The sequence below is a fragment of the Mus musculus genome, chromosome 16 (genome assembly GCF_000001635.26).
Source record: "Mus musculus strain C57BL/6J chromosome 16, GRCm38.p6 C57BL/6J".
Lineage (NCBI taxonomy): Eukaryota > Metazoa > Chordata > Mammalia > Rodentia > Muridae > Mus > Mus musculus.
Window position 1 is genome coordinate 83,638,357 of NC_000082.6, and position 72,089 is coordinate 83,710,445.

Here is a 72,089-nt window from a genome sequence, read left to right on the forward strand (position 1 = left end):
CAGAAAACTGGACATAATATTACCGAAGACCCTAACACTCCTGGGCATATACCTTAAAGATGCTCCAACATATAACAAGACCCATGCATCACTATGTTCATAGCAGCCTTATTTATAATAGCCAGAAGCTGGAAAGAGCCCAGTTGTCCCTCAACAGAGGAATGGATACAGAAAATGTAGTACATTTACCCAATGGAGTACTACTGAGCCATTAAAAATAGCGACCTCATGAAATTTGCAGGCAAATGGATAAAACTAGAAAGTATCATCCTGAGTGTGTACGTACTCACTGCTAAGTGAATATTAGGATAAAAGCTTAGAATACCCATGATACAACTTACAGACCATATGAAGGTCAAGAAGAAGGAAGACCAAAGTGTGGATACCTCAGTCTGTTTTAGAAGGAGGAACAAAAGAATCATGGTAAGTAGAGGGGGGGGGCAGGACTTGGAAGGAAGAGAAGAGGGGCAGAGAAAAAAGTGGGGCAGGATTAGGTGTGGGAGGAGATGGGGGAGATTTACAGAGGGTCAGAAAATTAAACAGAGGTATGTAGAAATGGTGGATGGGGAATTGGGGGTAACCAAAGAAAGCAAGAAGCTCCCAGAATCCAATGGGGATGACAGTAGTTGAAATACCCAAGAAAGGTGAGAGAGAAACTGTAGAAACCATATCCAGAGGTTAGGTATGGCCCCTGTCTGATGAATGGGGCCACCCACCATTCTCAAAATTTTAACCCAGATTTGCTCCTGTCTAAAGGAAATATGGGGACAAAGAGTGGAGTAGAGACTGAACAAAGACCATCCAGAGACTGCACATCTGGTCCATCCTATATGCAGTGACCAAATCCAGATACTATTGCTGATGTCAAGAAGTGCTTGCTGACAAAAGCTTGATATGGATGTCTCCTGAGAGGCTCTGCCAGAGCCTTATCTATACAGATGAGGATACTCGAAGCCACCCATTGGACTGAGCATGGGGGTCTCCAATGGAGAAGTTAGAGAAAGGACTGAAGGAGCTGAAGGGGTTTACAATCCCAGAGAAAGAACAACAATATCAAACAGACCTCCCAGAGCTTCCAGGGACTAAATTACCAACCAAAGAATACACATGGAAGGAACCATGGCTCCAGCTGCATATGTAGCAGAGGATGGCCTTATATAGCATGAAAGGTAGGGGAGGTCCTAGGTCGTCTTGTGAAGGCTTGATGCCCCAGGATAGGAGAATGTTAGGGCAATGGGCTGGGAGTGGGCATGTAGGAAGGGGAGCACCCTCTTGGAGGCAGGGGGAAGGAAGGTAGGATTGGCGGTTCTGGGAGAGGAAACTAGAAAGAAAGATAACAAGTATAAATAAGCAAATAATGAATAAAATTTTTTATAAAAAGGAGTCAATTTTAAAAATGAAAGGGAGCAACGGAAGCTAACTGAACAAATCGAAGGGAACCAAATTGTCAGTGTTTTTTTTTTTTTTTTTTTTTTTCTGAATCTATTTACTTCATTTTGGATGATTTTATTATATATTTTGAACATAGTATTATGAAAAAGCCAAATAAAATTCACAGTTTGTAAGCCCTTTTTTTATTTTTAGATAAAAGGCAGTTACACAATTTTTAAACAGTCAATACCAATTGACCGATGTAAGTACAACATATTCTAAAATTTCAGTATTGTCTAAATTTATTTTCTGCTTTTTTTTTCCCATAGCTTATTGAAGGATGCCCATAGTAGCCAAAGTTGATATTTTTCTAATATCACATTTGGCCTTTCTGCTAGATGATGACTTGGACTATGATGCTGGAAGTGGAGGGAAGCAGAAGCACACTGGTTTACATTGATGAAGTGTATGGGAAGGGGTAAATTCAATATGGGGCTGAAAATGAAACAGGAACAGAAAGCCTGATTTCTAGTTATTAAATCATAACTTAGTAGATGACCATTTAATTAATTGAAGAATGGATTAGAAAGAAGTTTCTATAATTGTTACAGATTTTCAAAAAGAAAAAAAATGTGGCTTGTAAGGTTCACTGGATGGGCACATGAAGAAATTACTTTTGTTACAAAAATTAAGTTCAGTGAAAAAGTATATATTTATATGTGGTTATAGTCACTTAGAATTCAGGATAACATTACTCTGAGGAGTGACACTGAGAATCATCGAATTTAAGAACTTAGGATAGAGGTATCCATTGAAGAAGAAATAGAACAGTTAACTTTTGACTAAAGAATATCCGTGATACTACAGTGCAGGTAAAAAACAAAATAAAGAAAGAAAGATGTATTGAAAACTATATAAGGCTTTTGTTAGACTAATAAAACTATGTACAGAATAATAACTATTAAAAGCTATGGCTTGTGATGGTATGGGCTACAACATCATTGGGAAGGAAAGACAGAGTGTCCACATGGTACCATGTGGACTGAGAAAAATAGAATCGATTATAGAATATCTATTAAATAATTAATGGGGTCTGGAAAAGGTGACATGTAAAATTTTAGTTTAGTTTAGTTTATTATTTTAAAATGTTAAACCAAGGAAACAATAGATTTTTTTTTATCTAGGGCACAGGTCAAGGGAAATATTAAGAAATGAAAAAATAGTGAGTTTTGTCAAATAATGATATAATGTACACAATTATGTCAAGGAGGAAGTTCTAACTGAAAGACACTGTGATAAAAAAAAAAAAGCAAAGTAAAACGTGCAGGAGAGCATTGAGTTGTGACAGAAAATAACTACTTGAATTAAATCACTTTTTCAGGTCTCCACGACTATGAGAATACTATATCTACCTTAAATCTAGATATAAACATCTTCATTTACCTTTTAAAACCACCTGGCAAATATTCACTTTGTAAAGAAAAAGGCTGAAAGTTATCAGTATCTATGCCCCCAGAGTTCCAATAGGACTGGTAATGCTCACCATTCTTCAGGATTTTGAGTTCTTTGCTTGTTTGTTTGTTTTGTTTTGTTGCTATCAAGTGAACTATTTATTTACTATGTGACCTAGCAGAAAATAGAATCTAGTATATCAGCTTTAAAAATATAGAGAGAACTGTAGTCTAAGTTTGAATCATTAAATGAACATTTAACTTTTAGAAAGCTGCATTTGTTATCTTTATATTAATACTCTTGAAGCTAATATTTCAAAGAAAGAAAGGAGAGAGAGAGAGAGAGAGAGAGAGAGAGAGAGAGAGAAAGAGAGAGGGGGGGGTGAAGAGGTGACGGCAGGTTGGAATGAAGTAAAATTGTATCCTATATGTTGACCATGTAGCTCAGCTTGTCATGTGCTTTCACTGACCCATGCCTATAATCACAAGATTTAGGAAGTAGAATAAAAAGTAAGAAGGTCATGATCCTGTTCATGTACATATTGAGTTCAAGACTGTCTTTACTACATGACCTCTCATCTCAAAACAAAAATGTGTTATGCTAAATAAAAGTCATTCATCATAATCATAAATAATATTCATTATTATTCAAATGAAACCCTCAAGGCACAATGATAGGAAGTTTTTAGTTATAGGATTAGAAGCTGGTGACAGTTAATGTTACAAAGTCTTTTGCTTAGCAGAAAGAGATTTTATTTTATTTTTTCAATAACCATGGCAGGATTTTAGGAGAACAAAAACTCATTATTTAGAACTAACAACACTAAAGCCAGTAAAGTCCCCTTTAAATCTCAATTAACACCTGGGATTCCTTCCCTTCTGGCGGCTGAAATTTAACTAGAACACAACAGCTTCTATACACAGAAAAATATCAGCAGGATCAAGGGGAAATAAGCTGAGAAGGTATTTCTAGACCTTAGTCACAAACCCCCCCTTGTTTTCTATCCCTAGTGTGTTGACTCAGATCCAATTATATTGTGCACTATATAAAAATCTTATATATTGTAGACAGTATTTAACAAATAACTTTAAATTCAACTTTCCTTAAAAACCTCATGGTATATGTGATTTTCATATAAAGTTTCATATTCACTGCCACAAGGTTGACTCATACAATCCACTTGGAACAAAGTCACTACGTCATTGAAAATATATGATATTGTTTTTAAAATACCTGGATTTTTCTTTTATTTCTAATTTTAATTATATAAAAATTCTATTAAAAATAAATCTATGCCCACAAGATTTAAGTTTCATTTCTACAAATTTATAGAATTTTCTCCTATATGTAACATTTCCACAATTGCTAAATTATTAAAAATTAAGTGTCAAAAATGCTTGGAACAATACAGACAAAAGAGAACATTGCATAATACTAATTAGAATGCTTTATAAAACACCAACAATAGATCCGTAACATGACCAAGATGTACCAGATCACTGAGACACCTCCAAACACATGGGTATTTATCACAGGACTATTTAAAAAGCTAAGTTATGTATCCAACTTACTTGGCAAAAACACAGGTCTCAAAAAGAGAAATGTTGCTGGTTAACAGAATGAAATTTTCCGACATGAGTAAGAATGAAGTCATTGGGTTGCTGAAAGATGAGTGCAGGGATACAAACATACTGTGAGACTTCAAACTCTTAGAAAATCCTATCTCATGCTTTGTCTTAGTTGTAATTTCTAGGTTTATACAAACACATGTCATATTTATGCTTATAAAATGAAAATAAAAACTGTCTAGAGAAGTAATGGAAAAAACAGGAAGGGGAGAAATAAAGATAGAGTGAATGGTGGGTAAGAATTTTGTTTGAGGTGAATATGATCCATATTCATTATATACTTTGGTGTTCATTGTTTAAGAAATAATACTGAACTATAAATATGTGTTCATATGAGTACTTTCCTTTGGAGATCTTAAAAATGCATATATGCATGTATCCTTACTTTCAAGAAATCTACTCCCCCACACTCACACACACACATACTCACACACTTACACACACACACACACACACTCACACACTCACACATACACACACACACTCACACACTCACACATAACCACACATACACACATAATTTGGCTCCTTTCGGTCTTATTTCATCTTATTTCAAACACAGCAATGATGCAATTCTCTGACCATCCTTTCACATTCACGTCACCATTTTAGTTGCTTATCTTGTGACATGCTTTTATTTTTGTAAGAAGTTGTAAGATGGTTTTGTAACTTCATATATTCAGATAAAGTATCTGAGTTCAAAGGGTAAGTTTAATTCCATTCACAGTATTAATTTCTCTTTGACATGTACCAAGAATCGCCATAAGTCTTAGCATAGAACTCAGTAGGTTTTGGGCTTTGTTTTCCTCCCTACCATTCCTTGCACATCAGTGAACTCATCTGCACTTATAGATAAGTATAACTTACAAAATAATTAGAAGATTTAGTGAGACAATTGTTTTTCATAGTAAATCTCAGCAACGAACTGAATGAAGTTGTAAGGGATAAATTATAGATGACTCTCTATGTTACAACTCTTGGGAAATAAAAGAAAATCCTAGTTCTTTGGATAAATATCTGAGTAAATACCTTAATCTTATTTATTCATTTCTTCCTTTCTCTGCTTCACATAATTAAACATAATTTTCTTGTTGCAGTTGATACCATTCATTTCATTAAAGTTGATTGTTTTGTATGTGTCAAAGAATATTTTTTATCTTAATCTATGTTTGAAAATATAGCATACTCTCAATGATGTTTTCATATTTTATTATGTTCTACTGAAATATGTGCTACAAATTATTCAGTTATACCTTACTGTAATGTGCTAAGGTTGAGATATTTATTTTATCAATGTGTAGATAAACATGCATGTGATTGCCTACCATATTATTTCTTCATTGAACTGCCTTTCATTGTCTTCCCATATATTATACATAACTGTTAAAATTTTATTCACTATGAAGTAACTTAAGAATTACCCATATAGCCATATTAAAATGAAATATCTCATATATAACATAAGTGTAAGAATAGAAACAAGAAATATTTTTTACTTTATGGATGCATGCCATTTGAATTTATTATAAAACTTCATTTTATTTTTCAAGGTAGTCATTCTCTGCTTTTAATTCTTTGGCATATAATATTAATAGACCACAATTTGACAAAAGGATGAGTAACAATGGTACCTACCAAGTTCTAATGTAAAGAAAACATACTTTAAGGTATAGACAAATGCATTCTGTAATAAAGTATGAAATACTGATAAGGATAACTGTGAGACTCCTGTCTCTCAACAGTACAGTTTAAAACAGGGTCCTTACACAGAAATATAATTAGAAATCCATGGACTGATTATGAACTTTCAACAAGACCTCATGATTAAGTCAGATCCTTGTTTGAAATAGATATGTATCTGGAGGTTTATGAAAACATATCTGAATATACACACTGTTTTTATTTTTGTCATTTTTCTCTATATGATATACCCCTTTGATTGATAGAGGACAAATGTGAGAGGTTTTTTTTTTAATTAACATGCCTAATGTTTATTTCATGCCTTCTTTCATCTAAATGTATCCAAATTATTCCTATAAATTGCATATTATTCCTATTTGTAGCTAATAATAATGATTGAGGGAGTAAATGAATAAGAGGAGTGATTGATATTCATTAATAGTATAACTTACTACAGATGCTGTGCATTTTCACTCTATGCGGGTGATACAATAGAGACAGGAATATTTACCACATATGGGTAAAGTATGATATGTAAGAAAGACACTCCACAGAAGGAGTAAGATGTAAGGAATGGCTCTCAATTTAGATGTATTGAAATACCCCTTACCAATTAGAGCGGTTGACTCATGCTCTTCACATAGAAACCATCACACAATGTCCACCATGTAATGGCCATAAAAAGTAGATCATCAAAGAGGGGTTATCACATAATGTCCATTACACAATGCCAGTCACACGATGTCCACATGAGCATTTCCTTGAGAAGTAGTACAGTCTTCCATTCATCATCTCAAACCTTGCTAAATTAGAAAATAATGGAGTTGTTTGACATTGTTATTCTCATAACTTAATGTTGATATTACCACTTTTCATTGCTTTCAGTTGGAAATAAAACTAGAAAAATACTATTTAAGTTGATAGGTATGGCCAGAGCTCCAAAAATCTTAAGACTATAAACTTGCTATTTAGAAGATCTCATATAAATTCAATAACGGAAAATATATTAATACTTTAAAAACAATGGATATTTACACCGAAGAGGACAAAGATCATAATTTTATTTAAAAGAATAATTATATCTAGTTATATAGTTATCTCTTCCTTTTAAAAATATATTGAATGAGTTTTTGAAACATTGAGTGTTATTAATTTTGTGCTTCCTAAAATATATTTTTAAAATATATTAAAGATATAAAATAGGCTTTTAACTTATATTTTTGTGAATATAATCTTAAAGCAGCAATTCTCAACTTGTGCCACAACTCTTCTGGAAAAACTTTATCTCCAAAACATATTTACATTATTCTTCATAAGTATCAAAATTACAATTTTAAAATACCACCAAAAATAATCTTCTGGTTGAGAATCACCACAACACGCAGAACTGGAGTTAAGGGACTCAGCATTAGGAAGGATGAGAACCACAGTCTTAGAGCCTGATCTGTGTGCTTATTTATCATCACATTTTCAAAATAAATACATAATAGATAATCACATAATTGTAATGAATTTAGCATTGAAGTAAAACAACATATTTAAAGTGAGATTCATGGTTACATCCTGACAATGACTAGTGTGTAGCTATTACCATAACTGTGAACTTAAGGCCGTGCATGCTTGATGAATACACTTGTTTTTTATTCATTCCATGAGAAATATATCATTGAAGAGTTATAAAGTATTCCTAAGATGGCTTAGCATAGAAAGCATCTGGTGACTATAATGTCAAACAGAGAGAAATTGGCAGATATTTTTGACCTTTCTTCACTGAATTTAAGTATTCTGAAGACTGTATAAACTATATCTATAAATGAATACTGATTTACTATAATACACTGCTACAAATATTACAGCAGGATGCATCATTCAAAATATGGTGTGACATTAATGAACAGACTTCATTGCCAACTGAACAGATAAAGCAATCAATTTATCTTCCTGATACATGTTTATTTCTTGTTTGGTACAGTTAGTAACTTACAATGGTGAGAAGGCTGATCCTGGATCTGGACTGCCCACACACTGCTAAAGTAATAGCAAATGCAATTTTATACACTAAAACCTCTAATCTATTTTTTCATATTTTCAATATTTATTCTAGCCCAGCTATAATGTAATTTTTATATTAATTCATGGAGAACTTTTTAAAATGTATTTTAATACGATTTACCCCCACCACCCACTCCTCCTTCTAACTCATCCCAGTACTCACCCTCACCTTCTGCCCTCTTCCAAATTCATATACTCTTTTTTATTTTCTTTTTCTTTTTCTCTTTCTTTCTTTCTTTCTTTCTTTCTTTCTTTCTTTCTTTCTTTCTTTCTTTCTTTTCTTCTCTTCTCTCTCTTTCTCTCCCTCCATTCCTCCCTCCCTCTCTCTCTCTCTTTCTTTCTTTTCTTCTCTTCTCTTCTCTCTCTCTCTCTTTCTTTCTTTCTTTCTTTCTTTCTTTCTTTCTTTCTTTCTTTCTTTCTTTCTTTCTTTTTTGTAATAACCTGCCAAGTCCAATTTAAGCTGCCAATATTCCTTTTGTTATAAGGATACTTTTAGTCTTATTATTCTAATTTAAGGGTGGGAAAGAAAAATAATCATATTCTTACCTAGCATACAAGAATATTGCAAAGATAGTGTAGTCAGAGGATAAAGACAAAGATTGGCTGGCAGAAAAAAGTAGTATCCATAAATAAGTGTAAATGTTTTCTGTTGGTGTTAATTTTGCAATGTGAAATGAATGATGCCGTGGCCTGAGACTCCTGCATGAAAGGGTTGCTTCTGCCTTTCCCTTGATTGTGCTTTACCTATGCAGAATATGTAGTTGCACAAACATATCTCCCTGTGTTTGAGATAAGGTGGAATGTCATTTATAAAGTCATAAAATCTCCATCATTAAAAAAAAACGATGTACACAATATGAGCACATCCTGAAATTATTAGTTACATTGCTGTGTTCAATTATACTTGACAATCGTGCTTACACCAGGTTGAAAGCACATTAGGTTTTTAATTAGAAAACTATAAGTAGAACTATTATAGAATTTGTATTTTAAATCTCCCACTTAATGATTATTCTCTCTATATGCTGGAGTTTATGCTACATTAAACTGTTTATGCATATAATTAGGACAATAAGAAGATGAATTTCCCCAGATAAAATGGGATAGCACTTTCCATTTATCCCAACTTAAACTTCCAGCACGAAGATGCAGTCACCTTTGAAATGACTTAAAGTGAAAAGTAATTTAAAAGATTCATGAGCAAGGGAAAGTGTGCTCCAAAACAACTTCAATAGGATAAGAATTATACAAGTCACCTCGGTGGATTCAATGAGAAATGTGCTCCATATGGTCATATATCTGAACACAATTAATCCATAATCATTGATACTGTTTTAGAAGGTTTAGTTGTTGGAGACTTGTTGTTGGAGTTAGGTAGGGCACGGAGGTGGGCTTGGAGATTGCACAGCCTCACTCTGCTTTGCTTGGTTCTTTCTTCTGCTTCCTGCCTCTGAGTATGGAGAGAGGCTCAGCTTCCTGATCCTGCTGGATATTTACTCATTGCTGCTCTACCTGCCTTCCCACTGTGGCAGATCCCTCTGGAACTGTAAGATACACTGTTCTTCTGAAAGTTACCCTGATTGGTCGCTTATCTAATCACAGAGAAAATTAACAAATAGACCACCCAAACACTGAGAGAAGAACTGTTATTTTCCTTAGACTCACTCAGCCTCTTGTCTAATTTTCATTCTTCCACATGGTTCCCAGCCTGCTACTTCAGTAGTTCTCAAAGCTGTTACATCCTCTCCATACAACTGCCTCCCCAAGGGTCAGTTTGTGTATTAGCTCTTTCAGTTTCACCATCCAGGATATCCACAAACGTTCTTTAACAGGAAGCTACTCTACTACCATTCTGATGGTATTATCTTAACACCCCTAACCCAGATGTGGTCTCTTCTTTTCAATCAGCTGTTAATTACACACTATTGTTTTTCAAGCATAAGACTGGCAAGGTTAGTGAAGCCTTAGAACAAATCTGGTTTATTTTTGTCCATTGCAAGTACACAGAAGAGTAGACATAATATCTGTCTAAATATCTGTCTACTTTTTCTAAAATATGTATTTTTCTGGTGTGATTATGTCACTCAGGAAAGACTCATATATATATAGTTAAACTTAGTGATTTGACAAAGCAAATTTTATTTGTAATTCATAGTATGTTCTCACAAATGTATTGCTTATATCATACTATGTATTCAAGTAACATTGTGATCTAACTTTTCCCTTACATTAGAATGGACTCTCATCCATGATCACCCTGATTCCTACAGGAAAAGAAAGTGAAATAACCCAGAAATTCATAAACTACATTTGTGACTCAGCAAGAATTTTTAAAGTTCCTGTATATTCTATCATAAATGTTAAATTAGAAATAATTTAATATTCAAGTCCATGCCACTGACACTAACAAAATTCTTTTTGATTACATTTTCTCTTAACATAAAAAGGATTGCAAATTTATAAGCTTAAACTGTGTGAAGGTATCATTGCAATTCAAAAGGACAAATATTCAGCCTAAATAAGCCAACTGTTCTGTTCTGCATTTTACAAGAATCAAATCAGATACCAAACTTCTGGAATCTTCATAAAGGGTGTCTGGGTAAAGTAATATTTATCATTTCTTCTATTTTTTGGTAATATAATCACATCATTTTCTTTTCTATTTTTCCCTAAAAAGTCCTCACCAACAGGAAAGCCTAAATATAAGCTGAACACGCAAAACAGAGCTGAACACAGACGACAGACATGCCAAAATGCACTGTAAAAAGGTTATGAGACACAACTCTATTCAAAGAAATATTGATGCTACAATCAGGAGAAAGTTTTCCCTAGGCAGCATCATATCAGTTGGTTATCAAATACCAAATGGATGGCCCTGAAAATATTGTTTGTATATAAATGAAACATATGCATATATATATATGAACACATATGAAACATTTGTCTAAGCTGGTTGTAATTATTAATTTAGGAATATGTATATTTTAAATATATGTAAGCAAAAATTATGAAAATTAATCATTTGGACCATTATAATAGTAAGTAAAAGTCATATCCTGCAAATTGCAGAACAATGTCACTCTTACCTTAGTTACTAGAGGCCAGTGGGCAAATTCATCCTACAAACACACACATCATTCAATCATATACAATAATAATATTTATCTTATTAGTTTCTTTATTTATATTTTGAATGTTATACCCTTTCCTAGTTTTCTCTCCAAAAATTCCCTCCCCACTCCCTCTGCTCACTAACCTACCCACTCCCAATTCCTGGCCCTGGCATTCCGGTATACTGTGGCATAGAGCCTTCACAGGACCAAAGGCCTCTCTTCCCATTGATGACCAACTAGGCCATCCTCTGCGACATATAGAGCTTGAGCTATGAGTTGCACCATGTTGCTACATCCACTCCAGTAGTGACAAGCGTGACATGCCCCGAAAACCTGGGCGCTGTCCGGAGGTGAAAAGTTCACGGAAACTTAGTCTCCTGGAACTGTGGCATCCTGTACAAAGGAAGCTCCAATGTCCTTGCTTTAGTTGGTAAACAGGTCTGTGTGCTTTCCCTTAATATTGCTTTATTACAAGTGCTCCTAAGGATTAATATTTTGACATATAGCTAAGTTAGATTCTAGGCAGTCCTTGATCTGACCTTGGACATAGATAGCTAAATCACTGCCCTACACAGAAATTTACCATTATCTAGGAAGAAGGAAGTTTGTGACCTAAAGAGGAACCAGAGTAGATACTTAGGACCATAGATAGCTGAGTTACACCCATACACAAGTATTTACAATGGCCTAGGGGGAAGGTGGACTATACAATAGGCTGGAGTAGGAACTATAGCAAGGGAATGAAGCCCTTGCCCCTGGCTTCTAAGATTAAGTGGGCCTTAGGTGGAGCTGTTTTTGATCCCAGTTGTTAACATTGAATTTTACCCCAGTTGGTTCCTGCCAGTTCTTCTGTGTTTGCATTCCTCTGTTTTGTGTATGAATCCAGTAACTTCTTTGTACCTTGCCGCCAGTGTGTCACCCAACTTCCCTATTTTCTTCTGTATAAAAATTTGATGCTCGATTTGACAAATAACATTCAGATCCACACTCCCTTGTGTTGAGTCTGCCTGTCAATTCCTGCTGACTCCTTGCCCACCTGCACTAGAGACCCATTCCACGCAGACAAGGGAGCAAGAGGGTCTGCTGCACCATGTGTTTTCTTTAATTGGTAAATTAGTAACCCCAGGAAGCTCAGGGGTTACAGGTTAGTTCATATTTTTGTTCCTGCTATGGGGATGCAAACCCCTTCAGCACCGTGGGTACTTTCTCTAGTTCCTTCATTGGGGTCCCTGTGCTCTGTCCAAGGATGGCTGAGAGCATCCAATTCTGTATTTGTCAGGCATTGGCAGAGACTCTCAGGAGACAGCTTTATCAGGCAAGCTCTTGTTGGCATCTACAATAGTGTCTGGGTTTGGTGGTTGTTTATAGTATAGATCCCCAGGTAGGGCAGTCTCTAAATGGTCAATCCTTCAGTTTCTGCTCTGAACTTTGTCTCTGTATCCCCTTCCATGGGAAATTTGTTTCCCCTTCTAAGAAGAATCAAAGTATCCACACTTTGGTTTTCCTTCTTTTTCAGTTTCATTTGTTATGCAAATTGTATCTTGGGTATTCTGAGATTATGAGCTAATATCCACTTATCAGTGAGTGAATATCATGTGTGTTCTTTTGTGATTGGGTTACCTCACTCAGGATGATATCCTCCAGATACACCCATTTATCTAAGATTGCATAAATTCATTGTTTTTAATGGATGCATGGTACACTATTGTGTAAATGTACCACATTTTCTGAATCCATTCCTCTGTTGAGGGACATTGGGGTTCTTTCCCGCTTCTTGCTATTATAAATAAGGCTGCTATGAACATAGCATGTGTCCTTATTACAAGGTGGAACATCTTCTGAGTATGTACCCAGGAACAGTATTGCAGGATCTTCTGGTAGAACTAAGGCCAAATTTCTGAGGAACCACCAAACTGATTTCAGAGTGGTTGTACCAGCTTGCAATCCCACCAGCAATAGAGAAATGTTCCTCTGTCTCCACATCCTTTCCACCATCTGCTTTCAGCTGAGTCTTTGACCTTAGCCATTCTGACTGGTCTGAGGTGGAATCTTAGGGTTGTTTTAATTTGCATTTCCCTGATGATTAAGGATGTTGAACATTTCTTTAGGTGCTTCTCGGCCATTCAGTATTCCTCAGTTGAGAATTCTTTGTTTAGTTCTGTACCGCATTTTTTCATAGGGTTATTTGGTTTTCTCGAGTCTAACACTTGAGGTTTTTGTATATATTGGATATTAACCCTCTTTCATATTTAGCATTGGTAAAGATCTTTTCCCAATCTGTTGGTGGCCTTTTTGTCTTATTGACAGTGTCCTTTGCCATATAGAATGTTTGTAATTTTATGAAGTCCCATTTGTCAATTCTCAACCTTACAGCACAAGCCATTGTTGTTTTGTTCAGGAATTTTTCCCCTGTACCTGTATCTTCGAAGCTCTTCCACATTTCTCCTCTATAAGTTTCAGTGTCTCTAGTTTTACGTGAAGTTCCTTGATCCACATAGACTTGAGCATTGTACATGGAGACAAGAATGGATCAATTGGCATTCTTCTACATTGTACCTGACAGTTTAGCCAGAACCATTTGTTGAAAATGCTGTCTTTTTTTCCACTGCATGGTTTTAGCTCCTTTGTCAAAGATCAAGTGGCCATAGGTGTTTGGGTTCATTTCTAGATTTTCAATTCTATTCCATTGATCTAACTGTCACTATACCAGTACCATGGAGTTTTTATCACAATTCCTCTGTAGTACAGATTGAGGTCAGACATGGTGATTCCACCAGAGGTTCTTTCACTGTTGAGAATAGTTTTTGCTATCCTAGGTTTTTTGTTAATCCAGATAAATTTGCAAATTGCCCTTTCTAACACTCTAAAGAACTGAGTTGGAATTTTGATGCGAATTGCGCTGAGTCTGTGGATTGCTTTCGACAAGACAGCCATTTTTACTATATTAATTCCACTAATCCATGAGCATAGGAGATCTTTCCATCTTCTGAGATCATTTTTATTTCTTTCTTCAGAGACTTAAAGTTCTTATTATATGTATGCTTCACTTGTTTAGTTAGAGTCACACCAAGGTATTTTATATTATTTGTAACCATTGTGAAGGGTGTTTCTCTAATTTCTCAGCCTGTTTATCCTTTGTGTAGAGAAAGGCCACTGATTTGTTTGAGTTAATTTTATATTGATCTACTTCACTGAAGTTCTTTGTCAGGTTTAGGAGATCTCTGGTGGGATTTTTCAGTCACCTATTTACACTATCATACCATCTGCAAATAGTGATATTTTGACTTCTTCCTTTCCAATTTGTATTGCTTTACTCTCCTTTTCTTTTCTTATTGCTCTGGCTAGGACATCAAGTACTATATTGAATAGGTAGGAAGAGAGTGGGCAGCCTTGTCTAATCTCTGATTTTAGTGGGATTGCTTCCAGTTCTCTCCATTTACTTTTATGGTGGCTACTGATTTGCTGTATATTGCTTTTATTATGTTTAGGGATAGGCATTGGATTCCTGATCTTTCCAAGACTTTTATCATGAATGGGTATTGGATTTTGTCAAATGCTTTCTCAGCATCTAATGAAATGATCATGTGGTATTTGTCTTTCGGTTTGCTTATATAGTGGATTACATTGATGGATTTCCATATATTGACCATCCCTGCATCCCTGGGATGAAGCCTACTGGAACATATTCAATGATCATTTTGATGTGTTTGTGGATTCTCTTTGCGAGAATTTTATTGAGTATTTTTGCATCAATATTCATATGAGAGTTTGGTCTGAAATTCTCTTTTTTTGTTATGTCTTTGTGTGGTTTAGGTATCAGAGTAATTGTGGCTTCTTAGAATAAGTTGGGTAGAGTAAAATCTGTTTCTATTTTGTGAAATAGTTTTGAGAATACTGGAATTAAGTCTTCTTTGAAGGTCTAATAGAACTCTGCAGTAAACCCATCTGGTCTTAGACTGTTTTTGGTTGAGAGACTATTAATGATTGTTTCTATTTCTTTAGGGGATATGGGACTGTTTAGATCGTTAATCTGATCCTGATTATATTTTTACCTGGTATCTGTCTAGAAAATTGTCCATTTCATCCAGGTTTTCCAGTTTTGTTGAGTATAGGCTTTTGTACTAGGATCTGTAGATTTTTTGGATTTCTTCAAATTCTGCTATGTCTTCCTTTTCATTTCTGATTTTGTTAATTAGGATACTATCCCTGTGCCCTCTAGTTAGTCTTGAAAGGGTTTATCTATCTTATTGATCTTCTCAAAGAACCAGCTCCTGGTTTGGTTGATTCTTTGTATAATTCTTTTTGTTTCCACTTGGTAGATTTCAGCTCTGATTATTTCCTGCTGTCTACTCCTCTTTGATGAATTTGACTCCTTTTGTCCTAGAGCTTTTAGGTGTAATGTCGAGCTGCTAGTGTATGCTTTCTCCAGATTCTTTTTGGAGGCACTCAGAGCTATGAATTTTCCTCTTAGGAATGTTTCCATTGTGTTCCTTAAGTTTGGGTATATTATGGCTTCTTTTTCATTAAACTCTAAGTCTTTAATTTCTTTATTTATTTTTCTTCCTTGACCAAGGTATCATAGAGTAGAGTGTTGTTCAGCTTCCGTGTGAATGTTGGCTTTTTATTATTTATGTTGTTATTGAAGATCAGCCTTTGTCCATGGTGATGTGTTAAGATACATGGGATCTTTTCAATATTTTTGTATCTGCGGAGGCCTGTTTTGTAACAGATTATATGGGCAGTTTTGGAGAAGGTAACATGAAGTGTTGAGAAAAAGGTATAACGTTTTGCTTTAGGGTAAAATGTTCTAGAGATATCTGGTAAATCCATTTGTTTCATACATTTTGTTAGTTTCACTGTGTCTCTGTTTAGTTTTCCTTTCCAGGATCTGTAGATTGATGAGAGTGAGGTATTGAAGTCTCCCACTATTATTGTGTGAGGTGCAATATGTACTTTGAGCTGTGGTAAAGTTTCTTTAATGAATGTGGATGCCCTTGCATTTGGAGCATAGATGTTCTGAATTGAGAGTTCATCTTGATAGACTTTACCTTTGATGAGTATGAAGTGCCCCTCCTTTTTTTTGATAACTTTAGGTTGAAAATCATTTTATTCAACATTAGAATGGCTACAACTTTTTTCTTGGAACCATTTGCTTGGAAAATTGTTTTTCAGCCTTTTACTCTGAGATAATGTCATTCTTTTTTCCCTGAGGTGGGTTTCCTGTAAGCAGCAAAATGTTGGGTCCTGTTTACAGAGCCAGTCTCTTAGTCTGTATCTTTTTAATTGGGAATTGAGTCCATTGATATTAAGACATATCAAGGAAAAGTAATTGTTGCTTCCTGTTATTTTTGTTGTTAGAGTTGGGATTCATGTGACCAAATTACCCTATGAAAAAAAGTAGGGTACAGAACTAAACAAATAATTCTCAACTGAGGAATACTGACTGGCTGAGAAGCACATAAAGAAATGTTCAGCATCCTTAATAATCAGGGAAATGCAAATCAAAACAACCCTGAGATTTCACCTCAGACCAGTGAGAATGGCTACTGTCATATGACAGCAGATGGTGGGAAGGATGTGGAGACAGTACTAGGAACTTTTTGCATTTTGCATTTTCTTTGATTGTTATGTCCATGTTTTCTATGGAATCTCCTGTACCTGAGATTCTTTCTTCCATCTCTTTTTTTTTTCCATTTTTTATTAGGTATTTAGCTCATTTACATTTCCAATGCTATACCAAAAGTCCCCCATACCCACCCACCCCCACTCCCCTACCCACCCACTCCTGCTTTTTGGCCCTGGCGTTCCCCTGTACTGGGGCATATAAAGTTTTCGTGTCCAATGGGCCTCTCTTTCCAGTGATGGCCGACTAGGCCATCTTTTGATACATATGCAGCTAGAGTCAAGAGCTCCGGGGTACTGGTTAGTTCATAAGGTTGTTCCGCCTATAGGGTTGCAGATCCCTTTTCTTCCATCTCTTGTATTGTGTTGATGATGCTTGCATCTATGGCTCCTGATTTCTTTCCTAGGATTTTTGTCTCCAGTGTTGTCTCCCTTTGTGATTTCTTTACTGTTCCTACTTCCATTTTTAGATCCTAGATGGCTTTGTTCAATTCCTTCATCTGTATGTTTGTGTTTTCCTATAATTCTTTAAGGGATTTTTGTGTTTCTTCTTTAAGTGCTTATGCTTGTTTAGCAGTGTCTTCCTGTACTTCTTTAAGGAATTTTTGTGTTTCATCTTTAAGGGCTTCTATCTGTTTAGCTGTGTTCTCCTATAGTTCTTTAGGGAAGTTACTAATGTCCTTCTTAAAATTCTCTACCAGCATCATGAGATATGATTTTAAATTAGAATCTTGCTTTTCCGGTGTGTTCAGATATCCAAGACTTCCTGTGGTGGAAGCATTGGGTTCTGATGATGCCAAGTAGTTTTGGTTTCTGTTGGTAAGATTTTTGCATTTCCTTTCACCATCTGGTAATCTCTCTTGTTAGATGATCTTGCTGTCTCTGGCTGGGGCTTGTTACTCCTGTGAGTCTGTAAGGCTGTTTCACACCACTCCTGGGAGACCAGCTCTCTCCTGGCAAGTCCAGTGCTCAGAGGGCTGTGGAGAGAAAAATGGAGATCTCCCTTGAGCCCAGAGGTCAGAACACTCCATGAAGGCAAGCTCTCCTCTGGCAGAGAAGGTACACAGAAGACTGAGGATCATTTCTACCTCCTGGCACCACAATAATACTTATTAAACAATTTAGAAAAGCCGAAAGTAATGTTATATGCATCATACTCTGCACAAGCAGATACATTTTTCAAGGAAATTTAAATATTAAATTAACAGCCATTTATGAGACATGTACAGTTAGTTAACACATTCATAAGTAAATATTTTTAACCAAGAGCAAATAAGAAATGAAAATATTGATGCATAACAAAGTGAAGTTATAACAAAAAGTAAGTTTTTAAATTCTTGCTTTGACACATCTGAATCTAGGAGAGAGAGAGAGAGACAAATACAACATTTTTGAGATGTGTAATATATTAAGAAAGTAAATAAAAAAAGAGATTTCAGTAATCTATTAATTTCTGTTTACATTTGTTAAATTAATGTTGTGATTATATTTAGTCAATGGTTTACAGCCTTTTTTTTTTTTTTTTTTTTTTTTTTTTGCGACAGAGTTTCTCTGTACAGCCCTGGCTGTCCTGGAACTCACTCTGTAGACCAGGTGCTGGCCTCAAACTCAGAAATCTGGCTGCCTCTGCCACCCAAGTGCTGAGATTAAAGGCATGCTCCAGCACAGGTGGCCGGTTTACAGACTTTTAATACATATATTCATTAGTTATCTAGGAACTAAATGTTGGAAAGAGTGATTATTTCTTTTCCTTATTAAGGAGTAACTATTGTGAAAGTTAAGAGAACTAATCATAGTAGCACAAAGAAACTCTTGAGACTGCAATTAAGATTTTATTTCTGCAATGCAAAGCAGATAAAAAAGCAGAAAAGATCCACACAATGTTTCTGAAATACAATATCTGAACTAATCCAATTGGGATTTTAGAGGCAAGACTGCCCTTGTGAGGAGCCTCACATGGAATCGAAATGACCAGATTCTTCTATTAGCTCAACACTCTGAGAATTACGACAGGAGTGTGCCATCCATGAAGAAGATACACTTTATATAAACATTACTAAAATCAAACCACCCTCCCTGCATGCTGCCTCATGGAAGTGGTTTCTGAGCTTTGGAAATTAACTTATCTCCAAGTACATTATTTGTACACCATGACTCTTCTTTTCCATGTGTAATTTCTACCTGGAATTGGCTTGCCTGAAAGGGAACAACAGGAGATACTGAGAATACAGCTTTAATTACCAAAAACTGTACTGCACCTCATCTAACACATTGATTCTGATCATTTTGTTCTCCAACTGTGATACACTTAGCATAAATGTATAATTCCAGATAAAATGAAGTTATTAGCCCATACTACTATATTGATCCAGTCACACTAAAAATTATGGGAAAGGAGGAAACAAAAGTGTTGAACCTGGAGCCTCATATTTCCATCAGGTATTATTTGGCTTCTCGCTAAGTCTTCTCCTGATATGCTTCTATAGGACAGGCCTCATGGAACTCAATTTTTCTAGCTTTTCAATGTCTAACAAGCCTTTCATTCACCCCTGTGTTAAACAGTAATTTTGCTCAAGAGGGAACCACAGAGGAATGGCTGCTTTGGTACACTGAAGACTCATCCGTTGCCTTTGGCTTATGTTGTTTATGGCAACGAGGCAGCTGTCAGTTGGTTCTTTTGTCTTCTGCAATGAATCTCTTCTGCTTGTTGTTGCTGTATATTATTTTGAAATCACTGATATGTGTAATTTTATTAAAATGTTTATTTTGTAGCCAGAAATTTGGGGTCTAATTTGTTCTCTGTACATGGCTATTTTCAGGTGTTTTCAAAAACCACAAAGAGAGTTTGAAAAGGAAATTTTTTTTTTCTCTGAGATTTACTAATTTTATTTTAATGAAAAGAGGAAAAAGGAAGTAAAGAACTTGCTGCTGTTGTTAGTGTGGCCAGAACCATCACCGTTTTAGTCTTTGCAATTTTATTTTTTATTTTTAGAATGTAGAGAAAAATCACTCTTAGATAATATTGGCATATAGTTCCATCAGAACAAAAGACTAAATGACGAAAATGTGAATTCACCAATAATTTTGTACTCTGAAAAAATAAGTAACCTCATTTTACATTTTGGTTCATGTTATGAATCAATTCAAAGCATTAGTGTCTCGACACTGTTGCCTAAGTAACAGAAAAGGCTACAGTACAACTCTTTGTGACTGTGATAAAACACTGTGAGCAAAGATCATTCATGGAAAAAAGTTTGCTTTGGCTTAGTGTTCCAGAGGGAACGTCCTTAATGATGGGGAGACATGATGATTGGTTGTCATGGCAGAAAGCTGAGAGATCATGCAGGGGCTTGGGGGGGTGGGAATCCCCAGCATTTCTTTTTTCTGGTTCTTTCTTGAAGGTAGCATGGGGGAAGAACACCCGAGGGGTCAAGACTTGCTCTTGCGAGATATTTAGGGTTGCTGTTTAATAATAAAATGATTACCTATCTTAAGTCTGAGTCAATTTGTTGCTATAGCTGACCTACCTTTCTGAGTTCTTCTGAGGTCAGAAGTTCCAGTCTCTGGTATTTAGCATCTCAAAGTAAAACAGAGAGGGATTAAGCACAAATTAATCTTTCATCCATTCACTGCAGGAAAGTTTTCAAGGCTCTGACTTCCAGCCTGCTAATGAAAGTAACAGGAAGAAAAAGAGAAACAAAAATCTCTTCCTTTCTTAGTCTTGCTCTCTTCTCCTGTTCTGATATAACAGTAATAAGGCCCCTACTCCCAATGCCTTTACTCACAGTGCTTTTAGTTTTTTGCATTTTTTCTAGGAGAATAGATCACATGGTATATCTAAGCATTTCCCTTTTATACAAAAGTTCACAAGAAGTTTGTAACTGAGAATACTTCTATGCATATCCATAAGAGTACTTATTGTCCGGCGGTGGTGGCACAAGCCTTTAATCCCAGCACGTGGGAGGCTGAGGCAGACAGATTTCTGAGTCTGAGGCCAGCCTGGTCTACAGAGTGAGTTCCAGGACAGCCAGGACTATACCGAGAATCCCTGTCAAAAAAAGAAAACCAAACCAAAACAACAAAAAAGTACTTATCTGGCTAAACTTTAACTGTCAGAAGCTCAACAGGCTCATTGAAAGTTACTAACCATATTTTTTGAGACTAAGATATTGTGGAAGATTTGTGTAGATTAACTCATTCAATTTGTTATCGTCTGTCCTTGGACCTATAGCAAACCCTTAGTTCTGTTTTTTATGACCTTTGGTTAATTGTTCTACAACCACTTACAAAGGATCTCTAAGTTGTAAAAGGCTGCTTTCTATCTCAAAACCAACTAACTGGTAACACTTGAAGACTGGCAGAGTTCTCATTGCAATTTTTATATCAGAAGGGACTTAATAGCAATCCTATTATAATTACTAATATAATTTTAAGAATTCCTATAGGTTCATCATTAAGAATTTAGAAATCATCTACTTGTTTATATAGCATCACTATAAGACAGTACATCTTCATTGTTCTACATAAAATTACTCAAAAGGATGGTCTAATACCTAGTGATTGGAATATGTATTTAACACTACCAGGAAACACATACTAATAGCAAGAATCTTTCCTAAAATGTAATCTCCTTGGCCTTGTCTAAAGAATTAAAACCATCATAGATATACAGTTCTTGGTTGCACCATCTCACGAAGATCACCTGTTAGTGTTTGGTTACTCCTAGGTGGCTCCTGACAGATCACATTAGAAAGAAAGAAAGAAAGAAAGAAAGAAAGAAAGAAAGAAAGAAAGAAAGAAAGAAAGAAAGAAAGAAAGGAAGGAAGGAAGGAAGGAAGGAAGGAAGGAAGGAAGGAAGGAAGGAAGGAAGGAAGAAAGAAGAGGAAAAAAAAGAAAAAGGGTAAGGCTATAAGTTGTCCATTGTCACCAACTTTTCAAATATGTGAGGCTATGTGCAACATTATTATTCAAGATAAGACAGGATTCAAATGATTAAGGTCTGTTCCAAAGAAATAGTGATCTAAGTACAAAAATATGTGACCCCTAGAAATTATATTTTGTGATAATTTACGTATCTTCATTTTCTTTGCCAATATTTTGAAAACGTATTTTTCTTAGTATACATAAGAATTTGAAAGCACTTATTAGGTTTCATTATAAATATTCTACAAAATAATTTTCTACAATTTGAGACCAAGTTGCATAATATAGTTTTCAGTAGGTAAAAATAGTGATTAACATTTTTAATTCATGATTGGAAGATTTATAAAATGCATAGTGAGAAAAGACTTATCAAAAGATATATAAACAATAGGAGAAACATTTTGAGTATCTAAACTTATTGAATACATTTCTTTTTTAATAGTTCAAATTTTCATGATGCAATTAACAAAAATTGATGATTACTACCACCTTTTGGTATTATAATCCCATTTTGGAAATGGTTAAATATTACGTTTGTAACAACTAGCTTACTAGACTTTGCACTGTACACTGCTTCAATTTATATTTGCTTAAATTGCTGTGCTTAACATTTTTCTTGTAGTTCAATGTAATTATCTAAAAGAAAACATGTTCATTATATATTAACTAATAATTGAGTAATTAAGGTTAATTAACCTGATATGGATGTTGCAGATTCACAGCTAAGCAGTACCCATTTTATCTAAAATTTGGTCATGTTCCCTTAGAAAATTTAATGTTATCTAGCTATAATTATAATTGTTGTGTGACACCCAGTTATCCTTCATTAGCTGTTTGAAATGATGATGTGGAATGAACAGAAAATGGTAAAATTACTTATCTTAATCAATAGACTAGCATGACTACTATTAAGAATTGAACTTATTTCCTCCAAAATATTAGAGTCCTTACTCTAATGTGGTGATATGAGATTGATGCTTTTAGTAGAAGGATAAAGACTCTTGGTGTGCATATATATGTAATTATGTGTGTGTATATGTTTGTGTGTATACAGATAACAGATACAGGTTTGTGAACCAGGTTATTTGTGTACAAGTCAGAAATCAACCTTGAGCATCATTCCCCAAGCTCGATTTATTCTTCTGTTTTAAAATAGTAGCGTTTTTTTTTTCTTTTCTTTTTTTTTTTTTTTTTTTTTTTTTTTTTTTTTTGGTTTTTGGAGACAGGGTTTCTCTGTATAGCCCTGGCTGTCCTGGAACTCACTTTGTAGACCAGGCTGGCCTCGAACTCAGAAATCCACCTGCCTCTGCCTCCCGAGTGCTGGAACTAAAGGCATGTGCCACCATGCCCGGCTGAAACATCTTATTTCTGATGCAGGGCATTGAATAGAGTCCTGCACACACTAAACATAAACTTTGCCATAAAGCTACACCTCAGGCCTAAAGAAAGTTATTTTTATTTTATTAAAATATTTTTCATAAAATATATTATAGGTTTCCCTTCTCCTATCCCACCCGAGGTCTTTCCAACCTCTTCTCCCATCCAGTTCCACAGCCAATTCTGTCCCCTATTAGAAAACAACTAGATATTTAAGGAATAATAATACAATAAGATAAACTGATCAATTATGAGAAAACAACCAAACAAGAAAAGGAGTGACAGAACAATTACAAGGAATCCATACAGATGAAGAAATTCAACCATATGTGCATAGACACACAGGAATCCCATTAAAAAGGAAGCCATAATGTACATACAAAGGACCTGTAATGTAGGCAAAATTTTCCTGATTGAACATTATGATCCTCCAAAGATGCTCTAAAGTTGTTTTTTTTTTTTTTTTGTCAGTAATATATTGTTGGGCAAGGGGTCTAGAGTTAAAAGTGGGTTGTTTCCACAGTGAGACTCCCATGGAGGAAATTATATTTTAATTTGCAAGTAGTGGTCAATTTGAGATAGATTCTGTGTCCACTTCTCTTTCATCTCTAGGACTTCATCTGATGCAGATCTGTGCAGTCCCTGTGGATGCTGCCTCTGTTTCTAAATTCATGTCTGCATTGATCTTATAAATGTAAGTACTTTGCTTCCTTGGTGTTTTCAAGATGCTCTGTCTCTTACTACCATTATTTCTTCCTTCTTTTCTATGTGGTTCCCTGTGCCCTGGGGAAAGAGATTTGATGAATGCATTTCTTTTCTTTTAGGCCTCTGTGTTCCAAAGTCTTTTACCCTCCTCCTATTGTCTTGCTGTGTGTCTATGTATTTGCTCGCATCTGTTATAGTCATATGATTATAGCAGAATGTTATTAGAAGTACTTTTCCCCTTAGCAGAATAGTATTATTTGACTTTTTCCCCTGGGTCCCTAGCCTATCTTTTCCTGTGTTCTTGACCATCTGAGCAGTACTGAGTTTGGGTCCTATCTCATGAAATTTTTCTTACAACCAATCTGATCTTGGTTGGTTACTCCCTCAAGGTTTCTGTCACTATTTCAGTGACAGGTTAATAGTAGATTGAAGGATTTGTAGCAAGATTGTTATTTGCCTTTTCCCATTTGTTGCTGGATTAATGTTTTTCCACATAGTTCTTTACCACTATTTTTAAAATCAATCTCTAAGTATCATTTTAAACAGTTGATTATTTCTATTTTTTTACTTTAACTTTCAAAATGAGACTAATTTCTGATATTTTTCTTGATACTAACAAACTGACTGTCAAACTTATGTTTTTAATTCTCAATAGGTGTGAAGGCTTATAATAGTTATTGATAGTGTCTCTGAGAGACCTTGGCTCTGATTGGACTCCTTTATATGATATTTGATTTCCTAAACCTGAGGGACATGGAAAAATGAACAGATACTTGCTATATAGGGTATATCCAACTAACACTCAACACTCCCTGAATGTGGACAAACACACACATCTTCATAGAACTTAATGGAGGAGCTGGGATGGGTACTATAGTATAGGAGGAGGATACTAGTTTTTGCTAATGCCTATATAACTCCACAATTATGTGCAATGTGCCAAGATGTTAAACAACAACTTATATGGAATTCAGAGGCATTTTTCTTTCATATAACTGAAGTTCCAAATTTCTTGTTTATTCTATATGGATTGTAGTTCATCTCCAATTTAAATTATAGGAAAATATTAATTTTATATCTACTAGATTGTAAAAAAAATGATTTCTCAGGAACAATCCTTGTGCTATTATTTAGCCTCTAAGAGGATAAACAGAGAACATATAATAAGTGTGCAAGATGGTGTGGAGATTAACTGATTTGTTTAATGATCAATAGCTTTTCCCAAGACATCCAATTGCCCTAAGACTTTATTGATATATGTGCCTATGCACTGCCTAACCTGGATGTAGTTAAACTGCATGAATCTAATGGAACCATCCAGAGAAGGATAATTTTTTATTAAGATGTGATATTTGAGATAAAAGACTAGAACATAGATAGCACTGTCCAGCCAAAGCCACTGCAATTATCAGCAGAAGCAGGGAAATCCCACCAAAGTTGATATCCATCCCCACTGAACACAAAACAGAAAATCAAAATTAGAGTTCAGCGTATCTATGAGAGTGTTTTGAGGAATGAAGGTACGAAGCAAAGCAGGGGGTAGGTAAAAAATTCTCTTGGACATGTTTTAAGCAGTAGTGAATAACTTGATGAGTTTGATGCCATGGAGACATCAAATCAATAAGAATGTGCTCAGAGTCATTGAAGAAGAAGGCACAGTGCTGGTCTGATCTAGTGAAAAGGAAGGAGAGGAAACAGAACTCCCAAGATCTAAGAGCTGACAGAAGATTATGCATGATAAAACACAGCCTGTAAACTAAAGTAGATAAGCTACAAGCAGCCATGTCATCATTTAATTTTCTTTACATATTACCAGAGAGCTTTTAATAAATCTCAAATTATGTTAGAAATTTAAAATAATGGCAGTACTTCTCTGGTACTTACAAAAGTATCTATCTGGACTTTGCATCTGCTTTATCTTTAAAGTGTATGTTATTTTCATAAAGAGTATGATGTGGTACTTTCTGTGAAATGCTTGGCATAGAACCTGGAAAGGGTCTTAAAGCACAGTAGCTGTTATTCTCTACATTCTCTCTACTAAAGTATTTGTCAGGTATGCTGATTAGATTAAAAAAGAAATCCTCTCATACATAAAAAATATTGTACTTTACCATGAATTTTTTTTTAATATTTGATCCTAGAGAGGACAACTATTTATTCCTTTAATCAGAATTTATGATACAATATAAATTAACAATTGATAAAAACTAATTTCCTAATGTATAAGAGATATCCATCTCTCCAAATGGGCAAAGAACGTGAAGAGAGTTGTGTCCCATGTTAATGCTCATCAAAAGGTGACTTCAGCTGAGGAGGAGTTCAGTAATCAAGTGTATAAGATGACCCGTTCTGTGGACAGTCAGCCTCTTTCCCCAGCCATCCCTGTCATTGCTCAATGGGCACATGAACAAAGTGGCCATGGTGGCTGAGATGGAGGTTATGCTTGGGCTCAACAATCTGGACTTCCACTCACCGAGGCTGACCTGGCTACAGCTGCTGCTGAATGCCAAACCTGCCAACAGGTTCTACCAGCAGCAGAGACCAACACTGAGCCCCAGATATGACACCATTCCTTAAGGTGATCAATCAACAACCCTGTGGCAGGTGGACTACATTGGACCAGTTCCTCCATGAAAAGGACAAAATATTATTCTTACTGAAGTAGATAGTTATTTTGGTTATAGATTTGCCTTTCCGGCACATAATGATTCAGCTAAAACTACCATCTATGTACTCACAGAATGCCTTATCCATTGTCATATCCACACAGTATTTCTTTTGACCAAGGAATGCATTTCACAGCCAAAGAAGTTTGGCAGTGAGCCTATGATCATGGAATTCATTGGTCTTACCAAGAGCCCCATCACTCAGAGACAGCTGTTTTGACAGAAAGATAGAATGGTCATTTGACAATGAAGTTACATTGCCAATTAGGTGGCAGAAGCATGGAGGGCTGGGGCAGAGTTCTTTAGAAGGCAGTTTATGCTTTGAATCAATGTCTGATATATGGTACTGTTTCTCCTCTATCCAGGATCCATGGGTTCAGGAATCAACAGGTGGAAAAGGGAATAGTTCCACTTACTATCACTCCTAGTAACCCTCTAGGAAAATTTTTGCTTCCTGTCCCCCAACTCTAGGTTCTGGTGGCCTAGAAGTTTTGGAAATGCTCCTACCAGGAGTCACAGCAAACATTCCTTTGAACTGGAAGCTCAGATTTGCCCCTGGTCATTTTGAGATTCTGATGCCTTTAAACCCACAGGCTAAGAAATGAATATCAGTGTTAGGAGTGGTGATAACTGCAGATTACCATGGGGAAATTAGACTGCCTGTCAACAATGGAGGTAAGAAGGATTATGTCTGGAGATCCAGAGATCCCTTATGGCATCTCTTAGTATTACCATGCCCTGTGATTAAAGTCAATGGGAAGCTACAACAGCCTATCCAAGCAGGATGACAAAGGATGCAGACCCATTAAGAATGAAGGTATGGTTCCTCCAGGAAAAGAGCCATGACCTGCTGGGTGCTTGCAGAAGGTAGAGGAAATACAGAATGCGTTTTAAAGGAAGGTAGTTATAAATACCAGCTAAGGCTAGATAACCAGTTACAGAAATGAGGATTATAACATAATATGAATGCTTCTGTTTTATTTTGCCAAAACGACATTTGTTCTTCTTCCAATCTCTTTAACATCAATTAGTATTTAAGTTGAAATACTAAAAGAATGTTCCAAGGGACATTGCACCACTGTAAATTTACAAATGTGTTTGCAATTGTACAGGAATAGTTATATCATGTTAGGTGCATTCATGACCTTATATTATTTCGTTTGGACATGAGATATTATTTGTGTTAAGTTGACAAGGGGTGGATTGTAGTGGCTATTCCTGGTTGTCAACTTCACTGTATCTGGAATGAACTACAATCTAGAATTGAAAGGTTCACCTGTGATCCTGATCTTGAGACTGGGAGATACAAGTTTCTGACCTGGATCTTGACATAGAGACCTTGATGCATAGTGGCTATGAATCCCAGCAGACTAAGGCAAGGAGATCTCTGAGTTCAAGTTCGTTTGGGACAAAGCAAGTCCCAGATCCAGGCATAGTGGTATACACCTTTAATCCGGGCCATACCTTCTGCTGGAGACCTACATAAGGACATTGCAAGAAGAAAGATTCCCTCTTCTTCACCTGTGTGCCTTGTGGGACTGAGCAACTGCTAGATTCTTGGACTTCCATTCACTGCTGCTGCTGACAGTTGTTGGGAAGTTGGCCTACAGACTATAAGGAATCAACAAATTCCTTTACTATCTATAGACTACCCATAATTTCTGTGACTCTAGAGAAACTTGACTCGTACACCCTGCATCTGTGCCTTGGTTGTAACTGAGTTGGTCAGTCCAGCAGCTCTCCTGTCCCTGCATGATTACCGTAAGCTCTCTCGGTTCATTCCATGCTGCATCTGGTGAGCATCAGGGTCTGCTCTGCTTCTCTCATGCTCTCAGGAGAGCTCAACCACATCCAGAGTACCAGGGCCATCTCTATGCTACTGCTCAGTGGAGATATGGTTCTCATTTTCTCAAGTGCTGAAGTTGGTGAGGGCCAGGACCAGCTCAAATGCTCTTGTGACCATCAGGCCATATTTCTTGACTGCCTCGGGTGGCAAGGGATTGAGGGGGAGAGTATATCACTTCTGTCACCAAGTCACTACATGGTAGAGGAGTGTCAGGGCCAGCTCTGACATACGAAAGTCTTGGGGGTGGCTTACTGCATACCTATCACCTGCGTCAGTGGTGAGTCCTGCTTGGTCATGTGGAAGGGATGGTGTGACATGGTCTCCTGCCTCTGGAACAGAGACATCAGGGCATGGACCTCCAGGAGGTTTGCTGGTCATGAGGTTTATTTGTGGGTATGTGTATGTATGTGTATACACATATACATACATAAACATACATACATACATACATACATACATACATACATACATACATGTGTATGTGTGTATGTGTGTGTGTCTTCATGCTTCTCCTTTGGGAAATATTCGCCCTGTCTAAGGTGATCATGGAATGTTCTCCCTGGCAAGGTTAATGACTCTGTGATAATAAGAGACAGCACAATTCCAAGAGGCAAAAGTATGTCTATGTCCTTAGCAAGCATGGTAAATGCTGAGATCTTTATCACAGCTCTTAAGGCTGGAGGAAAAAACTCTGAAAACATTAGCTCTAGAATATATAATTTCTCAACTATTCAAAATATAAGGATGCAATATAAAATGTATAAGGTACTTTGCAGACCAAAAATCAGTGAGCCAGCATGTCAGAAAAAACACAAAGGCAGGCAAGAGAGTTTTGGAGTTCCTAAAGAGCTGCCTGGAGCAGCAGAGCTATCTGCTGGAGATCTCCAGAGAAAGCTGTCTCAGGAAGAACATAAGCCATAATCTTGAAACCCATGATTTGACTTTGAGTAGTGCTTTCTCTACTCCCTGACACCCGTTCCTCAGAACATCTCTTGGGGCTGAGGCTGGTCCTAGGGAGGTTAGCTCAACTATGCTGCCTAGGCAAGTTGCAGCGCCCATTCTCCAAAGTGTTTTAGCTACTGAGGGGTGGGGCCAGTTCTGTGCAACCCTTGTTCATTAAAATGGTCCCAGGCATGCTAACCCCTCAGACCAGGGATGGGTGCATGGTTTTAGTAGTAATATCTGCCATGAGCATTGACATTGCCCCCTGCTGCTGCATTGGCCATGGACCCAGCCAGACATGACCCGCAGCAGTTAACACGGGCTACATGACCTGGGATTTCCCCATGGCAGGGATGGCTACTCCCAACAGGCTATTCCTTTCCACTTCCTGTGTCTCCAGTTCCACTTGTCTTCATAATCTCATTCTATCCTACTTCTCTCCGATCTTTCCACCACATATTTACACATGTAGTTCCTCTTGCCTTATCTTCTGCCTACCCACAGTAGCATAATAAGTGGGTATCTAGATGTCCTCCACCTGTCATTACTGCATGGCGTCAGTTGGATGTCTTCTGCCCACCTGTTCTGAGGGGCTTTGAAGATCTACTTGTTTCCATGTTCAGGGATCCAATAAAAACATTGAACTGGAAACCAATACACACACACACACACACACACACACACACACACACAGAGAGAGAGAGAGAGAGAGAGAGAGAGAGAGAGAGAGAGAGAGAGAGAGAGGACCTGGTACAGATCCACATAAGCCTTGTGCCAGCTGCTTCAGTGTCTTTGAATTTATATGAACTTTGCTCATGTTATGAGAGAGTGAGAGAGAGAGAGAGGGAAAGAGAGAGAGAGAGAGAGACAGAGAGACAGAGACAGAGAGAAAAGAGAGAGACTGAGACTAGACACTAGATTAAAAGGAAATTTCAGAAGTCTGACCTGCTGGTGAAGATGAAGTTTAAGAGTTAAAGTTAGGGGAAATAAAATTAGTACTTCTAAAAAAAAAGCAAAAATTAAACTGTAACTTACACCTGCTGTAAGATGGAAAATCATTTTTTTCCTCAATAGAATGATATTGGGTATATCAACCACGCTACAACAGGTTTTGTGCTCAGAAGTAGCTGACTAACATATAATAAATTTCAAAGGTATTTTGAATATTATCAGCCACTTAATAACAGGTCTTGTGTTCAGAAGCAGCTGAGCAACATATAACAAATTTCAAAGGTTTTATGTGTTTTTAGTTTTTTGGTTACATTTTACTTATTTTTTTTTTTTCCTTTTGAGTAGAGTCTGCTGTATGCTATTTCTGTTTGCTTTTGAGAAAGACCTGGAAGTTTGGTGAATAGAGAAGGAAGATGAACTAGAAGGAATTGGGTAAGAAGACTATGACCCAAAAATATTTAAATTTAAAATAATAAAAACATAATAAAAGAGTGTTGTTTCTATTTTAGAACTTATAATGGTTATAAAGCAGAAGATTTTAGTTGAGTTAACTTATAAAAATAAAGGTGTTTTAGTTTTGTAATATAGATGTTAATAACAAAAATTTGAGAAGAAAATAGTTACAGATAAATTGACATTTAAATACTGTTGTTATAAAATGGAATAAAAATTCTCTCTCTCTCTCTCTCTCTCTCTCTCTCTCCATTTTTTTCACTTAGAGGGGAAATTATAACCATGCCTATCCTAACATTCATGATTCCTTGACAGTTTCTCTAATGTCCATGCCTAACTTAGAAGACATGATTTCCTCTCTCTCTCTAGTCTACCAAATAAGGCAGGCATTGTCATCTTGCCGCAGCTCTTCCTTTTCTCTCCAATGCTAACAACAGAATATTAATCTTCTGTCTGAGCCCGTTTTTAAATTGTTTATTAACAAGACTAAGAATCAATCAAAACAGTAAAAGAAAAACAAAAGAAAGGAAAAAAAAAGAATAAAGGGGGGAAAAACAACACAATTCCCAAGTAACATCACAAAGTTGTAATTATTCTCACAAAAGATTAAAGATGCTTCAAGCCACACATTCGTTTTATTTATGATGACTTAAAAGACTCCAAAGTTTTCAGTTGAGCTGATAATGAAGAACAGGTTTTAATTTGTGGAGCCTACTTGCAGAGCTTAATGATGGATAAAGAATGTACATGAAATTACATTTTATTATAAAGTTGTAAAATATTTGATTTTGGGTTCCTTCATGCAGAAATATAATCTCAAGGTTTACTACAAACTCATTTTGCTAAAAATGACCACAGATATCTGGCATCCTAATCTATTGCCTCAATTAATCACTTGTATCTTCTCTTTGAATTTATTTAACCTTTGGTGAGTATGAAGGTTTTACATATATATGAATACTGCTGATAATACTGACCAGCAATTCCTCTTACTGTTACAGTGTTAAAATGGCACTAGTATGGGAATGTATTTGCTTTAAAACCTTTAGAAAACTTAACTTTCCAAATCATTCTTTTTTTTTTAAATCATATTGTCAACTACTCTATGCCTTGTAAATTGTATCCCCATAAATATAAATATACAAAGAGAATTTGTTGTTTAAGGGACAGGAAGACTGACTCACAGTGTTAAACATAGCTTTGACTTTAAATGAATAAAATGCACTGTGGTTTTATGTCACTCTCTACTGTGTGCACTTGTTTGATGTCCATTGCCAAGCTTCTGACTTACTTTATATGTATTAAATTACTTGCCTGGGGATTAGAATTTGAATTATGTGCAACTCATCAAGTCAACTCTCCAGTTTGCAGATTAATGGACGCTTCCCATGGTGTTTCCCAACAAAACATCACAAGATTGCCTTGTGATTATTCCTAATTGATACATACTTAGTCCTTTCACACTTTTATTGAAAATATGAGTCTAAGTAGAGTACCAGAGTGTCACTGGTTATGAATCTAGATCATCACACTAATTACCAATGTGCATGAATTAGTCATGGATAACTTCTGCTTTTCCAGAGTGCCATGAAAACTATAGGTTCAGAAAAAATGTAGAACTGAAAAATCCTTACTTTCCATAGTAGATAGGGAAAATAAAAATGGAAGGTTTATTCATAAACCCAAGATTCACTGTAATATCATTAGAATCACAGGTATATTGTATCTTGTTATCATAACTTCTATAGAAACTTGAAAACTTCACTCTACTCATCACTTTAAAATTTTTAGGAAAAAGTGGCATAAATGTTATATAATGTTATGGTATAGTATATCATGTTATAGTATATTATGTTAATAGCACCAAGAGCAGTAATAGTAAGAGGCAAGTTTTCATGGGATTGAGACTCTAACATACTTCTCATCCTACATTAATATTTGTGTCCACCATTAAGCAAATCAAACTCTTCAAATCTGATCATTGAGGCTTTTAAAAATACTGTTCCAGATAGAGAGTGAATTTATTGACTTGATCATAGGGACTTATTTCATACAGATAAATAGATTTTTTTTCTCCCTTGGGATTATTACACAAGAAAAAATGGTACTTCTTTTAGACCTTGTAATGTTATGAACATAATTCATGTCAAAAGCCAATTTATTCATCTTACAGTATACTTGGGCAATCAGATATGTTGTAAATAAGGCTTAAATCAGATAATATGACCTGCAAAAGAAAAATCAAAACATGTTCATTATGAGAGTTCTTAAATTCAGTTGCATTTCTTAATACTGTGAAGTTTTGGCTAAATCACTCATATATCTATAATGATCTTTAATCTTCTCCTTTGAAATAACAGTGCATAGAACCATTAAATATGTATATACCCCATTGAGCTAGAAACTTAACACTAAATGTAAACACAAGTACTTCAAGGGGAAAAATATGAAAAAAAAACATGTTTTCTTTTCCATGTATTTATATTTATAGTTTTGACTGATGATGAAATACTAAATTCTGAAAAAATACCATAAAATTGCAAAATAATACATCAGATTTTTATACTAATAAAAGATAGAAAAATAAAATAAAATAGATGACAGACAGCTCAAATTAAAGACTAGTGAAACACTGAGATAAGAAATTTCAATAAAAAATGTGTTATATAGTCTATTTTCTGACAATTAGGATTCTTTTTTTATTCTTTATTAAATTTCCTTGGCAAAGAATATCATGAAACTGCTCACATTTAATCAAAAGCTGTGTCCTTTCCTTATCTTTTATGTTCTCCGAATCCTCTCTCTTCTCTCTCTCTCCCCCTCTCTCTCTCCCTCTCTCTCTCTCTCTCTCTCTCTCTCTCTCTCTCTCTCTCTCTCTCTCTCTCTCTTTCTCTCTCTCTGCATGATACTTTGTTTTATTGATAAATATCCTTACATTCTTTAGGGTCTATACAACATTCAGAAGCAATGAGAAGTGAGACTTGAGATTAGCTCACTGTAACTTTGAATGTTCCAGCTCATAATGGAATCACCATGGAATTGCAGCTTGAGGATATTCTTGTCATTTGTGTTGGATTGACCTAGAAATAGCTCATATATTTGAACAGTTTTTCCTTCTTGGTCATGTTGTTTCTAGAGGTTATTGAACTTCTATAATGTAGAGTTTTGCTGGAAAAAATGAATCACTGGGGCAACTGAGAATTTGTAGCCCCCAAACTTTTTTCCAGTTATTTTTGTGCTTTTTGGATGTACTAGAAGAAATAATATCCCAGGTATTTGTTTTAGTTGTCAGTTTTTATGGCACTTCAGTCACTATGGAAACTTAACCTGGAATATGAAAACAAAATAAACGTTTCCCTAAGTTGTCATTGGTCATGGTATTTTAACACAGCAACAGAAAAGTAGGTAATAAATCAATGGATGGTTTAATAGGCCTGCCATAAATATTTTGTTTGTGATTGTTCAACTTTAGTATCAATCAAATAAGAAGAAAAGATCCTCATATTGGGACCTAAAATTGTCTTAGGTTAATTTCCTCTACAAAATACTTTAGAAATCCTTGAGCATGACACCATATTTTACTAATATTACCACAAATAAGGGCAATAAGAAGGTAACCCATAGTGTTTCTCTGTAATTATTGCCTGCAGCTTAAAACATTTTGAGATAATTAAATCATTGTGCATATAAAGAAAATCAGAACATGTAACTATTTTTTTTTCTAATTAGGCAAAGTCCAGATGCTCATGTAACTAGTGCAATTATCCAAAGGTTAGAAGATCCATTCAACAGATTTATTGGAGGTTATTGATTCAAACATCCAAATAGTAAGATTTTAGTGCTCATATATTTCTCTCTCTGCAATAATAGAACCTGTAGAGACCACCTCCAGGAGATAGGTATGACCCCCAGTCAAGGGATGGAGTCACCCACCCATCTCAAAGTTTTTAACCCAGAAATGTTCTTGTCCAATGGAAGAACAGGGACAAAAAAATGGAACAGAGACTAAAGAAAGGGTCAGCTAAGGACTGCCCCACCTGGGGATCCATCATGTCTGCAGACACCAAACCCAACACTGTTGCAGTGGTCAGGAGAAACCTAGTATGTCAGTTCCTTGGGAGGTTTGGCCAGCAACTGAGCAATGCAGATATGGAGCCAAACATCAGACTGAGCTAAGAGGACCTGGTGGGGTAGCTGGCAGAAGGAGTGGAGGAGCAGAGGGGTGTTGCAACCTCATTGGAAGAACAGCATAGGCTGGCCTGACTACCCAGTTCTCCCAGAGACTAGACCACCAACCAAGAAGTATATCTAGAGGGATCCATTTCTACAAATACATATATATCAGAGAATAGTCTTGCTTGACAGCAATGGGAAGGTAGCCCTTGGTCCTGTGGAGATTTGATACCCCAACTTATGGGGATGCTACAGGGGTGGGACAGGATAGGGTAGGTAGGTTTGGAGAGCAACCTTATACAGGAAAAGGGGAGAGGTAAGGGTGGATATAGGATGGGAGGTTGGTGGAGGGGTAACCAGAAAGTGGGATATCATTAGAGATGTAAATGAATGGAATGATAAATTAATTAATTATTTAATTAATTAATAATATTTAAAAGATGAATCAGCTCTCCACATTCTTTTCCCTGAAAGACAGACATTGTTTTAATTTTGATACTGACAATGGAAACACACATCACAAGAGGAAATGAGTGATAAGAAATATGATGGGTTCAAAACATTATATTACACATGGAATTGGCAGCAAAAAAAAACAATTTCATATGAGGAAGAAAGCATTATGTTTAGCTGAAGTAGATGGTGTAACAAAATGAATTTGACATTATCTAAAAAGAATATAGAGAATTTTAGAAAGCATTCAACAAATTCCAATTCTATTACATGAACAAAGGCAACTTCAGGGGAATGTGAGAATTTATTTGAAGTATTGTGACGTGTTAAAGTAAAGGTGGTACCATTGACATTTTTGTTTTACAGAAGGGAGGAATTTCAAATGACTAGATTAGTGGAGTTAATCTATATTATTTTGTTTGCATTGTGGTGGTAAGGGGGTAAAGGATAAAAGAAGAGTGGGGAGGACTGTAAAGACTCAAATGTAGTGTTTTAGGGTCTTTCACCTGCTCTGCCACAAGGCTTGTCCTCTCAGGGAAACAGGACATGGGAAATTGTTCACCGCTCTGATGATGGGAAGAGCAATCTGAGGTGTGGGAGAGCTGGAGTAGGTTAGGGGATCCCTGGTCCTGCAAAGAGTCTGGGGCTGCCTGGTTCTCAGGCTCTTGGACACCCAGGGACTGCTGAGAGCCTGGGAGGAGCAGAGAATGGAGTTGGAGCCAGAAGGCTGGATCTAGCCCTGGGTCAGTGGAGAGGGGAAGGGGAGAAGGGAAGATCTGGCTGATCCCATAAGGATAGTCCTTGGCTTGACGGGTGGTGGTTGGCTTGTCTTGGTGGTCGCCATGACTGAGAGCAGAGAGAGAGGCCTTCTATGGGAGATTAGATAGCAACTCAATAGGCAAAGGCCTTTGTCCATGACTCTCCACAGTGGATCCCAGAGAAAAAAGGCAGTCCACAGTGTTCTTTTTTGTTTTGTTTTGTTTTCAATTTTTATTAGATATTTTCTTCATTTACATTTCAAATGCTTATCCTGAAAGTCCCCTATACCTTTCCCCTGCCCTTATCCTCTACCTACCCACTCCCACTTCTTGGCCCTGGTGTTCCCCTGTACTGGGGCATGTAAAGTTTATAAGACCAAGGGGCCTCTCTTCTCAATGATGGCTGAGTAGGCCATCTTCTGCGACATATGCAGCTAGAGACATGAGCTCTGGGGGTACTGGTTAGTTCATATTGTTGTTCCACCTATAGGGTTGCAGACCTCTTCAGCTTTTTGGGTACTTTCTCTAGCTCTTTCATTAGGGGCCCTGTGTTCCATCTTATAGATGTCTGTGGTGCTCTACTCTGTTCATAGCAGCCTTATTTATAATAGCTAGAAGCTGGAAAGAACCCAGATATCCCTCAACAGAGGAATGGAAACGGAAAATGTGATACATTTACATGATTGAGTACTACTCAGCTATTAAAAACAATGATTTTGAACATAGTGTAGCATGTGTTCTTATTACCAGTAGGAACTTCTTCTGGGTATATGCCAAGGAGAGGCATTGCTGGATATTCTGGTAGTATTATGTCCAATTTTCTGAGGAACTTCCAGACTGACTTCCAGAGTGGTTGTACAAGCTTACAATCTCACCAGCAGTGGAGGAGTGTTCCCCTTTTTCCACATCCTCGCCATTTGCTGTCACCTGAATTTTTGATCTTAGCCGTTTTGACTGGTGTGAGGTGCAATCTCAAGGTTGTTTTGATTTGCATTTCCCTGATGATTAAAAATGTTGAACATTTTTTTCAGGTGCTTCTCTGTCATTTGATAATTCTCAGTTGAGAATTCTTTGTTTAACTCTGAACCCCATTTTTAATGAGGTTATTTGAATTTCTGGAGTCCAGCTTCTTGAGCTCTTTGTATATATTGGATATTATTCCCCTATCAGATTTAGGATTGGTAAAAATCCTTTCCCAATCTGTCGGTGGCCTTTTTGTCTTATTGACAGTGTCTTTTGCCTTCAGAAGCTGGAAAGAACCCAGATGTCCCTCAACGGAAGAATGGATACAAAAAAATGTGGTACATTTACACAATGGAGTACTACTCAGCTATTAAAAACAATAGAATTGTGAAATTCTTGAACAAATGGATGTATCTGGAGGAGTCATTAGATATGCACTCACTGATATGTGGATATTTGCCCAGAAACATAGAACACCCAAGATACAATTTGCAAATCACAAGAAAATCAAGAAGAGGGAATACCAATAGGTGGATACTTTGTTCCTCCATAGCATAGGGAACAAAATACCCATGAAATGAGTTACAGAGACAAAGTTTGGAGCTAAGACAAAAGGATGGACTATCCAGAGACTACCCCGAAGATCCATCCCATAATCAGCCACCAAACCCAGACACTATTGCATATGCCAAAAAGATTTTGCTGAAGGGACCCTGTTACAGCTGTCTCATATGAGGCTATGCCAGTGCCTAGCAAATACAGAAGTGGATGCTCACAGTCATCTATAAGATGGAACACAGGGCCACCAATGGAGAAGCTAGAGAAAGCACCCAAGGAGCTGAAGGGGTCTGCAACCCTATAGGTGGAACAACAATATGAACTAACCAGTGCCCCCAGAGCTCATATCTCTAGCTACATATGTAGCAGAAGATGGCCTAGTGGGCCATCACAGGGAAGAGAGGCCCCTTGGTCTTGCAAACTTTATATGCCCCAGTACAGGGGAACACCTGGGCCAAGAAGCAGGAGTGGGTGGGTAGGGGAGCTGGGCAGAGGGAGGGTATAGGGAACTTTTGGGATAGCATTTGAAATGTATATAAAAAATATCTAATAAAAATAAATAAAAAACAAAACAAACAAACAAAAAACAATGGTTTTAAGGCATTTACTGTCATGGCGGAAAGTCAATGAATAAAACCATACCCACTTCACAGGGCGGTCCTGAGGTTAAATACCTTTTGCAGGGAGGAGTGTCTGGGAAGGAAAGTTTATTGGCTAAATCCTACAGGCCTTTAGGTACCTCATTAAAATGAAGATCTGTCTTGAATCTACCTGACCACAGGTCATGACCTCTACCTGTGGAGGGGTTTGGAGCATTTCCCTTAAGTGACTGATGGACATAAGTCTATGGAGGGCTGTGGCTAGTGACTGAAGCCTGCACCCCCCATCCCCCGGGAACAGGAGAATATCTACAGTGCCTTCTGGGGCATCTGAGCCTTAGCTCAACTGAAAACAAGGCTACCTTTCATGGTCCTACTCTCAAACACTGAGAATATTCAGTGAGAACTAAATTTAAGTAGAAATACATTGTCAGGTAAGTCGATAGACTGATGAAGCATCAATGGACTAAGGAAGGAAAAATGCAAATAATAAAAATATAGATAAGCATATGGAAGCTTAGGTGTATTTTCTTTCCATAGCAGAAAATTTGCCAAAATGTCTTTGTGTGATGCAATAACGTATATTATAGTGTATTATTTCACATATCTGAAGGTTGAAATTTAATAAGTCTCACTGAGCTGAGGGGAAGATGTGAACAGGGCTGCTTCTATCTGAAAGTTGTGAAGGGAAAATCCCTTCTCTTACCTATCATGTTAGAGAAGATATCTTGGTGCCCTTCCTGGCGTCATCACAATGCCCCTTCTCATCTCGACTGCTGCTGCTTCCTATGCTGACTGATGTTTCTTGCCTGAACAGAGCATTTTTGTTACGTCAGATACATCAGGGAATCCCAGCCTGACTCTCCTCAAATCTCACACAGGATAGGGCAAACCTGACAGGAAAAATGTTCCCAGTGATGCTATAGTATCATAGTTTCTTATCAAACTATGATAAGAATCACTTTCTTATTGAATAAATGAATCACTTTCTTATTGAATTTGAAGCCCACTCATAGAAAAGAAATATACAATGGTGACTTATATAATAGTTATTGAACCCCTGGGACATAGAGTTTTCATGTCAGAGGCAACAGGTATGTAATTAATTCTCCTGTGTTTACATTAATATACATAGACTAGTGCTGCTCTCTACATTGGTCAGATAGTTTTGTTGTTTGTTTGTTTGTTTTTGTTGTCTTTCTCTCCTTTGTAGTGGTCAAACGTAAAAGAAGAGAGGTTGGGCAAATTGAAAAAGTTCCATTATTTATTTATTAAGTTTTCATTACCTATTCAGCTTTTGAGGGACCCATAGACATATAACATGTTCTCATTATGAAAAGCACAGAAATGAAGACAGTTGTGCAAGTATTTATGTATTAGGACTCTGTGTACATGCTGAGTAATGACATTGCTGGATCCTATGGTGGCTCAAGGTTTGTTGCATTTGAGAAAACTCCATACTTACTCCTACAGTGTCTGCTTCAACTATACCTCCCTACCAAAAGTCAATAGTGTTGCTCTTTTCCCACATCTCACCAGCATTTGTTGTGGAGGTACATTATCTCTGCAATAACTCTATAACATAAACAAAGCTTGGGCACTTACACATCTTCTAGAAGAAGTCTTTAAATTCTACCCTATCTCCTCTTAAAACTCTGACATTGGTGACACAGGATTTTAGATGAAAGCAGATAGAATGTAAAAACAATATCATTAGTAAAAGTTAATAAATGAAAGAGATATTGATTGATTGATTGATTGTGCAACTAGATGAATAAATGACCAAATTTAAATTCCATATGCTGAAATGAACAACTAAGAAAATAGTAGTAGTAGAATTTGTGGTTTGAAGAAAATCTCAAATTCTAAAACTGGGTGGATGTAAGACTAACAACTTAAGGAAAACCAGGATTTTCACTAAAAATCCTTAAAATTCATAGAGTTTGCATCAAAAATATCAGAGGGCTAAACACAGGTATAATGAGCTAGGAAGGTATAACATGTGGGTTTTGAATATATTACACTGAAATTTAAATAATGTAATTAGAGTGTTTTATTTTCCTTAGAGAATAGGTAGAAATTTTGAGTTAGTTGGTGATCGGTGGTTATTAAGCTAATTGAAGGAGTAAACAATGACTTCTACCTTTTATTTGTTTGGATTTCTGATACATTGTTTTGTATGAAAGTATTCACCTTTTACAAACACTTTCACAGCATCATATTTTCACTACTTATATTTCAGCTAAGTGAGTTATTATTTCCAAAGGATAAATAAATGTTATTGTCATTTTGAGATTGTTTAAACTGATATTGTTCATCATATTAGGACTTCTAGTGAATTTGGACTATGTGTCTTTTCTGTGTTTAAAATCAGAGCAGAGATGTCTCTATATTTTTTGTCATCAAACATATTGTCGATCATATAAATGGTTATCCTTCGCCCTCAGTTCATGCACATAAAATTCTGATTGATGCCACTGGGAGCCTCGCATCGCTTTTTGAAAGTATTGAAATTTGAAACTTTATGGTGTGTTCAGAACAGCTTTGAAGTCCAGTTTCTGAGGAGAAATGCAGCATTTAAAAAGTAGTTCTTCGGGACTTTTTCTTAACCACCAAGAACAAGCTTAGATTGCCTGTTTAAATGCTGTGTTGAGATGAGGTTTAAAAAGTACAGTATTGGTTGTAAGAAGCTGATTTCTAATGGATTCTTTCAGTTGATTTCTGCTCCTAGATTTATAGTTTAAAGGCTCATGGGGAAAAACTTTCCACATCTCTTGCTCAACACCAGTGTTAATAAATCATTTGGCCTTACTTAATAATTTCAGGTATTTATTTTATTTATGGCACTGTTATGAATTAAATGTATGACCCTTCCATCAACCAAACAAATCAGATCAACAGCATAGATTTTAGTAAAATTTCTTTTAATTTTATGACTAAGAATGTTATGTTTCTTGTTGAATATCTTGATTAATATCACCATTTTACTTTACACTCTTTTCTTATTGTTGTCAGTGGTGAGAATACAGATTGAATCACCATGTTTGTTACCCTATTATGCTCCCTGAAGAATTTTTATACTTTCTTTTTTTTAATCTTATTAAAACTATACCAACTAAGAAAACATCTGGAAGTATTTTTACCAAAAAATCTATGGGACATTAAAGGACACAGCATTAACTACTATACAAATATACACAATTACATACTCATACACATACACACAGACATTCTTTTTAGATATCACAAGTACAAGGATATACGAGCTATCAATTAAATTGTAGTTACTATCAATTTTCCATATAATTTACATGATTTATATGATTTATATACTATGAAATGAATATTTAATAACTGACATTTTTATTTACTAAAATGTTCTAAACATTCAGTTGCTAAGTAAATGCATATAAATAACAATTACTTGAAATTAAACTAATCAACAAAGTATTTGTTGTATGCATAGATACAGGTATGCACTATGGTATGCACACACACACACACACACACACACACACACACACACACACACTTATAAGAAATAAAACATAATGTTGCCTGAAATTCTTATGTCACTCAGTACGTAGATGTAAATATCATCACCATCATATGTTCTAAATTTTCTCTTTCTAACTTAGTCTCATTTTCATTTTGACACACAATTGGTTTAGGTCTAAATCTTATAGATTTGCACATGTTCATTTAGCTTATCACTGTACAGACCTGGTGGGTGTTTGGATAGCTTATCAATGAGATATACAACTCTTCTCATTTTGACATAACCAGAGAAAATGCTCATTATACTCCAGGAACTGGAAATTTGTAGTTGGGAGAGAACTCAATGTTCTGTAATTGTTGAGACCTCAGCATTAATCCACAGCCACCATGTACAAAGTATGCTTGGCAGGAGTTTGTATGCCTATAATTTCTGAGTTTTGTGTGTGTGTGTGTGTGTGTGAGAGAGAGAGAGAGAGAGAGAGAGAGAGAGAGAGAGAGAGAGAGAGCAAGACTAAATAACACAATAAGGTTCTAAAAATATCAAGGTGAAGAGAGATAGTAGAAGATACCCACTGTCCTTTGCCTAAACTGTAAAACCAACAAACAATAGAAAAATATGCAACCTTCTAAATCTATGAAAAGGAAAAATACCATACCAATAGTATCCCTTGCACTCATTCAAGAGTTGGTGAAAATCAGAAGGCAAAGTTCCAAAAATGTGAATACAACTCTCTTCCATATGTTAAAATTCACAGCATCAGCAGTGAATTCATCTATGCTTCATATTTATATGAGCATAAGAATTCACAGGAAATGGTGACCAATATCTAATTTAGGGAAGAAATCATTAGACATTAAATAAATTTCAGGACAAGACAAGAGAATTTCAGGACATATCATTCAAAACACTTGGATATTAAGGCAAAGCATTCAATACATGTTTGGTGTGATAATTGATACAGGATAAAATATATTTACAAAGTAAGGTTAAGTTGGTAAATGTAGATGAGGTTTTATTTATAAATCTGGGAAGGGAATTGTATAGGATGAAAAGGACTGGAACATCCTTGATCATGTTTCTGAGAGGTGAGTGCTATCCTCACAACTGAAGTTGCCACTGCATTGCTGTGTTTTCCAGAGCAGAGGAAGTGAACAATTCTTTTTTTTTTTTCTAGTGCAATAAACCATAAAAAATTTGGATGTGCTATGATATGTAGATGTGACTCACCATGCTCATTCTTTTCTAGGAACAGTATTGTTTTGGCATAGCCAGATATTTCACAAAGCTCTCACTTCCAAATCATCTCATCTTCTTGCTATACAGGGCTGCACAGAGCAACCAACCTAAAATCATGCTCCTTCATTATTTTCTGTGACCTTCTAAACTTAGTTCATTACTTCTCAATATGTCTGGAGACAGTATCTTTTATTGGGAGTTTATTAAAGAAGATTTTGAGTTTTCAAGTAAGACATGAGATAATTGCTTTCCTAGGGAAATGAAGAATTTTCTGTAACAAGTGGTCCTATTAAAGGTGACTATCTGGTGGGGAAGATTAAATTCTTGGTGATAGATTTTACTAAAGCTCAATGCCATGTATATATCTACATACTTAGGTATAAATAATCACAGGATCATATTTAATCTGTGCTTTTCAAACTTTGATAAACTAAGTGCAACATTACTTCTAAAAATATGTGACATTATGTTTTAAATAGAAATTTCAACATTATAAGTTTAGTAAGGTGGAAAATTAGGGCATGCCATGTTAAGGGAAAATGAAAAAAATAATACTAGTTATGTGCTGTACAGAGACATAAGTAGAACATTGTGAAAAAAGACATAAGGACAGAATGATAGGGAAGGCATTCAATTCTTTGAAATAAAGATGTAATTAAAACTATAAACTATAAATAACATGGAATCATTTTATTTTTATTATAAATCACTTAGTTAATTCTCTCACCCATAAATTAAACCTATAAATACCAGTACAATTCACCAAATTTTACAATTTTATATATATTCATATGCTTGTAACATTCTGATATCTTTCATTATACAATTATGAATCCAATCTCAAAAATGACTTTCATATCTAAATGAACTAATGCATTTGCTATTGGAATCACGATATCAGCAAGTATAAAACCCAGGACCAGATGCACAATGAACAAAATAAAATGTAAAAATGTTAAAAGTAATTGGAAAATTTAAGATTATGTAAGAATATAAACATTGGCAGTACTTATGAGGCTGCATGCATATTAATGATTGCATTTAGATTATTCAAGTAATTTCAAAACAGAAGCACTAATATCAGAGCTGATATAAATAATACATGTGAATAGGACTTTTAATAGTCCATAAACTGTAAAATATTAAAGTACAAATAATTCAAAAGGAAGCATTAAGTTTTGTTATTTTCATGTTACTAGTGTTCTTGCTTATATTTAGCAGTGGCTAAATATCATTAGTTAAATTATATTTAATTATTGTATTTTTAAGTCTAATCATTAGAACTTGTTCTCTGAGTAAATTAAAACAGCTTCAAGTATTAAAAATTGATGACAATGAAGAATCACACTGAGGAGATAGGTTGCCACTGGTAGGCTGCCCTACCACAGTAGACAAGTTACACCCATGAGCAAACAAATAGCAATTATTGGTTTAGAGTGTTACAAAAACAATGAAGACATGAAGCTGGGAAAGATATGGATTGGGTAGAACATAGCAGAGGGGAGAACAGGGGGTGGATATTATCAAGTAACATTGTATGTATTGTGAATTTTTCAGAGAACAAATCAAAGTGAATCAAACAAATGAGCTTCATGTACACTGAGAAGTAATTACATGATTCTTATTGCTCTTGCAACTCTGAGATGGAAACATCAAAAATTAATTGAAAATATTTTAATATAGAATAATTATATTTGGATATTAAACTTCTGGCTTAAATCCCAGAACCCAGTGTGCTGCTGCATTTTACCAACACAGAAAATGATACAAGGGTTTTGTTCTCAGTAACCTGTTATTTATTACTACACTTGAATCACATAGTTTATCTTCAGGTACTGGAGTACATTGAATCATCAGCTAAAATTTTATAGACAGTTAAAAGAATGCCAAAGTGCCGATGTATCTTCTTCCCAGATATAACAATACATTATACAAAATATAACCAAATGTTTCATTTCTGTTTTCAATTCATTTATCAACATAATTAAATAATTTGCATTATTTTTCAAACTTCCACAGGTAAGACCACATTCTACCATTCTTGGCCTATCATTATCATTATTATGTGGATGCATTTAATTTTCCATCTTGAAGTAATATTCATTCTCTATTCCAAATTCTATTCTAAGGTGATGTCCAAAGTTTTTATAACTATTTCTCTTTTTCTAAATTGTATCATCTCTGATTAGTCAATATAATACAATGTATTTTAAAACATTTTTGTTTCACAGGTTCATTCACAGTTTGCAAGAATTTTAGACACATATTTAATACTGGAAGAATATTTCACAGTAGTCTTTAAGGTTGTGACTGTGATGTTAAACATCCAAGCATTTTTTGGGAACTCCCATATTTAAAATATTTATAGACATGGCATTTTAAGACATAAAATGAAAGATTTAAAGTTTACTGTCATCTGCCAAAATCTATCATCCATTTGACTTAAAAATTTTCATCATTCATTCAATTGTAATCTTCTTAGTTTTCAACATACTTGTTCAATAAAGAAAATTACTCTCTATCACCGGAGTCATCAACTTTTATGGAAATGTTTGATTTCTCTCTTTCTCTCTCTCTCTCTCTCTCTATATATATATATATATATGTGTGTGTGTGTGTGTGTGTGTGTGTGTGTGTGTGTGTGTTATTATTTGTTTGTTTGCTTTTAGGTTCCTGGGCAATTTCTTTTATTTAATTTTTTTAATATGACATGTTTTGATCATATTTTTTTTACCCCTTGTCTTCCTATATCTTTCTCGCCCACCCAACTTTATTTTCTGTCATTCTGTTAAAAGTAAAAATCTGTAGAGAAATGGATGGAGCTAGGAACCATCAACCTGAGTGAAGTAATCCGGGTTTTCCCTAAAATGTTTCATGTTTTCTCATATATGTGGATATTGGCTTTTAAACTTTTGTCATATGTTTCAATCTAAAGAACCACAAAAGGTAGGTAGCTACTAACTTATTAGTTGCCTTTTAAGTAACAAATTAGTCTAATAATTTGTAATAATTAAGGCAAATCATAAGTTCTGTGCACATGCTGCTAAATATTTGCCAGGGGTTTTGTGTACAGATAGCATTTTTTTTTTAATGATGACGTGAGGAGTATGATTGAAACAATACCTTAAGACAAAGAAACAAAGGCACCAGATAGGGAAGGTCATATTCATTTTCAATATATTCTGCATCACGATTCCTAATTTTCTACATGGAATTGTCAAGGTATATAAGTTTAATTAACTACTCATTCATTTTTTTAAATTTCATTTTGTGAGAATGACATTCATGAGTGTTGGCTTTTACAGCATTCCATCCCTCCAAACTCCTCTCACTTTCAAGGTAATGAGCCCTTTTTTATAATTATTATTACTAAACACACACACAATATCTCTCTCTCTCTCTCTCTCTCTCTCTCTGTCTCTCTCTCTGTCTCTCTTTCTGCCCCCACCTCTCTTTCTCACAGTCACACACACACACACACACACATAAATGAAAAATCCCTGAACCCTTTTAATGTGGTGCTTAGGTCCATGTCTTTAGGGTACTATTTGGAATTGCACTAGCAGGGAGGTCATACTTGAGACTAGAGAATTTTCTTTCCATCTGCATCCCATCCACTGACTGCCTGTACCTCATTACAAAAGGTGTTAAGTATTTTATGACTTAAGGTAGCATATCAACCAATATTTAAAAAAATTATTAACCAAGGAGGGGAGATATAATGATTTTCTGCTTCTTCTTGTACTACACAAATGATATCACAGCATGCATTTAAAAAGAAACTGAGATATTCCCTGGTTTTTATCCCATGATAACAGTAGTTATTTGTCTTTAAGTGCTTATTTATTATTCATGGTGTTCATTCTTTCCTTGGGATACTTTTAAAATTCCAGCCAATATAGTTACATTTGCTAGGCTATTTTTCACACTCACTGGCTTATTCACAAAGTTTCTGAACCGATTTACTTTATTATTTTTTTCATAGACAGATTCACCTGATCATTTGTGTTATACCACCTTTCTGTTAGCACATTGAGTGGATTCATTTGTCCCTGTCCTGCTTAGATTTGACAATTTGACACAAACTAGAATCATGCGGGAAGTCAAACCTTAAGTGTTAAAATCTCCCCATCAGTCGGACCTTAGCTGAGGCTGTAGGACATTTTTGACTAATGATTCATATGGGAAGGTCTCACGAAAGGGAGCAGTCCCACCTTAGGACGAATAGAGTGGAGCTGCAGGCTCTCCAAGCCACAGCTACCAATACAGTTAAGAATTCTTCTATGGCCTCTGCTTGTATAGAATCTGTACCTTCATGCCATTCAATTTTGTCTTGATTTCCTCAATGATGGATTGTGTCCTAATAGATATGTAAGCCAAATAAACCCTCTTCTCTCCAAGTTCATGAAATATGCTCCTTAATGACAACAAAGCTAAGTTGTTTTTTTTAATTGCTACCAAAAAGTGAATTATTGCTATAACTTGTGATGTTTTGAGCAAGATTGTGGAAAGAATTAGAATGTTGGGCCATAAAAGCCATTATGTATTTATAGTTTGATAGGATGTTTGGAGGTTGGCTATGCTATAAAAATTACAAGGACTGTTCAGACAATGCATAAACATCATTCATATAATATTTTGAATTAAGTATCTGTGTTTCTTGTGTGCTTGGGATGAAGGATCAGATGTGATGAGAAAAAAGAAATGAAAATTTTGTTTCCCTAGGATAATTGAAGCTGTTAAATGTCAGAGAGACATTAGTGGTGATAAAGAGAACACTGTCGTTATTGTGGTCAAAATCTACTGGGAGTATTTCCTCTGAATCAGGTCAGAGAATATGTGGTCCAGTGGGAGGAAAGGCTGCATTTTGTGCTGCCAGCTCAATTGGGTAATGTGTAAGAGTCTACCACTTGCTATCACAAACAGAGAATGGATTAGAGAGAGTAGATGGAGCTTCTTAATTTGAGATTCCAGAAAAGTTTTTGGTGAAGGGGCAGCTTCAGTTGCAACAGAAACCCCAGGGCTAAAAGTGTTATGGAGTGAAAAAATTTGCGACCCTGAGAAGTTGAGAAAGGCCATTGTTGAAGGTACAGCAGCAGTTGCTCTGAAAAGCACCATGGCTGAAGGGGTCATGAAGGGAGGCTTTAGCTTGGCACCATGTGTGGCAGTCAGAGTTCCTTAAGAGAGCTCCGAAGAGGCTATTGGAGAAGATGCATCCTGTGAAGATCCCATATTAGAGATGCCAGCATGATAGCATGCCCACCACAAGAGCAACAACTTTGGAGTGGAGCCTCTCTGAGCCTATGCAAGAAACTATGGCAGACACTAATAGGGGGAGCTGCCCAAAACCCTTGTGTCACAGATGGTGATATCTGAGTGCCTGATGTGAGACCTTGAGCTATGTACCCATCACCATGTGTGACGTTGCTGTGTTTAGACTCTGAGTGTGCCCTTTTCCTTTTTTGTTGGAATAAGGAGTATGCAACACTTTATTTCACAAGAGTCTACTGTTCAAAGGCTAAAGTTTTAAAGAGACTTACATTTTAAGTAAGATTTTGGTATTTTAAAGTGACTAATCATTTAAAGAATGTAGAATTTTTAAGGTTATGCTTTATTTTATAGTATGAGATTATTACTAATATGTTATCTTAGATATAAGTAAAAGTAAAGTTTATGATTTAATTCTAATGTATTGCTGTCAAATTGACAATGTGTCAATTGCTCTAGCTTCCTGTCAATGTGATTAAAGTTAGAGTTATCTAAGTAAAGGAACCTCAACTTTCAATTAATCTGCCTGTATATAGAACATTTTCTTGATTAATTATTGTTTGTCCAACTCCCTGGAAGCAGAATGATCCCTTTTGTAGGCTGTCCTAGATAGAACAGTAAAACAAGGTAAGCGAGATCTGGAATATAATCCTATGGTCAGCACCCCTCCATGGCCTCTGCTTCTGCTTCCGTTACGTGTTGCTTTGAGTTCCTATCTTGGCTTTCCTCAATGAACTAAGATATGGTATATGGAATATTCATGACAAGTAGGTTTTTCTTCCTTTGTGTCTTATGATCCTGGGCTTTATCACAGCAATAGAAATCAAACTAAGTCATTCCCCCACTCAGTCTGACAACCATCCAGCTATGATTCATCTTCTAAGACTAGGACCAACATATCATTGAACAGCAAAATATGTTGCTTCTCTGGAATCACCAAGGAACTGACCATACAGAGTGGCTCACTGGTCAATGAAGTTCAACAATTTCTAATGAGATCGAATGTAGAACTCTAAATGGAATTTTAGGATGGCTTGAACCATGTCATTAAGTATGTCATAAGATATGTATTTTTCCCAAAGGCCTTTTCATTATTTATTAAGAGGTTTTATTTATTTTTTAATCTGTGACATGAAATGTATTTTAGATTTCAAAATAAGTTTAGGTTTCCTAATAGAAGCAAATCATAGACACAGTTGTCTTTCAAAGGGATGCCTCTGACAGCATCCATCAGGTGGTACTTGATAGTGACATCATGCTAGTCATTGTTTGGAGGCAGTTATTGCAAAAGTCCCTCATATTGTGAATGTAATGAGGACAGTGGACAGTATTTGATTTGCTTGAAGTCACTGCATACAGACTCTCTGGAACAACATGAGAGATAAAAGCTGCCTCAAGCTTCATTCAGTCATAGAGCTCAACAAAAATATTTTTTTTAAAAAAAGGAGAGTATTACTTGACTAAATAATGTATCACCAAATTATTCAAAATAAAAAAAAAACCCAAAGACAATTTAGTCTTATAAAACTTTACACCATATTTGGATCTAAAGTTTTCATAGAGAATAACATGTGAATGTGTGGGTGTTTGCAGGGGATATGTATCTGTTTGTGTTTGAGAGTATATATAAAGTATAAGATCTCTTATGCCTGTAGCTAAGGTAATATTTTCAGAATTTTCATTGGGCCCAATATTTATCTAACTTAGACAATCACTGGTAGCAAAATAATTGTACTAATGATGTCGCCACTATATTATAAAAATAATGATTATAAATGTTTTTCATCGCAAAAGGAATTGCTTGCCAAGACATGAAATAAAAGGAAAAATTTATGGGACTTTCAAGATGACTCAGCTTGTAAAGGGTATTGCCATTAATCTGATTAATCCTGATAACCAATGTTTAATTGCAAGGATGCATATCGTAAGAGAAGAAAACTGCTTATTTTTAATTTATTTTAAAATAACATCTTTTAATTATTTTATATATGCATATGCATATAATAAATTTGAATCATATTCAAGATATTTGGGTTGATGATTTAATTGTATTTGAATGTATTAAAAATCAATACAATATGATATAGAACTCTTTATCTATTTCACTTTTTGAAGAAATGACACAAAGAACTTTATGATAGTTTTACTAATTTACATGACCATCTACAGTGCATCAATCCACAGCTTTCCCAACATTTGTGACAGCTTGCTAGTGTGTGTCTCTTACTGTTTCTTGGAACAATATTAAATTCTAACTGGTCGGCTTATTCTCTTTTATCATAATTGTTTAGATAAAGTAAAGCATTATGAAGGACAGGGGAAACGTCAACCTTTTGTGGATGAATACTCCTTCTAGTGCACTATTTACTGAAGGTTCTCCAAAGCATGTGTACAAGGCAACCTATAAATCAGATGACCGAGAACCTCTTGATTTGTTTCTCTGAGATCTACTCATTTGCAGATTATGGTCCCCTAAATAATTCCCAGACAATAATACCAGGTTGTTGTGGATAGCCCTTGGGGCTAATTATATTTGATGCTAATTCTGTTCTCCTGTGAGTGGTTGTGAACAAGGAATGGGTCAACACTCAGATGATTCCCTGTAAACCTGCTTCCCAACTTAATTGGTAAAATAACGGAGAGCTGATGATTGGGTAGATAAAAGGGAAGGTGGAGCAGAAGGTGGGAGAGAGAAGGAGAAAATGGAAGAGGGAGAGGACACGGAGGAGGAGGAAGAAGAAGAAAAGCAGGGCTGAAGCACATGGCCTGGAGAAACCACAAGTTCTAAGGGGTCTCATAGATGTGGAAGATGGTAGTATAGTGGTAGATCTGCCCAGTCTAGGTGCACAACATGTAATCATATTAACTGAGTCGTGTTTTCATTGCTGGGTCATAGTTGGGAGGAGATTTCATGCAACACCAGGTGACATGACAATCTAGAAGACAGATATCTCACAAGTCCCTACTACATAATAAAGATGACAATATTTTCTCATATTCAATATTTGTAAAAGAATTCTGAGATATAAACTGAGTGTGAAAATGTTATGTTAACAAACTTAAGTAAACCATAATGAGAGATACAGTATCCTCCTCACTGAAGAAAAGAATCAGGCGTTTTTAGAATACGTTGCTACTGTTCATTGTTTGGCCTCTATTAAATTCAACATATTTATTTTTACTGATTAATTCAAACATTACAATAATAATGTACATAATTGGACTAAGTGAGAATATTTACTATAGTTCAATTTTAAATAGAGATATAATTCAAATGACTTATAAAGGAACAGTCAAATGTTGAGGTACTGTAATGTCATATAAAAGTTCTTATAATTAAAGGAAACTAAACAGAAACAGCTGTTACACTGTCAACTAAAATTCTTTATTACTTTGAGTTAATTTTTTTTCTTAGCTATCGCACTGATGTGACAGCAATCTACTAATCATTCTCAGCAAGAGTGGATGTATGGGTGATAAAATAAGGCATGGTGTATTGCCTCCCAAACGGTTAGATTTTTTATGTTATCAGCACAAACTTCCATTAACTTTTCATGTTACTTTAGGATAATAGTTCAATAAATATCTAAGCCACTGTGGCTTAATATTTGATGTGTGTGGAAGTTCAAATGTCCCTGAAAGTATCCAGTAATCTCATTTGGTATTTTTATGGTAATTTTTTTCCCCATAAAATCCTTTAGTTTTTATCTTGAAAGAATGTGTCATTTGAGAATAATGAGGAATAAAGGGTCTGTGAGAGACATGGGATAAGTAAGGCTGCTAAAACGTTGTTTAAAACAATGTTTTGTTTGCCAAACTAATTCTTTCCTGAATTATTAAACAATAGTGATTCACTCAGAGTTACAATTACGTTTTGGTGTTGCCTTAAAATAAATAATAAAAGCACTTCTGCTTGGAAGTGTTTTAGCAAGACATTACTCTCCTTGTGTTTTTGGTCTCCTGTGTCTCTGTTGTATGAGTCTGAATCTGCCTGACTGAAGGTTGTCTTATTAATTTGTTTGCTCATGTGACTGCGTGTCTACATTGTGAACTCTGGTCATGTGTGTGTGTGTGTGTGTGTGTGTGTGTGTGTGTGTGGTGTCTGTCTTTATGTGGTTGGTGGAAAAGTCTATACCTAGTAAATGGCTTTGCTCTGTCTTTTTAAAATTAATTTTATTTATTTATTTTTTATAGTCCAGTCATTATGTCTTTCCTGGTCCTTGTTTCCACAGTTCTTCCTCCCATTCCTCCTCATCCTATCTACAAGAGGATGTCCCCACCCATACCCATACCCATCCCTCACCCCCTGCCAACCTCCTCACTCCCTGGGGCCTCAAGTATCTCTAGGGTTAGACACATCTTCACCCACTGACACCAGACCAGGCAGTCCTTTACTGCTCATGCCTCAAAGAACTGTCTTCCTTATTCCACGCAGCTATTTGCATTTTCTTGGTCTTCAATTAGATTATTCATGTCATCTCTCTATGGGAGTTGCAGGTTACTTCTTCTGAAAAAATAACAAGTGGTATGGATTCACATACAGGCAATCAGGCAAAAGTAGCCTGTCAGGATCTACAGGAAACTACGTGAAAGGAAGATAACTCATGATTGTCAGAACACAGACAGTAATGATATAAAGGAAAACAACCATCATGGTGGGCTGGGTGGGCTGTAAGCTCCCAGTATTTCCTTGTCTCCACTCCTCAATTCTAGGTTCGCACAGCTTGTGATCACAGTTGTGCTTGGAATAGCCCATGCCTGGAACTTGAGTTCAGCTCCTACGGTTTTCACAGCAAGTTGCTCTTATATGGTAGTTGTCTAATCAGACCTTACTTATCTTTGAACGTACCCTAATTTTTTAATTCCATCTCCTTCTGAGGTACTCATCATTGCAAGAAATGCTTTTATAAATGCCTCCCTTTTTTGCAGTAGTAACCTATTTGCCAATATATCCTATAAATTGTCACCAGCTCATTCTCAATAATAAAGTGTCTGCCAGAATGGTCATGGTGACACAGACCTTTAATTTCAGAACTAAGTAGGAAAAGACAGATAGATATTCAATACTAGCCTGGTCTACACAGAAAGTTCAAGGCTACAGAGTGGAACCCTGTGTGTGAGTGTGTGTGTGTGTGTGTGTGTGTGTGTGTGAGTGTGTGTGTGTGTGTGTGTGTGTGTGTGTGTGCGTGCGTGCGTGTGTGTGTGTGTGTGTGTGTGTGTGTGTGTGTGTGTATTAGTAAGCAGGAGGGTTCTCCTTTTATCTGAACCACATCACTATAAATTACAAGTGCTTTTGTGCAATTAGTTATAGTTCGGCTATATTTAAAAGACTCCCTTGTAGAAATAAAATCTTGGTGATTTTTCTGGTATGCCTAACATGGGAAATGGGTGTTTTTCCGACTGTTTTGCCTGCTCTCAAGTGTCGTTTCCGCCTAGTGAGTTGTAGTGTCCATCCTCAATATGACTTTCATCTTATTGTATTTTGTTGTATCCTCTTTGGCTGGCATGTCTAGGAGACCTGCAATTCTTTGCAAAGGAAATGGAGGGGGAGTGGATCTTTTAGAGAGGGCGAGTGTCGAGAGGGACGAAAGGAGTGAATGAAGGAGACACTATTCTTGGGGATTTTGTATGAGGAAAACTTTGCAATAAAAAGAAACATGAAATAAAATCTTTTTAATTGACATGAAAACGTACTTTCCTACTATAATGGAACATTGTGTAAAAAGAGAACTCAACTAGGGGTAAAGACAAGTGAGAATATAGAGCAATCTTGTTTACAAACATCACAAAAAACTTATTCCCACAATTCTCAGAAAATGTAAAAGTGTAATTAAAATAAGTATAATAAAGCATTCAAAATAACAAGTTAGAATTAAATGTAGAAATCACATTGAGTCCGGGCAGTGATGGCTCATGCCTTTAATATCAGCACTTGGTAGGCAGAGACAAACGGATTTCTGAGTTCGAGGCCAGCCTGCTCTACATAGTGAGTTCCAGGACAACCAGGACTACACAGAGAAACCCTGTCTCAAAAAACAAACAAACAAACAAACAAAAAAAAAAAAACCCAACTTATCTTTGACTGACACTAAACAGAGGTTCTGATCCATGCTCATTTAGGCTTCACATAGAGGATCATATAAATCTTTTTAACTATCTGAATGCATAATATGGGAAAAAAAGGTACTTCCAAAGTACAAAATTAAGTGTTATGGAAACATCTTTCATATTTGATGCAACCCATTTTATAATGTATTCCTCTACACTTCAATTTGTATATGTCTAATATTGAATATGTTATAAAGTTGTGCATAACACCACATTCCTACCTTAGGGTGAGTCATGCTGTTTTGATTGCTAAAGAATTACAACTACTAGTATTTGAAACCTGGAGATGAGACATAGTACTATTTTCATTTATTTTCTGAACTAAACCTTGTGTTTTATTAATATTTTACTAATTATTTCATGATTTTAAACAATAGATTGTGACCATATTCACTACTTTGTCCAACTTCTTCTGATCCACTCAACTTTAAATGTTCTTTTTCTGCTTTCACTAAGTCCTATTTGTGTTTTCATACTAAAGAGTGAGGCTTTCCATGGAGTGATTGATATATGTATATTAAAGGTCACATAATTAAGGAAACCTGGCTTCCTTCTTCTACAAATACTAACTGATCCTCAGCTCATGGTAGGATTTTATGACCATATGTACTTATTTATGCTAGATCATTTGCTCCGCTGAGTTGTGGAAATCTTGTGCATTCTTTCACCATTAATGAGTTCACCAGTGCTACTGATCTGTAGAGTCCCAAGAACAAGGTTTTCTTGGCATTTTTCCTACCTATGATTCTTTCAATCTTTCCAATTCTTAGCCCTTTGCAAATATCCCTGAATCTTTAAAGGAGGAGTATGATATTTGCATTCCATATTAGAACAAGGCATTCCATATCTCTCAATTTTTGTATATTGGCCAATAGTGGGCCACTACACTAACTGCATTCTACTGCTGAGAAGGTTCTCTGATAAGGATTAAGAGACATATTGGTCTATAGTACAGCAATAAGAAATTCTGATTTCATTTCAATACTATGTCCATTCAGTAGGGTAATTTTATTAGTTTTCCTTGGGGCCTAGGACATGTGAAGTCACAGATTCTTGCCCCCATTATCGGTATTAGCTTAATTTCATAGAGGAATCAGTAAGTACAACCAGAAAGTGGATTGTGAAGATGACTCAGTCTTTGAGCTACTCACTGAAATGATGAGGAATTGAGCACAAACCCCAACTCATTGGTAAAACCCAAGTGTGGAGATATGTCACCTAATCCCACTGTTGTAGACAGTTGATTTGTTGTCCAATAAATCTTGCCAAATAGTGAAGATCCACATTAAATGATGGCTACCTCATCAAAAGTTAAGGTGGCGAGGATGTGGAGAAAGAGGAACACTCCTCCATTGTTGGTGGGATTGCTAGCTTCTACAACCACTCTGGAAATCAGTCTGGCGGTTCCTCAGAAAATTGGACATAGTACTACAAGAGGATCCTGCAATACCTCTCCTGGGCATATATCCAGAAGATGTCCCTACCTGTAAGAAGGACAAATGCTCCACTATGTTCATAGCAGCCTTATTTATAATAGCCAGAAGCTGGAAAGAACCCAGATGCCCCTCAACAGAGGAATGGATACAGAAAATGTGGTACATTTACACAATGGAGTACTACTCAACTTTTAAAAGGAATGAATTTATTAAATTCCTAGGCAAATGGATGGACCTGGAGGGCATCATCCTGAGTGAGGTAACACATTCACAAAGGAACTCACACAATATGTACTCACTGATAAGTGGATATTAGCCCAAAACTTAGGATACCCAAGATATAAGATACAATTTGCTAAACACATGAAACTCAAGAAGAATGAAGACTGAAGTGTGGACACTATGCCCCTCCTTAAAATTGGGAACAAAACACCCATGGAAGGAGTTACAGAGACAAATTTGGAGCTGTGATGAAAGAATGGACCATCTAGAGACTCCCATATTCAGGGATCCATCCCATAATTAGCCTCCAAACGATGACACCATTGCACACACTATCAAGCGTTTGCTGAAAGGACCCTGATATAGCTGTCTCTTGTGAGACTAGGCCAGGGCCTAGCAAACACATAAGTGGATGCTCACAGTCAGCTATTGGATGGATCACAGGGCCCCCGATGGAGGAGCTAGAGAAAATATCCAAGGAGCTAAAGAGATCTGCAACCCTGTAGGTGCAACAACATTATGAACTAACCAGTGCCCCAGAGCTCTTGACTCTAGCTGCATATGTATCAAAAGATGGCCTAGTGGGCCATCACTGGAAAGAGAGGCCCATTGGACAGGCAAACTTTATATGCCCCAGTACAGGGGAATGCCAGGGCCAAAAAGTGGGAATGGGTGGGTAGGGGAGTGGGGGGGGGAGGGTATGGGGGACTTTTGGGATAGCATTGGAAATGTAATTGAGGAAAATACGTAATAAAAAATATTTAAAATAAAAAAAATTTCAGGTGGTAATATCTCGAGGAAGACACTTGATGCTCAGCTCTGTATTCTAGACACATCCTAACATACAACTGCATCACAAACTCACATGGGAATACACATTAAGAAGCACACACACACACACACACACACACACACACACCCTGAATACCTTATATGTACTTTTTAAATATATATTATATTAAGATAATAAAACAATGAACAATTACATCAATTCTTATAACTTGTTTGTTGAAAAAATCCTATTTATTTCTCTTTTTTCTCTTTCAAATTGCTGCCTATTTTTTCATTGATTGCTTTTACAAATATATATGTATATGTATATGCATATCTATATCTATATATGAGAGCACACACATACATAACTATGTGTGCATGATGAGAATTTATAGTTAAACCAGCTTCTTGAATAAACTAGTGAAGGTTTTCTTTTCCAAGTTGTATTTCTAGAACTAATAAGATAAGAACTATCTGCATTCATATTTACAGAAAAAAAAAATGTGATGCATATAAGCTCCAACTTACTGAGATATCAAATGTATAGATATGAACACTGGAATGTACTACAAAGCTAGTTTTTCTATTAGATATTTTTCTTCTTCCATAAACATTTCTATTTATTTTGGGGAGTAAATAAAAATGGCTATTCAGGGAGCCTGTTCAAGCTGTATAATACCAGGGAAAATTTCTTCTCAATATTCTGAATAAAATCACAAAATGAGATTCATTATGAGGCTTATTTTTCATAATTATACTAAATGGAACAGATGGCAGTTTATTTCTACTACTTTACACTTGGTGCAAAGGATCATTTCATTTTTATACCAATCTTCTTCTTTAAAGTAGAAAATGCTAAATTATTGATATAATTTTCCAGTTTTATATCCTCAAGTTCTCTCTTCACAAGTCTCATAAATTTAACATTTGAAATATAAAGTACATTTCATAATTAGAAATGTCTGTTATGGCAAAATAGTTTACATTAAATCTCATTTGCAAAATTCATATTGTTTATAACCATTATTTTACTTAGAAAAACAATAGAACATGTTATAGTCCTTCAACAAATGGTAATTAATCAGTATAGTCATAAACGAGTCATAATACAAGGTTGCCTATATCCACATACTAATAAAAATTAATAGAATAAGAATATGAAGGATTTAACAATTAGTCTTCTTAGATATTGTATTAACTTCCCCAAATCTATTACATGTATACACACATAAATATATGAATACATGCATACATGCACACACACACACATATATATATATGTAAATATATAACAGGAAATATCTAAATATTAAAAAGATAAATGTTGAGAGGGTGTTTTAAAAAAAATCCCTTAAAATCTTGAATATTTGAGGTTTTGGACTGAGTTTATTGGTTTTTTTTTTTTTTTCCTAAAGGTGATATGAGCAGGATAACTGTCCTATGAAACACACAGAGACCAAGAAGAGTAGACTTGGGCCAAAGAACTCTGTTTTCAATAACATCAACATGTCAATTATTGATATATTTGTAATATTAAAAGAAATATTAGGTCCTGATTAAATAAAAGGGGAATAGTTGTTTGTTTAAAATGTGTTGAGTATACAAGACATCCAAACCAAATTCATTGTTACCAATCGCTCTTAAGCAACGTCTATATTTATGAGTAGTAGTGCAATATTATTTCCTTTTAGTTCATTTTTTTATGTTTTATTGTCAATCACATAACAACGAGGAAGATCTTATAACTAAAGGTGGGTTTGTAGATCTGTTGAGAGTGCTTGCTATTATTGCAGAGGATTAACATTTGTTTTCCAAAATCAGTAAATGGTGGTTTACAAATGCAAGGAACTCAAACTCCAAGGGATTTGTTCATCTATTCTGACCTTGTATGCAAATGTCTGTATACACACACACACACACACACACACTAAAATGAAAATAGGCAAAACCCAAGGTACGATCTTGTCCCAATTTGATTAAATAACTTGAAATACCTAGAAGTAGAAACAATTTAATTTAAACGTTGTGTTGTGATGTAAAGGAGAAATGCCTCCATTCTCATAGGTTCAGGAACTAGAACACTTACTTCCCATTTGATAAGGCAATTAGGAGGATGTTCCAGAAGGAGTTGTGACCTTGCCAGTGGGGGCATATCATTGCGGTTGGCTTTGAGAGCTTGTAGCTTTGCCCCACTTCCAAATCTCCTTGGTTTGAAGGTAAAGGATTGCTGATCCAGCACCCTGCTCTGCCTGCTTACCTTCATGTCTTCCTTGCCAGTATGAACTCTCCCTCTGACACTGACAGCCAAACTCAATTCTCTTCCTTAATTTCACTTTGGCAATGGTATTTTATCATGGCAATAGAAAAGTAACTAATGAACCATGTTTGTGTTTTGACAAATCCAGAGTGAGAATTACAAAACACTTTATATATTGCCTATACACTTTACACACAAACTTATAAAAAAAAGGCAGTTAAAAGATAAATTATATTTATTATGTAAAAATTTGTTCTTATCATTTTTCTAGTATGCCACATTGAATTTTGCTTTAGAGCTTTTAAGTAGATAATTGTATAATAATTTATTTTCATTACTATTTACTTTTAATTTTCTAGTTTCTACTAACCTGAAATAATGTTACAAGCTTTGCTATTTTTATCATATTTCCGAATTTTAAATTAATTCAAATAACCAAGATAAGGAAACAGTAAATAATGAGCAATAGGCAAAAGGATAAAAAAATATGGTGTATATATACAATAATGTTTTTAAATATTTTAGAGGAAAAACGATTGATCACCTGAGATTACATGAATAAATCTGCATGACATTTTCTTGATTGTGGTGGTCAATTCTTGGTTATATACAAATATCAAAAAGCACACAAACTGATCCAGTGGGGTAGCAAATTCCTACAATAGCAACACATGGGAGGTAAAGGCAAACAGCTTGGTATTTCTATTCTAGAGTTTGCTGCATAAAGAATTTCATCTAGTCCATGCTACATGATATTCTTTTTAAACAATAAAAAAGGAAATACACTATAAACAATGGTACATAGAGCTGAGTCCACTGTACCAACTCTAGGATAGTAAAATACAGTGGAATATTTCATATCCAGAAGTTTATAAAAACAAAGATCTGTTTCTTCATAATACAGAAGGAGCATGCACATGGAAGCACTAACATGCCAAGCTTCTGTGCCAGAAAAGAGATTTAGGAGTGTTGCATATTTATCAAGTTTATGTTATACAGCTTTCTTGCCAAACTTCTGTCCTCCATTTTACAACTAAAAGCTTGCTGTACCAAGTACTTAAAAAAATTACAGAATCAACAAAGCAGATAATACAGTTAAAAATGGGGTACAGATTCATAGAGGAATCTTAAATGGCCAAGAAGCACCTAAAGAACTGTTCAATACTTCTACCAGAAAAGCGCCAGTCAAAACAACTCTGAGCTTCCATATTAATGCCATGAGAATGGCTAACATAAAAATAAAATCAAGCTATAGATCATCCTGGAGAAGATCTGGAGCAAGGGAAGCACTCCTCTATTGCTGGTGGGAATGCAAAAATGTACAGCTATTTTGGGAAATCAATACAGTAGTTTCTCAGAAAACCAAGAATTGGCCTACCTTAGCCTAGGGGAGTGGAACAGAAGGAATCAAGTCAAGGGAACATGCAGAGAAAGAGGACTAGGAGAAACAACTGGATTGCAGAGCATCACTGGGGTTAGCTAGAAACCTTGTGCAGTGGGAACTACCAGTAATCTATGAAGATGAAGATGGACCTAGCTAAGACTTTTAGCAATGGAGAATAAAGAGCCCGAATGGCTCATCTCCTCTGACTCTAAGGCAGCACATTCAGCAGGGCGATTTGGACACCAAACCAGACATAAATCTTTAAGCCTACAATTTGTCCTGACAAATTTGTGCTTGGGTAAAGGTGGTACAGCTTGTTTGAGTGGCCAATCAATGACTGATCCAGGATGAGACTCATTCCATGAGAGGAAGCCCACCCCTAACACTGCCCAGAGGGCTAGGAGCCAGAGGATGAATTGCCAATAGACCTAAAATAGAACCAAACACAACTGGCAAATCAGCAACAAACAAATGGAAAAGTCAGTGACATGATTACTAATGACAATCTCCTCTACTCAGACAGGAGCGTAGCATAATCATGAGAGGTAATTCAGCCAGCAAGTGATCGAAACAAATGAAGGAACCCACACCAAACATTAGACAGAACTCAATAAACTCCGGAGAAGAGGTAGAGGAAGAATCTAGAAGGGTCATGGACACCACAGGAAAACCTAAAGAATCAACTTACCTGGGCTCCTAGGGCCACACAGAGACTGAACTGGAATCCAGGGACCTGCCATGGACCTAATGGCTCTGTGAGTCTGCTATGGTTGGGTAGCTTAGTCTTTTTTTTTATTAGGTATTTTCTTCATTTACATTTCAAATGCTATCCCAAAAGTCCCCCAGACCCCCCCCCCCGCACTCCCCTACCCATCCATTCCCACTTCTTGGTCCTGGCATTCCCCTGTACTAGGGCATATAAAGTTTGCAAGACCAAGGGGCCTTTCTTTCCAATGATGGCCAACTAGTCCACTTCTGCTACATATGCAGCTAGAGACACAAGCTCTGGGGGTACTGATTACTTCATATTGTTGTTTCACCTATAGGGTTGCAGACCCCTTCAGCTCCTTGGGTACTTCTCTAGCTCCTCCAGTGGGGGCCCTGTGTTCCATCCAATAGATGACTGTGAGCATCCACTTCTGTATTTGCCAGGCACTGGCATAGCCTCACAGGAAACAGCTATATCAGGGTCCTTTCAGCAAAATCTTGCTGGCATACGCAATACTGTCTGCATTTGGTGGCTGATTATGGTATGGACCCCTGGGTGAGGCAGTCTCTGGATGATCCATGCTTTTGTCTTAGCTCCAAACTTTGCCTCTGCAGCTCCTTCCATGGGTATTTTATTCCCTATTCTAGGGAGGAATGAAGTATCCATGGTACATTTACACAATGGAGTACTACTCAGCTATTAAAAACAATGGATTTATGAGATTCTGAGGCAAATGGATGTATCTGGAGGATATCATCCTGAGTGAGGTAACCCAATCACAAAAGAAATCACATGATATTCACTCACTGATAAGTGGTTATTAGCCCAGAAACCTAGAATACCCAAGATACAATTTCCAAAACACAAGAAAATCCAGCTTAGTCTTTTTGTGGCACTCGTAACAGTGGGATGTTTCTTTCTCTGTTCCTGCCTTTGAGACCCTTTCCTTCTACTGGGTTGCCTTGCCCAGTCTTATTGCAAATTGATATGTTATGTTTGGTTTATATTTCCAGGTTGCCTGCTTTTTTCTGAAGAGAAAGGAAGAAGAATGGCTAGGGAATGGGGTGAGGGTGAGGACCTGGCAGTGGGGAAGGGAGAAGAGATTGTGGATGAGATGCAATATATGTGAGAAGAATAATTTTAACAAAACAAGTGTAAAAGGAAGATTGCAGAAAAAAAAAAAAAAACCTGTCATGTTAAAGAAAAAGAGTACGTAGGGGAGCAGGGTGGGGGAAGGGTATAGGGGACTTTTGGGATAGCATTTGAAATGTAAATGAAGAAAATATCTAATAAAATGTGGGAAAACAAAAGAAAAAAAGAAATGATAATCTTGATAGAACCTATTGAGATTCATTTTTCAGAGTGTAAAACTGGACTCATCCATACCTTAGTCTACATTTCTAGGAAAATGAACAAAAATTTAATTATAATTTAGACCGGATAGGTGCCATAGAAGATAATTTTTAAAAAATGATCTTTAATCTTTTTTTTTTTTTACAGTCTAGTCATTACGCCCCTCCTTGTCTGCCCTCTGATGGTTGCACATTCCATTCCTCCTCCCCTGTGTCCAAGCGGAAGTGCCCAATCCCTTCTACCCAGCCCACCCCACCAGGCCTCCAGACTTCCTGGGCCCTAAAGTCTCTTCAGGGTTAGGTGTGTCTTCTCCCACTGAGGCTGGACCAGGTCGTCCTCTGCTGTATATGTGTCAGAGGCCTCAGACCAGCTGCTGTATGCTGCCTGGTTGGTGACTCAGTGTCTGAGAGATCTCAGGGATCCAGATTAGTTGAGACTGCTGGTCTTCATCGGGGGTCACCCTGCTTCTCAGCTGCTTCTAGCCTTTCTATAATTCAACCACAGGGTTGGTTATAAGTACCTGCATCTGTCTCAATCAGCTGCTTGTTGGGCCTCTCTGAGGACAGTCATGCTAGGCTCCTGTCTGTAAGTACACCATAGCATCAGTAATAGTGTCGGGCCTTGAGTACACTCCTTGAGCTGGATTCCAATTTGGACCTCTAACTGGACCTCCTTTCCCTCAGTCTCTTCTTCATTTTTTTGGCCCTGCAGTTATTTCAGACAGGAACAATTCTGGGTCAGAGTTTTTGACTGTGGGATGGCAATCCCATCCCTCTACTTGATGCTCTTGATGTCCACCTCCAGATGAACTCTACAAGTTCCCTCTCCCCACTGTTTGACATTTCATCCAAGGTTCCTCCCTTTGAGGTCGAAGAGTCTCTCGCCTCCGAGATCTCTGGTACATTCTAGAGGGTCCCCTGCCCCCTGACTTTCCACCACCTCTGGAGGTTGCCTGTTTCCATTCACTCTGCTGGCCCTCAGGGCTTTGCTCCTATTTTTCCCACCCAATACCTGATCATGCCCCCCTTTTTTCCTCGTCTAAATCTCATTATACATTTGACATGTATGTTAGAAAACTCTCTAATGTACTAGTGAATAAATTAATTTTAATCTAAAGCCAGCATATCTGTGTTTCTACATGAAATGCATGTGGCAAATATCTGAATTTTACTTATAAATTTTCATATTTATCATGAAGGCAAATAAAACCTCTTGAAAATAATACATACCCACGTAAATATATGTACATATAGTTGCCGTATGTATATATGCATATGTACAGTTTTATAAGTAAAGCAATAAAGAATAAAGACATTTATGAATATGGAATTATTGTAACACACCGAGGAGTGTTTAAAAATGGGAACCTTCTATGCTTTAATTAAAGCAGCCCAAAACAGGCCCTGAGTTACTCAGCTCATTTGTTTCCTGACTTTTTTATTTCGAGTTAAATACTCCTAAGGTAGGTCACATAATTCAGTGACCTTTAAAGTAAAATTGAAATATTTGATTTTACTACTTTTCTTTATCTCTTTTTTCTCTCTCCACATGCAGCCCATAAATGCCAGTAGAATTAATTGCCTAATTACAGGGAACAAAAACATTGCCTTTAGAAAGATTTGAAATTTGTATATCCTGCTGTGGCGATTTTGCTTGACTACCTGACCTGTGCAGTCTGTAGTTCTTAAAGAAAGAAAATAAGCAGTCTCCTTTAGAGCACATTTTAACTTATAATGAGGACAAAAAACCTGCCCAATAATTTTATGACAGTTTATATTTAAGGACTGTAAGGGATTAAAGTGGAGCCACTTTACTGCTTGATATTTAAACGCAACACACAAACACACACACAATATAAAAACTATATTCATCATGTGTTGTGACACAAAGCATTTCCAGGCAAGCTAGTTGGATCAACATTATTATCAACTTTCATGAAAGGGTAAAGTACACAGTAGAGATGCAAAACTAGTTATACCACCTGGAGCTGTGGTTTCTTGCCTGTGAGTGCCTCTTTTCTAGGTTTATGTGTGCTGGTGTTGGGTAGCATAGTTTTGGGGGGTTACTTGCAGGGATCATGACTGTCAGGGAAATGAACTTTTGAGATTGGGATGAAAACTTTGTAGTTGTAGCTAGACTTGGTAAGTTAGACTGACTGAAAACACCTGAAAAGTCTATATTGTTGTTTAATTCTCTCACATATTTAAACACAGTCAAACTGGTAAAAAGAGTCTCCTTCACAGGACCAAGGGCTTCTGCTCATGTTGATGACCAAATAGGCCATCCTCTGCTACATATGCAGCTAGACCCATGAGCTCCACCATGTGTTTTCTTTGATTGGTGGTTTAGTCCCAGGGAGCTCTGGGGATACTGGTTAATTCATATTGTTATTTCTCTATGGGGCTGTGAACCCCTTCAGCTCCTTGGGTACTTTCTCTAACTTCTTCATTGGGGGTCCTGTGTTCCATCCAATAGATGACTGTGAGCATCCACTTCTGTATTTGCTGGCCATCAATGGAAGGAGAGGCCCCTGGTCCTGTGAAGATTTTATACCCCAGTATAGGGGAATGTCAGGGCCAGGAAGCAGGAGTGGGTAGGTTGGTGAGCAGGGGAAGAGGGGAGGGGATATGGTTTTGTTTTGTTTTGTTTTGTTTTGTTTTGTTTTGTTTTGTTTTGTTTTGTTTTGTTTTGTTTTGAGGGGGAAGGGGGACCAGGAAAGGGGATGACATTTTATATGTAAATAAAGAAAATATCTAATAAAAAAGGAAAAAAAGAGAAGAATCTCCAAGTGTCAATTCTCATAACAAAGTTTCAGGGATTCCTACATCAAAATTCCCTTGCAAAATAGTAAAGTACTTGTGACCTTTATAATAAAAATGAGTTTTATTGTCAGATAAACAGTTTCAGAGCTAGGGCGGCATCAAGGGAAGATTTGTGATAAGCATAAGGATGAATTCTATTGAGAGAGAATCCAAAGCATATGGGGCCTCTTTCTTTCATAAGGATGAGTTCTAGTCACTGAGAGACAACGCCCAGGATTAAGGCCTAAACAATTCTCAGGAATTGGTGGAAATCCAGGTGGAGGCTGGCTCACATGAAAAGCAGAGAATCTGTAGGTGGTTTCGGCCAATTTCACCCAAGCATTTTCATGACCAGGAATCATTCATTTATTCCCTTGAAGAAAGATGAAATAGGTCTGTGTGCTTAACAATCCCTGTTTCTCCAGTGTTTACCCTGAGCTGTGACTCCTACAGCTTAGAGGCTTTTTATAGTCTAAAAAGTACAGACTTGAGAATTTTATCCATAGATCTTTACAGAGAACTTGAAGCATGATAAAGAATGTGATAAAACTACCCTGTACGAAATTCTCAAAGGATGAATTTTAAAAAATGGAAAGTAAAAGCTGAAAGACTTGGGAAAGTTGTTATTGACTTTGTTGTAAATGGCTCTGTTGTAAATGACATACAAAAAGTGTCATTATTTATCTAATTTTTATTACCATTATTCTCAACATATTAAACAAACAAATTTGTGTTCACTTGTGAGTACTCTACCTATGACCTACATCCCTGTCTAGTCTGTTTGCGTGTTTTGTATTTATGATTATTTTGGCCCTTTTATTTATATTCACATATTTTAACTTCCTGATACCCAAACATGCGAACAGAGATTTGTCATAAACCAGCAGATGAAGTTATGCTCAGTTATGAACCTGAGCCATTTGCAAAAGCAGTGACCATTCTTAACCACTTAATAGAAGTATCTGCAATTCTATGCAATTCTATGGAGTTTAAATTCTTTTACAAAAAAGAAAAAGCCTTTCAAAATGGAAAAAAAAATCTGGATCCCATAATAAAGACACTTAGGTTTAATTTATAAATATGATATTTGGCTGGCTGTAGAATGGTGTGTGAAGGGAGAATTACCAGTGTTATAGTGTCAAAAAACAGAAGCTTACGCTAAAATGTTTCAGGGCAAATTTTTATTTTTATGGCCAGGTCAAGCTTAGTAGGTGGATGAAGTAGCATGTAAGATGCAGGAGACGAATCTTTATAGGGCAGTTATGACTTTTGCAAGCAGGCAAAGCTTAACAGAAGTAGATCTGAGATTATCTTTTAACACAAACACATTGTTACAAGTTTTAATATCACTGTGGTTGGTTAGTTTTGAAATACTTCATTTTTTAAGAAAAAGGCAACCTGGTTTTCAGAATGTCTTTGTGGTCTGTTAGGTTAAACAACAGTCTGCATAATAAAAACATAAATCTCCTTTTATATGAGAAATACAAGTAAAAATATTTTTACATGTATTTTTTATTGGGTATTTATTTCATTTACATTTCCAATGCTATCCCAAAAGTCCCCCCCCCACTCCCCCCACCCCCCACCCACCTACTCCCACTTCTTGGCCCTGGTGTTCCCCTGTGCTGAGGCAGATAAAGTTTGCACGACCAATGGGCCTCTCTTTCCACTGATGGCCAACTAGGCCATCTCTTGATACATATGCAGCTAGAGACACAAGCTCTGGGGGGGGGGGGCGGGGGGGATACTGGTTAGTTCATAGTTTCACCTATAGGATTGCAATCTCTTTAGCTCCTTGTTTACTTTCTCTAGCTCCTTCATTGGGGGCCCTGTGATCCATCCAATAGCTGACTGTTATACACTAAAAACAAGTTTGGAAGTTGAACATTAAGCATAATGGAGGCCATGATATGGTAAATACAGCAAAAGGGGGTACTTTTGGTGGCCTGTGCCAAGGTGTGCCACTAACAAAGTTTGCCATACAACAGTTCTAGTTTAAGAGGTATATTGAAGGAAGGGAAGTAAAAAGCTGTCTCAAAGTAGGAAAATGAGAGAGACGGAGACATAGACAGCCAGACAGACTGGGAGATGCAGAGAGAGAACCAAAGAGGAGAGAGAGAGGGGGAGAGAGAGAGAGAGAGAGAGAGAGAGAGAGAGAGAGAGAGAGAGAGAGGGAGAGGGAGAGGGAGAGAGAAGGAGAGGGACAGAGGAAGAGGGACAGAGGGACAGAGGTAGGGGGAGAGGAGAGGGAGAGACGGGGAGAGGGAGAGATGGGGAGAGAGGGAGAGAGAGGGAGAGGGAGAGAGTAAAAAAGGAGGAAGAGGAGGAAGAGGGGGAAGAGGGGGAAGAAGAAAAAGATAGAGAGGGAACAGCAGAGAGGGCTTTCATGCTGTCTCTAGATCCCTGACAGCACAGAATGCCTAATTTCTAACATGCTTTGTCATTATTTAAACCATATTAAAATCAAAAGAGTAGCTTTGGAGTATTTTGGAAGGCAGCTTTGAAGTCAGTTTCTAAGAAGCAGTTGTTTCTTCTTCATTAACAAAGTGTGGAGTAGAGCCTGAAGGAATGACCATACAGAGAGTGATACACCTGTGGATCCATTCCATATACAACCACCAAACTCAGACACTACTGTGGAGACCAACAAGAGTTTGCTGACAGGAGCCTGATATAGCTGTCTCCTGAGAGGCTCTGCCAGTGCCTGACAAATACAGAAGTAGATGCTCACAGCCATCCATTGGACTGAGCACAGGGTCCCCAATGAAGGAGCTAGAGAAAGTACCCAAGGAGCTGAAGGGGTTTGCAGCCCGATAGGAAGAACAAAAATATGAACTAACCAGTTCCCCAGAGCTCCCAGGGATTAACCACCAACCAAAGAAAACACAGGGTGGGACTCATGGCTCCAGCTGCATATGTAGCAGAGGATGGCCTAGTTGGTCATCAGTGGGAGTAGAGGCCCTTGGTCCTGTGAAGGTTCTATGTCTCAGTATAGGGGAATGCCAAGGCCAGGGTCAGGAGTGGGTGAGTTGGGGAGCAGGGGGAGGGGGGAACGGAATAGTAGGATTTTAGAGGGGAAACCACAAAAGGGGATATCATTTGAAATTTAAGTAAAGAAAATACCTAATAAAAAAGCAATTCAATATGAAATTGTATACAATATATTTGACAATATGTGTCCCTTCCTGCACATCCTCCCTGGTCCTTCTCATATTCTAGCATTGGTATTGCTTGTGCAGTAGCATGTTATCTTCCAAATGTGACCATGCCTTTTCAGTTTGAGACAGCAGTAACTGCTCACATTGCTGAGATACTTTGAGTATTTGCACATTCTGAATTAGTATAAAATTATCCTTTTCACAACAGCATGCCATTGGGGAAATGTCATATATATGAACTCTAAACCATCTTAATTTTGACAGGCTGTTAATCTCATCAACTGTGAGTAATCTGAAAATGGCCACCCTATGTGTTGGGAGCAGCATAGACTACTTTTAGAAGCTGTTAAAGTAGACAATGAGCAGAATATATTAACTAAGCCTATGGATGGAAAGTGTTTCCTGGATGCTGGTCCAACTGCACTGAGAAACTCATCTAAATAATGCTAGCTATGAAGGCCCTGGGGTGATTATGATATTAAGGTTGTACTATTTGAACAGTGAGCATTATTCATTACTATGTATATAAGTACAGAAAAATTCAATTGTTTAACACAATCAAAGAGTAGGGACAAAGTAACACTTCGCAAAACAGCTCCAGAGAAATGGGTTTCAGTCATTGAACTATCTACTTACTTTTATTTTGACCATATTAACTCTTTGTATTAGAGAGTAAAATCCACTGGTTTCAATTTTATATAGCAGTTTGTGACTCTCATTAGGCATTAAATAAGTTTGTTGTACCATCTATAAACACCATGTTTTGTTTCATTGCAGTGAAACCTTACAGATAAGTTCATTGACTTGCTTGAATTTCAGTGCAATGTCAACTTTGGTAATTCATTCCAGCATGCAGGAATTCACTTCAACCTCCCTCTAGCTTCAAGAGAAGTTGTCACTCATCCTGTCTCTGCTTACGCCACCCTTGTTTCTCATTTTCTCAGAGGAATTTTCTAACTGCATTACCTCAATAATGAACAATCACAGTTTTTTTTTCCAATTAACTCAAGTGTATGCTCATAACTGAAACAAAAGTATATTTCTTAAATACTTGCTAACTTAGGGGTTACATAATTAGCATATATTATGGATAAAGAAATATAGATATTACCAGAGCCAAAGGAGAGAACAGAGGATAGCTAAGTATGTTTAGACCTTATGGAATCACAATTAAAATTAAAAAATCACTACTGCTAAAATATAGATATTGTGTTGATGAGCTTCTTGTGGTGAGTTCATAGAGAGAAACTCACCAACGTATTTCTCACGAGGAACCTGTGGCTTCTTTCTGTTTCCACTGACTCCTGCTGGTTGGTGAGCCTTGAAGTTTCTTCTGTATTGAAATGCCCTTGCTGATTTGTGTGGTATCTGCCAAGTGGACTAACTGCAGCTGCCTGTTCAGGTTTGGTGTTTGCTAATGGACTGGACTAAGGACAATGAAGATTGGAATCACCCCAAAGAACTATTTCTAAACATGTCCACTTCCTGCATATCCTAATAACCTTTTCTTTTCCACTATTGATGCTGGGTGGGGTGCTAGAGGGGAGGTTGAATCCTATAAATGTAGGTTCAGAAACAAACAAACAAACAAACAAACAAGAGTGTCACACCATTCCTGAACGGAGATCTCTCCATTATATAAGCCATCTAGAAATGTAAGTCAACTTACCCATTGTGTTTCTGCCATTTTCCTAGAGTTAAAACTCATATAAATTAATTTAATTTAGAAAACATGGAAGTCATTATATTATTTTTATTTTATTGTTCAATAGCTCACTCTGTATTAAGGTAGAATAAGCTGAAAGTAATGCATAGACTAAATACAAATGTGCCCATGTGTCAAATTATGTAGATAAAACTTCATTTCATATAGAGTAATGGACTGATTATGAAATAAGTATTAAGGTTATAATAATATAGTAATGTGATACACTAATGAGATCAAGTATTTAAAAGCATAAATAACAAATGTTCTCTTAAGTGTAGTTGTAAAACAATCAAATTATCTTAGGTTATAGAAATTACCATATATAATTGACAGCAATTTTAAAAATACAAGTTTAAGAGACTTGATTGTGGATTCACTGGACTTAAAGTAGGGAAAGATCTAAGTTAAAAATCTCAGTTCTATTATTGGTGTATTTAAAAAATGGAATTTTAGAATCAAGTTGAGACAGTCATTGAGAAGATACAATCACAAATTTAACTCACTGCAAGTTTCCTTGTCCATATGAGTAAGTTAGAAAACAATTGGAAGTATAAAAATAGAATATAGACATTATCTTGAGACAATAAAGCTTTATTTTTCTCTAATCAAAGGGTAAGCAAAGAAAGGTAGAGTGATTTGAAAATGCTTCACACATGAATAAACACTTGCTTGGAAAGAATTCACCTGCTTATTGGGAAACAGAAGAATTAAAAAAACTAAAAGAGAGAAAGGAAGAAAGAGAAAAACAGTAACAAAGTGAAAGAGGGATATTATAACAATATATTGGGTATATGAATTTTCTTTCAAACAGTAGCAATCACGGGATGAGGAAACCATTTGCAGACATATTAATACTTAAATCCTTTTAATTGTCAGACTTGAAATATCTTACTTCTATACTTATGTCTTACTTCTATACTTATGTAAGTATATACTTACGTCTATACTTCTATAGAGTATATGGTAAATACATTATTGAAACAGAGAGCATATGGCTGAACAAAGAAAACTGCTGAAAAGCATACAAGTTGTACACTTGGTATTTTGTGCATTTTCTATTCAATTTGGTTCTACTTTATAAAATACTTTTTCTATTTCCAGTATGATTCTTTGATGTATTTTCCTTATCTTATTATAAATATATGTTATTAAGAGCAATGTTATGGCTAAATTTCTGAAAAGATTTGATAGTAAGAATTCTGTGTAAGTTTCAATTACAGAAACTAAACAAAAACACACAAAGCATTTGGGGTTGGGGGTTGGGTGGAGGGAGAGAGTACTGGTAAAGACAATTGGAATTAGGAAGCATTTCAAAGGTTATCCGGAGAACGAATGAACTGGAAGCTCCCTGAAATCTGTGATTAATTGGCAAGTGTGACACCAGTGAAGACTCCTAGTAACAGAGCCTCAGTAGGCTTTATAACCAGGCAAGGCTGCCAGTGGTTGGACTAGGACAGCAAACCAGCCACAGAAACCTTTGACCTACAATTTTGTCCTGTCTACAAGATGTGATAGTATAACAATGACTCAGAACTTGTGTAAGTGGCCAACCAATGACTGGTCTAACTTGAGACCTTCATTGTGAGAAGGAGTTCACATCTGACACTGCCTGGATGGTCAGACATCAGAGGATGGATAGCACAGTGACCTAGAGAAGAACCAACCACAGCAGGGGGAAAAGTCAATAAACTGATTACTAATGATATCCTGCTATACTCATAAATTGATGCCTAGCCCAGTCATTATCAGAAGGGCCTCATCTAGCAAATGATGGGAGAAGATACTGAGATCCAGTCCCAAATCCAAGGAATAGGGGGAGAAAAGATTGTAGAAGCGAGAAGAGTCAGGAATTTTACAAGAATACCCACAAAATCAACTAAGTTGGGCTCAT